At 36.8% G+C, this 72,089-nt stretch overlaps 1 protein-coding gene and 2 pseudogenes across 19 annotated transcripts; 2 read left to right on the top strand and 1 right to left on the bottom strand.

Annotated features, from left to right (window-relative positions):
• Window positions 1-30,492: 30,492 nt before the first annotated feature.
• Window positions 30,493-47,472, top strand: LOC114302540 (uncharacterized; annotated as a pseudogene).
• A 4,359-nt stretch (window positions 47,473-51,831) lies between these two features.
• On the bottom strand, window positions 51,832-55,565 carry LOC114304099 ((-)-alpha-terpineol synthase-like; annotated as a pseudogene). The gene is made up of 7 exons (XR_014346483.1): window positions 55,401-55,565; window positions 55,048-55,312; window positions 53,869-54,245; window positions 53,538-53,756; window positions 53,290-53,428; window positions 52,388-52,639; window positions 51,832-52,152 (listed from the first exon to the last, which is right to left on the bottom strand). The product of XR_014346483.1 is annotated as a (-)-alpha-terpineol synthase-like (transcript).
• Window positions 55,566-58,871: 3,306 nt separating this feature from the next.
• On the top strand, window positions 58,872-70,558 carry LOC114314541 (GPN-loop GTPase 3-like). 18 transcript variants are annotated; one of them, XM_082898754.1, is made up of 7 exons: window positions 58,872-59,139; window positions 61,079-61,273; window positions 62,912-63,015; window positions 63,124-63,254; window positions 69,111-69,221; window positions 70,029-70,144; window positions 70,233-70,558. In XM_082898754.1, exons 2-6 carry the CDS (start codon window positions 61,093-61,095, stop codon window positions 70,126-70,128), a joined length of 627 nt encoding a protein of 208 aa, XP_082754880.1. In that variant the 5' UTR covers window positions 58,872-59,139; window positions 61,079-61,092; the 3' UTR covers window positions 70,129-70,144; window positions 70,233-70,558. The 18 variants fall into 18 exon arrangements, 15 of the variants coding, with proteins under 15 accessions (XP_082754880.1, XP_082754877.1, XP_082754882.1 ...); XM_082898751.1 differs by having other exon boundaries at window positions 58,874-59,139; window positions 61,054-61,273; XM_082898756.1 differs by having other exon boundaries at window positions 58,876-59,139; window positions 61,054-61,273; window positions 69,111-69,179; window positions 70,032-70,144.
• The last annotated feature ends 1,531 nt before the right edge of the window (window positions 70,559-72,089 follow it).

Raw genomic sequence — 72,089 nt, 5'->3', positions numbered from 1 at the left:
AACTGAAACTAATCACATTGGTTAAGTCATTAATTTTGACTACTGCATTAATACAGAAAATACGTGTATTGATTGAGCATTGCATTTGCATACATTGTTTTGTGTGGGAGGAGATAGGGGATGTACTCCACGGTTTAGGGGAAGATAGGGGATGGACCTCTAAACCGGATTTTGTTTGGGAGGAGATAGGGGATGGACTCCATTAGCATCACTTTTATGTGTGCTTATTTATATAGAAGTGTTTTATTGATACAGCACTAAAATGTGTATCAATCTGGAAGTATGAAGTGTTTTGATTTGAGCTTGAGTCTCATTTGTTTGTTGATATTGGAAGGATATGATTATGATATATGTAATTCACTGTTGTAAGTTTGGCCAGGTTCTGAGCCATGTTGATAAAATTGGAAAGTAAAACGTGTCTTAGACAACAGTGTCATGAGACTGTAAAATGAAGTAATTGATTATCTTGGTTAACTATCTGTTGAATGCTATTACTTTATTCATTACTTATATGTGGTTTAGTATATTTCTACTGGGCTGTGGCTCACCCTTTATGGGAACATCATTTTCAGGTTCAGGTGATAAGCTACCTCCAAGAACTTAGCTTTGAAGGACTTGGATTGTGAAGACTATTTTTTATTTGTTTTTCATTGTTAGTACTTGTAAACACTCAAGCCTAGGGCTTTATTTATATTTGAGTTAGAACTCATACTTTGTGTCCAAGTGTTGGCTTGGAAAGATGTAAGCCGGTAGGGCATTTACTTTGATGTTACATGTAATGCTTTTGTTTAGTAAGACTCTGATGAATGTTATAATGAATTATTAAAGTGTTTTCTTTAAATAATGCATGTCAATGATATATATATATATAATGGGTATTTTGAGGGCGTGACATAAACCAAGTGAGATGGTTTTATCATGGCCAAACTCCAACGTGACCGAGGTAAGCATGGCTATGCTAAGCCGCAGACTAGACCGAGATAACTCTACCTCGGTTCATCCATTCACTGCTCATACCACGGTTTTCCCAGCGTTGACCATAGTATTGCTTAGATCGTGCTAACCATTAGCTAGGTCCGATAGAGCTAGCAGCGCTATACCGTGACTGGACTAACTCTGTGTGCGGCATCCTGGCGACCGAGCTACCCGCAGTACTCTCTCGGACCGAGATAACAATAGGTTCTCTGGGTCTGGATTAACTTTAGGGCCGTCTGGAACCGGACTAACTTCAAGGCTCTGGGACCGGACTAATCTTCAAGGCCTTTTTACTCTGCCCTCTGTATTGTGGCCCATAACGGCCCATTACCCTGCTTGGCCCACTTTTCATATAAATTTCCCTCTCAATTGCTCCTTAATTCCATCTGTGCAGCATGATAGGGATTACCTTGTTCTACCAACCGAGCTAAAAACTTTAATCTTACTACTTAGCTAAGCTTTTAAGCTTTTCCAGCTGAGCTAAAGCTCTTTTAGCCTTTCCAGCCGAGCTAAATTCATTCCGGACTGTAGCCGTCCGGACAAAACGTCTCTTCAATCACAGCAACTGAATCACTTCTCATTCCTATGACACGTGGCCCCCTCTGATTGGCCCAATGCAGCTGCCGTCTTCGTACTCCGTGAATTTTGAACAGTTCCCGCCTCTGGTCCTTGCATCAAAACAAAACTCTTTGTTTTTTTTTTTTTTTTGAATCACTCACCACACTATTCATTTCCTCTTCTCTCTCTCTCTCGTTCCTGAGCTTCTTCAACCCTAAACCTGCTGAGTTCGTGTTCTTCATTGTCGTTGCTTCCATCTCTGATTTCTTCCTCTTGACCTGGTAAGTTTACTCAAACCTGCCTTGTTTTTGTTGTTTTCGCATTTGCTTTTACAATACATGTATTTTGTGTGTTTTTTCAAAACACATACCTTTCTTTCGAGTAATAGAACCTCTAGCTTTTCACGAATAAACTAAAACACTGATTTTGATCCAAAATCACAGTATAACCGAACTAAAAAGTCGTTTGTAGTTGATGTCACTCTAGCCAAACCATTCAACCGAACTTACACTTTACGTTATACCAATAGTTTCAACAAGTCAAACTACCTTTTGTTTTAACTCAGCCGAGCTAGAAAACCGCACTAAGTCTGCGTAATAGTGAGTCTGTTAGTCTCAACCACGGCCGAGCCATAACTTGGGGCTAACCCAGCCTTCGTGGTTAAAACCGAACTAAGAGCGCTGCCCCTAGAGGTTCAACCGGGCTAACACTAACCTTTGCACAAAACGAAATAACAAACCCCTTGCACAAACCAAGATACCAAATCTCTTGTGCAAACCAAGATACCAAATCCCTTGTGCAAACCGAGATAACGAAACCCTTGCTCAAACCGGGATCAGACACGTAGCATTTCACATAGCCAAGCTAAGACTTGATATATCTTGCCTTTATTTCTTTTTAGCATGGTCCAACAGTAACCCAGGCACTCCTTTGAGCACTCAATCGAGCTACTCAACACCTTTCTTCGACCGAGCTATCACAAGCTTAATTTATTCATAACTTAAAAGGGAATGGGTAAATATAGGTTCTTAGTAGGTACACCTGGTGGCTTGGCCGAATTCTGAAAGGAGTATAATATCCCTGATGATGTCCATCTCACCTTAGCCAAACAAGATATCACACCATGGCGAAACCGTGGCTTTGTACCCTTTACCCTTTTGTCCATAATAGAAACCGGACTAAGATTCCCTGTACAGCCTTTACTTTGTGAATTCCTTAGGCAAACTAGGATATGCCCTACCCAGCTTTCCACCAACTCATACCATATAATAAATGGTATAGCCGAGCTAAACCGCCGGGCTGGCATTAACCTCGGCTTAGCCGAACTGTTCCATCAATACTCGATAGGATCAAAATAAGATGGCTGGGTCTATTATCTAAGAATACGCCGCCGCCGAGAGAAAATAATAAAGGATACACCGGACAAAGACCTGAATGATGATGATTTTTTCTGGGTATCTGGGAATTTTGAAGACCACCAAGCCCAGATCCCCGGTGACCGAATAAACTGGAAAAAAGAAACCCCCGGTATAATTACCTCGGCTCTTTTGCATGCTTCTCTTTATTTCGGTCTCCTATTTCTTAACCGAACTAACAGTTGCCTTCTTTATGCAGATTCTGCCCACCTTAAGTCATTATACAGTTACCCCAACCTAGACACACTTCGCGCCGCACTACGATACCCTGAAAGAAGTTGGGCCAAACTACTGAATTTTGAGCCGACGTATAGATATAGCAGCCGACGAAAAGCCAGAGTAACAGATTTTTTGCTAGAGGCCTCTCCTGAACTGGACCCGACCTTGCCACAAATCAACCTAGTCCGTACTACTGCTGAAGAAGAAATGGCGAAGAGGAACAGAGTGAGGGCCCTCCTAACCGAAACACACCTAGCCGAAGTACCACCAACCACCCAGACTAAAGAGACCATGGTGGCTCTTCCATCTCAACAACCCTCCTCATCTCGCCCCAGCAAGTGTGCCCGGACTACCCAAACCGAGCAACGCCTTGTTGATGAAGATGAAACCACTCTTCCACCGAGCCCTCCACTTAGCCCTCAGCCGGAGCGTTCTGACCGAGCTAGCTCCTCCAAGTGGGCTCCAAAAATGTCTTTCCAAAATCGTGTTATCTGTGATACTGACTCAGTGGTGGCTGACAAAGACCATATGCTAGACTTCAATCTGGCTAAGAGTGTATGTCTGCCCCCTGATATGGAGCATCACAACAATTTGACCGAGCTCAAGGCCATCCGTTCTGCAACGAAATCAATGATCCTGGTAAGTAGCCCCTCTGGTCTCTCTAATTTTTCCAATTTTTTTGCTCGGTTTTGTCATTAGTTTCTTTCCGTTCTTCTTCAGGCCATGCAAAAGAGTCAAATTGCCCGCAAGCGTGTGTTGGAACTCCGAAAAACAGCAAGGCAAGCCATGGCCGAAGTAACTGAAAAACTGCCAAGCTAGAAGAGGCTAGGAAGCTGCTAGCCAAGCTAAAATCCGAGAACGGTCATCTGGCCGGTCTTGTTAGCTCGGCTGAAGCAGAAAAACAAAAAGCTGCAGCCGTGATCAAAGATAAATATTTGCGCGAACTTGCTACACTAGAACGAAAAAAGAAAGCCGAAATTGAGGAGATGAAGAAGAAGCTGGAGGGTGCTGAGACCCGTGGTTTTAAGGAAGATGAAGCCCTTTATATTAAGCAATGTGAAGCAGCGAAGGACCTTTTCTTCAAGTGCGGTTGGAGGGCGGCCGTGACTCAGCTCGGTCATCAACCAGAGACCGAGGTCTACAATCCTCCACCATATTTCATACCGGGCTCAATGGCAGAGTATACTGCGACCGTTCAACAACAATTTCTTGAAGAATCAGATGAGGAAGAAGAAACCGTGCCCAACGATACCTTGGTCGTCAATGACCCTGCTGATCAGTCAGCTCGGTTGGAGCTAGTGGTGGAAGACCTGACTGACGAGCTACCTACTGAAACCGTGCTCGCAACCGGGACTGTGCTACCAGCTGAAACCGGTCTTAGAGTTGATCTTGACGCCGATCTAGACGTCGAAATAGATGATCTGTTTAACTGACTTTGTATTTTCTCTTCTTTTCTGCTTTTGGATAATTGTAACTCGGCTGAAGTAACATCCTTCTGTACTCGTGAACTTTGAATGAATGCTTCTTTTTTGTTTAAACTCTTATTTCGGTTGATCTTTATGCTTATACCTTTACTTTCTAACTGATGTCTTGCATGTGGTACAGCATTCTCTTGCCGAGATACTTTATCTCGGTCTTAACATTGCAACTATAAGTATGCCTGCCAATCATTCTTTAGCCGAGATCCCTACCTCGGCTGAAGAATACTAAAAGTTGGTTTAATCCAGCCAACCACTCTTTAGCCGATGTCCTTACTTCGGCTGAAGAGTACCAAGAGTTGGTTTAGTCCAGCCAACCACTCTTTAGCCGATGTCCTCACTTCGGCTGAAGAGTACCACGAGTTGGTTTAGTCCAGCCAACCACTCTTTTACCGATATCATTACTTTGGCTAAAGAGTACTAAGAGTTGGTTTAGTCCAGCCAACCACTCTTTAGCCGATATTCTTACTTCAGCTAAAGAGTACTAAGAGTTGGTTTAATCCAGTCAACCACTCTTTAGCCGATATCCTTACTTCGGCTGAAGAGTACCAAGAGTTGGTTTATTCCAGCCAACCTCTAAATTGGTTATTCCTGCCAATTTAGAATAAAATGTTTGGTTATTCCGACCAAATGTCCTGCAGCCTGGATCATTATCTTGGGCTTAGGAGGGGTGTTGGTTTTTCCAACCAACCTCAAGATTGGTTTTTCCAGCCAACCTAGAGTAAAGTGTTTGGTTGTTCCGACCAAACGTCCTGCAGCCTGGATCCTTATCCTGGGCTTAGGAGGGGTGTTGGTTTAATCCAGCCAACCTCTAAGTTGGTTTTTTCCAGCCAATCCTAGAGTAAAATGTTTGGGTATTCCGACCAAACGTCCTGCAGCCTGGATCCTTATCCTGGGCTTAGGAAGGGTGTTGGTTTTTCCAGCCAACCTCTAAGTTGGTTTTTTCCAGCCAACCTAGAGTAAAGTGTTTGGTTATTCCGACCAAATGTCCTACAGCCTGGATCCTTATCCTGGGTTTAGGAAGGGTGTTGGTTTTTCCAGCCAACCATGTTTTCAATGCCCCTAACTTACTAAAACAATTTTTACAGAATAAAACACTTATGCTGAAAAAACTACTTGTTTTATTGGGGAAAAGAAAAATTACAAGTATTTTGAAGAAAAGCTAAAAATAAAATAGTTTGAGATTGGCAGTGTTCCATGGCCTGGGCCGTCCTCATCTTCTAAATGGTATGCCCCATTGCCTGCTATTCCAACCACTTTGTAAGGTCCTTCCCAATTGGGCCCTAACTTGCCATCTCCCAGAACCATGGTCTTTCCCATCACTTCGCGCAGTACCCAATCTCCGATCTTGAATTGCCTTGGATGCACTGTTTTGTTGTATTTCCTGGATAACTCTTGTTGGTATGAGGCGATGTGAACCAGTGCTCTTTCTCTTCTTTCTTCCGCAAGGTCGAGCTCCAATGTTATGGCTTCACCATTCAAGTCTGGATCAAAATTCTCACTTCGAATTATAGGGAGGCCAACTTCTAGTGGGATTACTGCCTCCATACCATAGGCTAAGGAAAATGGAGTTTCTCCTGTTGACTGCGAAGGTGTGGTGTGGTAAGCCCATAAAACATGAGGGAGCTCTTCTGCCCATTTGCCTTTGGCTTTCTCTAGCCTTTTTTCAATCCATCCAAGATGACCTTGTTTGATGCTTCTGCTTGGCCATTTGCTTGGGGATATACCGGTGTAGAATTGTAGAACTCTATCTTGTATTCTTCACAAAAGCCTCTAAAGATTTTGCCGTCGAACTGAGTGCCATTGTCTGATATTAGGGCTTTAGGTATGCCGAACCGAGTGATGATATTCTGCCAGACGAACTTCTTTACATCTTTTTCCTTGATTGATGCTAATGCTTCTGCTTCTACCCACTTTGTGAAGTAGTCTGTTGCTGCGAGAAAGAATTTCCTGTTTTCGGGTGCTGTTGGAAGTAGTCCTACTATATCCAAGCCCCACATTGCGAAGGGCCATGGGCTGGTTAGCGGTAAGAGCTCTCTGGCCGGCTGATGTATTTGGTGTGCGAACTTCTGACATTTCTCGCACTTCTTTACATACTTCTCCGAGTCTGCCTGCATGTATGGCCACCAGTATCCTTGTGAAATGGCTCTGTAAGCTAACGATCTTCCTCCTTGGTGGCTTCCTCATACCCCTTCGTGTATTTCGAACAAGAATGCTTCTACTTTGCTGGGGTGGACACACTTTAGATAAGGTCCTGAGAATGACTTTTTGTACAATGCCATAGATGGGGAGAGCCAAAATCGCTATGACTTTGCTCTAATTTTGTTGGCTTCTTTCTTTTCTTCCGGTAAGACGCCGTCTTTTAAGAACAATATGATGGGATCCATCCATGAGGGGCCTAATTCGGCGCAACACACCTCTTCTACTTCGGGGTCCTCAATGCTTGGTCTCGGTAGGTAGTCAATTAGTAGTGGGTGAGGGATGGATGTATCTGCCATTGACGCAAAGCCTGCTAGTTCGTCTGCTCTGTTGTTTTCCTCCCTGCCAATCTGTTCTATCCTTACTACTTCAAATTTCTTGATCTCTGTTCTGACCAATTCTTGGTACTTGGCCATCCTGTCATCCTTTACTTCATAGTCGCCAGAAATTTGGTTTACCACCAGCTATGAGTCGCTGTAGACCATTAGTTCAGTGGCCTTCATGTAGAATGCTGATTTGAGTCCTGCAAGAAGTGCTTCATACTCCGCTTCGTTGTTTGATACTGGGAAGCCAAGGCTGATTGCTTGCTCCATAACCAGGCCGTCTGGTGAGATGAGGACTATGTCAAGTCCTGCACCATGCCGGTTGGATGCTCCGTCCACAAAGAGCTTCCACATCTCTCTAACGAACAATTTCCAGCAAGTGGAGGGATCAGATGATGCCGTGGGGTTAGGGATGTTGCTGGTGTTTTCTTCAAGGTCCATACTGGCTGTCTGCCCCTTGCTATCTGATTGAACCAAGCCTTTATTTGTTGGTGAGTCTTGGCTTGGTGTAGCATGGTTCGCTTCTGCCTTGCTCTCTTTATTCTGGTCCGTCTTGGGGTCCGACTGAGTATTCTGCTCCAGGGGTTGCGCTATTCCGGCGTCAACTTCCACCCCTAGTTCGGTTGTGTTAGTCAGGTCGACTGGGCAGATATGACGACTTCCCAGGGTAAATTCTGTGACAAAGTCTGCCAAAACTTGGGCCTTTATCGCAGTTCTGGGTTGGAACTTGATGTCGAATTGTCCCAACTCTACTGCCCACTTCAAGATTCGCCCAGAAAAGTTCGCCCTCTCAAACAAAGCTTTTAATGCGAAAGCTGTGAGGACGACTATGGTGTGGGCGTGAAAGTAGTGCAATAACTTTCTTGAGGCCATCATCAAGGCCAAGGCCAGTTTTTCCAGTAGCAAGTACCTTGTTTCGGCACCCAGTAATGTCTTGCTGACATAATAGATGGGCAGATGTTGGATTCTTTCCGCACGGATCAACACTGCTCTAATTGCGTGCTGAGAGACTACCAAGTACAGGAAGAGTTCTTCTCCAGGTATTGGGGTCACCAGTAGTGGTGGAGAAGACATGTATTCTTTCAAGCTTTCCAGAGCGCGGTCGCATTCTTGGTCCCACTCGAACTTGGCTTTTAACGCTTGAAAAAATGGTCGTAGTCTGTCTAACAACCGGCTAATGAATCGGTTGAGTGCAGCAGCCATGCCGGTGAGTTGTTGTATCTCTTTTACTGAGTTAGGCCTCTTCAGATCCTGAATAGCTTTGATCTGGGAGGGGTCTACCTCTATACCCCGGTTGGTCACCAGGAAGCCCAGGAATTTGCCAGATCCTACACCGAACGCGCACTTAGATGCATTAAGGCGCAACTTGTGTTTCTTCAGAATCTGGAACATCTTACCTAGGTCCCTTAGATGGTCATTCTTGTCCTTGCTCTTGACCACCATTTCGTCGATGTAAGCTTCCATTGTTTTGCCTAACAATGGTTCAAACATCTTGGTGACCATCCGTTGGAATGTTGCCCCTGCATTCTTTAGGCCAAAGGGCATGACCTTGTAGCAATACAGTCCTCTTGGAGTTGTAAAGGACGTGACCTTCTGGTCTGGTTCGTACATAGCGATCTGATGGTAGCCTTTGTACGCATCCAGAAAGCTAAGCCGGTTGTGCCCCGCCGTTAGGTCTACCAATTGATCTATCTGTGGTAGGGGGAAGCTGTCCTTTGGGCATACTTTGTTGACTGTCTTATAGTCGACGCAGACACGCCATTTGCCATTCTTCTTTGGTACCACGACTGTGTTGGAAATCCATCTGGGGTAGTGCACCTCTTTGATAGCTCCTGCCTCTAGCAGATTTCCTACTTCTTCCGCCACTATCTCGGCGTGGTGGAGTGCCGATCTGCGAGTGCACTGAATGATTGGTCTGGCAGATGGGTGGACATTGAGTTGGTGACAGATGAAGTTTGGATCAATGTCTGGCATGTCGTAGGGTGTCCAGGTGAACACTTCGATGTTAGAGGTCAAGAATTCCAAGACCTCTAATCTCTCAGTGCTGGACAACGATGAACCGAGCAAAAAGAACTTATCCGGGTTCTTTTCATCTATTCTTACCTCTACCAAGTCTTCTACCGCTTTTTGATCAGCTACTTTGCCGACATCTGCGAACAGTTCATTGCTCTCAGGTTCTTCCACCGAATGAACATATCCCTTGGCGGCGCGGCTGCCATTAACCGTGATGAAGCACTGCTTGGACATAATTTGGTCTCCAAAGACCTCTTCAATTATCTCAGTTTCGTTGGGGAATTGCATTACTTGATGGTAGGATGAAGCTACCGCTCGCATGGCATGCAGCCATGTTCTTCCCAAGATTATGTTGTAAGTGGAAGGGACCTTCAATACCCAAAACTCCACTTGTTTTGTCACGCTTCCTGCCCTAACTGGAAGGATGATCTTGCCAATTGGCCACTCTGGCATTGAGTTGAATCAGATCAGGGGGGACACAGCTGGTGCCAAGTCTTTGTCCTTCAATTTCAATTGTTTGAAGGTGTCGTAATACATTATCTCACACGAGCTACCTTGGTCTATCAAAATTCGCTTGACGTCGTAATCCTTGATGCGGAGGGTGACGACCAGTGCATCGTTGTGAGGGCAATATATTCTTTCCAAGTCTCTGTCTGAAAATGAGATGACATTCGTAGGGTCTGTTCTCCCCTTTTTTATGGTAGGTTGAGCGCTTAGTACTTCTCTTAAGTGCTCAGCCTTCTTGATCGATCCTCTGAGCTCGCATACACGCTCAAGTTCGAATACTCCATGTATCACATTGATCACACCTTGAGGTGGGGCGTCAATTGGCATTCCATTGGGGTTATTGTGGTCCTGGGGGGCTAGTTGCGTCCGTCCGTTGTCCCACCTGCCCCGTCCGTTTTTGTTCGAACGTTCTACTGCGTTGACCTTTGTCGCGGTCTTTTTATCTGGTACTGCGGTCGTGCTAGACTTTGCCTTAGCACGAGCGCCATCTTCTTCTACCCGAATGTGTTGGTGCACTCTTTCCATTAAGGCCTCCATCGTGAGAGGCGGTGTCATAGTGATTAAGTCCCTTAGTCTATTCCCGACTGGAAGGCCTCTTTTGTATTGTGCGATAGCGAGATTGGTGGGACAGTCCCCAATCTGGTTGAAGGTCTCCCAGTAGCGGCTATTGTAGGATTTTAATGACTCTTTTTCGCCCATGTCGATGAGAGCAGTTGATCAATTTCCACCGGGGTTTTGATGTTTGTTCTAAACTTTGTTACCAATGCCTCCGCCAATTGCGCCCAGGATGCTATGCTGCCTTCTGGAGGTTTTTCGAACCAAGTCAAGCCTAGGTCACCAAGGCTTGATGGGAAGAGGATGCACATCAAAGCCTCGTTTTGTCGATATACCGCCATAACCTGGTGGAAGTGGCTTAGGTGCATGTAAGGGTCTGTCTTCCCTTTGTACGTGGTAAATTTAGGCTGGATGAAGCCTGAGGGTAATGATGCGTTCTCTATCGCCGGAACGAACGGCGAGCTATGTAGTATTGCCAACGCTTTATCTGTTGGTTCATAGGCAAGGTGTGATACTGGCATTCCAACCTCGACGCTTCCATGCGTCCGAGGAGCCAATCGCCGAAGGGCTGAAACTCTGTGCGGGTCGCGTGCCCTAGCATCCTCCTTCTGTCGCGCCCTTTCTTCAAGCACAGTCCGTAAGTCGGACGATCTAGGCAACTCTGTTTGCTTGGATGATGTATGGTGCGTATTTTTGGCCGATAGGTACTTCCTTCTGTGTAAGACCTTAATGATCTCGTTCTCTCAGACCTAGAGTAACGAGTTCTGGAAGTCCTTGATTGAGTGTCGCTCGTCCTGAGGCTTCTACTCTCTACTTGCGATGTCGTGGTATGCCTACTACGATCTTCTGAGTGGCGATGAGGTGCATTGCCTTTGCGCCCCTCTCCTGTCGCCACCCCTTTTTCCTTGATCAGGCGCTTTATGGCCTCCATGTCCGCCGTCATCTTCCTTATTAATTCATCTTGCTCCTTCATGCGGTCCTCCAGAACTTGAGGATCAATCCTTCGCCTTTGTCTGTCAGGACTTTGTGAACGAGAGTGACGGGGGCTGTTAGTCCGCCTCCTCCCCCTTGCATCCCTCCTGGGATTTTGTCGCTGAGGCTCCAAGTCCGCCATGAGAGAGATAGAAGGTAGGCCTTCTCGCCTTGCACCCCCCTCTGGTGTTTGTCCGTCAATGGCGGACTGTGGCAAATCTTCGTTGTGCACCATTCAATTAGCGAGGAAAACTTGATCAAGAGGTTTTGTTCTTTGTCTGGTATTCCCACAGACGGCGCCAATTGTACGAGCACGTAATATTCTTCCCGTATAATCCTATTGATCAAGTCTGCGCTCCTCCGTACGTCGTCGCTTTTACTCCCTGAAAACACAAACGTGAGCTAGCCAGCGGGTGTGTGCCGGATACCTCTCCGATGCCTAAGTCAGCAAAATAGACAAAGACAAAAAGCTCTGTGTATTCGAGAATCAAAGTTGTGTGTTACCTCTCCATAGGTGATGTTATGAGCTTTTATAGGTTCCGCGTGGCACAATCCTAATAAGACTCTTACTCCTCCATGTAGAGTCCTCCTAGGATTCATGCTCCTGAAAGATAATGCTTATCCTTCAGCACCCCCCTCACTGCTTAAACCAAGTGAGATGGTTTTATCATGGCCAAACTCCAACGTGACCGAGGTAAGCATGGCTATGCTAAGCCGCAGACTAGACCAAGATAACTATACCTCGGTTCTTCCATTCACTGCTCCTACCACAGTTTTCCCAACGTTGACCATAGTATTGCTTAGACCGTACTAACCATTAGCTAGGTCCGATAGAGCTAGCAGCGCTATACCGTGACCAGACTAACTCTGTGTGCGGCATCCTGGCGACCGAGCTACCCGCAGTACTCTCCCGGACCGAGATAACAATAGGTTCTCTGGGTCCGGATTAACTTTAGGGCCATCTGGAACTGGACTAACTTCAAGGCTCTGGGACCGGACTAATCTTCAAGGCCTTTTTACTCTGCCCTCCGTATTGTGGCCCATAACGGCCCATTACCCAGCTCGGCCTACTTTTCATATAAATTTCCCTCTCAGATTCTATATATGTTGAACTATTGTGTCTTAGCGGATATGGGATTAAAATGGTGAGATTGATATCTCATGCGGATTAAGTTGTAAAATGATATATTTACCCTCCAAGTATTTGATTTGATTTGATTTTGTATTGTATTTAGTAAAATAAAATAAAGGCTTTAGTTAATTAGCGCCCTAATGGCATTGGTTAACCATGTTTAAATCAATTGTACATTACATGTTACATGCACTCACATGCATTATGTACAAGTATCTCAAATTTCTTATCAAGTACCTTAAGGACACTTATCAACAAAACTCTAAAATAAAATATACAAAGCTCAATTAAAAAATAAAATAAAATAAATTTATTTAATTTTAATTTGAAAAAATTAGTAAAATATTTCTCTCCAACTTTGAATAGTAGGAGAGATCCAATATGTTTTTTTTATTAGATAAAGTTGTTTGATAAAATTTCTCTATGATCATACCAGAAAAATATTTATCGATAAAATTAGAGAAATTTTTTAAAAAAATTTGTGTCGTAACAAAATTTCTCTGTGTCGAATTTTCTCTATGAAATGGTTGAGGGATTCCAATTACTATGAAAATATTGTATATCGTTTATTTTATAAAATTTTAATATCGACCTTAAAAAAAAGTTTCCCTTTTTATTGATGCTTGTTTATTTAATTTTTTTAATAAATTTTTGTTGATATTTTATTTAATTTCATTATTTAACATTTTTATATTAAAAAATAAAAATATTAAATAATAAAATAAATTTATTTAAAATTTTATTAAAAAAATAACATAAATTTTTATTGATGTTTTATTTATTTAATTAAAGAATCATTTATTTAATTTTCAAATATAAAATTAAATATTTTTTTATTTAATCTAGTCAAAAAAATTAAAATATTAAAGACAAATTTAGTATTGCTATTATTAGTAAATAATTAAAAAGGGTAAAATTGTGACGCCCCAAATTTTTTTTTTTTTTTTTTTTTGAGACATCATAACAATAACTTGCTAGATAAAAATTTTAACTACTAATTAGGAAATTTTAAATTTTTACATAGTCAAGGTCCAACAACAAAATAAAACTACAAGTTCACATACAACGTCACAACATAGTTAAATACTAATACAAGAGATAACAGGATTTTATTTTGATAAAATCTTGACTCTAAGTTAGCCAAGGTTCGATATTAGCAGCAGCTCCAATTTCAGCCTCAGTCCCTTCTTCGACATAATATGACATGAAACGCCAGGGCAACAAAATATATGCCATGAGTTTTGCAACACAGTAAGAAAACATAACCAACCTACCATTCTTTTTGAGAAAAATAATGAGATTATAAACATGAGATAAAAATATAATCGTAAACATAAATTACAACCATTAAAATAATTCAAATAATTTTAATAGGTGACCCTTGAAATCTCACCAAAGAGGTTTAACTTACCAACCACTAAGTCATGGCCACGGTTAATTTGGAACCCCCCCTTGGTCAAATATTCAAGAACTACCAAAGATGCCTACGCCCGGAGTTATATACCCAAGCCGTAACATCCGTGGTCTGCCCCAAGGCAACGGTCTGCCAGGGGTACGTAACTTCCCTACGTGCCACCCGCACATCCACCCTTATTCTAAAACCAAACACCGATAAGGGTTCAAATAATCCCCGTGCCATCTTAGGGTTTCGCAACACAATTTACTTAAAAATTATTAAAAACCAAGGCTCACCCTGCATACCCGGTATTAACCCTCTATCAGTAACATTATTCATTTAGATTAATTCATAGATCAAACCCATAATCTAAAAATTTATCATGAAACTAGACTTCTCAAATTTCATCTTTTAGTTAGAAATTACCAGATTTAGCTTAGTATAGAATTTTAAATAAATTTTCAAATACATAGTAAAATCTGTCTCACAGTTTCAGATTTAGTTAAAAATTTGTATAAATTTGTAGAAAGCTCAAAAATTGTTGCCAAAATTTCTGGATTAACTAGACATCATTATCAACAACTTTGTAGAAGAAATCATCTCGAAATTGTGAATATAAAATTATCTAAAAAGTTAGGTAACATTCTGGCAGATTCAAAACAAATTATTCTCAACACAGTTTCAGATTTAGTTAAAATTTTGTATAAATTTGTAGAAAGCTCAAAAATTGTTACCCAAATTCCTGAATGAACTAGACATCATTATCAACAACTTTTCAAAAGAAATCATCTCGAAATTTTGAGTATCAAAATTGTCTAAAAATTAGGGAAAACATGCTAGAAGATTCAAAACAGATTATTCTCAATACAGTTTCAGATTTAGTAAAAATCAATTTTTATAAATTCGTAGAAAGCTCAAAATTGTTGTCAAAATTCCTGGATGAACTAGACATTATTATCAACAACTTTGTAGAAGAAATCATTTTGAAAGTTTGAGTTTAAAATTGTCTAAAAATTCTGGTAAACATGCTGGTAGACTCAAAACAGATTATTCTCAACACAGTTTCAAATTTAATTAAAAATTTGTATAAATTCGTAGAAAGCTCAAAAATTGTTGCCAAATATTTCTGGATGAACTAGACATCATTATCAACAACTTTGTAGCAGAAATCATCTCGAAATTTTGAGTATAAAATTGTCAAAAAATTCGGGTAAACTTGCTGGCAGATTCAAAACAGATTATTCTCAACACAGTTTAGACAATTTTTCATATATAATTTGAAAATTTCAAATATATAAAAAAAATGAGAGGATTGAGAGGGTTTTCTTACTTAATAGTAGGATTCAAATGGGTGATGAAGTAGTAGAAAAATTTTGCTTCCTTAACCTTCCCCTCTTCTTTTTTTTTTCTACTGAATCTCTCCTCACCCGTATATACTCATTCTTTTGTTTGTATGTGTCCATGAACTAAGTCTACCCATGATATATATAGGCAGATCTCTCTCTCTCTCTCTCTCTCTCTCTCTCTCTCTTCATGATGTTATTCCCTACCATAAACTTCACTCTACCCAAAAGCCATCATTTGGTGGAATTCACCAAGCCAACATGCAAGTTAGCATGTGGCATACCCTTGCCACCGAATCTGATTCTCCTATATATTTTTTTTTAATAATAATTTATAACAATAATTATTGAACATCAATACCTTATTATTCTTAATAAGGTCTTTGTTAGTGATAGCATTGGGTTAATTTAAAACTATTTTTTTTTTCACTATTCTATATTTTAGGTAGGTTCTGAATAACATTAATTAATTTATTTATTTAATTATTTTCTTTTAAGAATAATTTAAATATGAATTTTCACAAAAATAGTTTATTGAGTATTTATTGTTCTTCATACTATTCCAATCAAATATTGGATTTAATAAGGTAGTTATTTCCAAACAATTTAATCTTACGAGAAAACAAACATAAGATACATATCATTTCTATCCAAATAGTTCAAGGACTATATACCCTAAGATCAAATCTAGTAGATTATAATCTCCCTTAGAATTCCACTTTTTTGCACAGAAAAGGTCACACTTTTTTTCTTTTTCTTTTTTTTTAAAGCAAACGAAATTAAAAAAAAAATGTTTTTAGTGTCTTAAATTAAAACAAACTACTAATCTGTCCTAAAAAAAAAAAACTTTTAGCCTCATAAAACTTGTTTTTACAAATCGTCATTTGAATTAGGTTAGGTTTGGGAAGTAAGTTCGGACTAAAATAGTCATATAGAATAAAATTAATTATTTTAGTTAAATAAGACAAAATGTCACATTTAACTTATAATTATTTCATTTTTTCTCTCACCAAATTCAAAAAAACTAAAAAACATATCCTAAACGAGACTTTTTAGCCTCAGGTTAAAAAAGTTAAAAAGTCAACTTACATCCCAAACGAAACCTTAATGGGTTCGTTTGGAAAGAAAAAACTCAGGGCTTTTTGGCTATATTAGCCTCAAAAAAATAAAATAAATTTTTTAGTCTAATAATACAAAACATCACATCCAAGTCACAATCATTACATTTTTTCTCTCACAAAAGTAAAAAAAGTCAAAAAGTCTATTCCAAACAAGACTTTTTAATTCCAGACTAAAATAGCTAAAAAATAAAAAATAAAAAATCAATCCACATCCCAAACGAACCCAATGTTATAAAAGGTCTTGGACCTTTTTCGATAAATAAACGAGCATATGATTGGCTTTGACACATAACAAACCACATACTTCGCAGATTAGTTTCTGTTTGTTTCAACTTAAAATATTTTATATAAAAAATTATTTTTATTTTTATTTTTCAATATTTGATTGACACTTGAAATAAAAATATTTTATTACCAAAAAGAGAAATTTGATTCAATAAAATGTTATTTATAATTTTTTAGCGAGTGAAGATTCTTATTTGAAAAGACTAACACATTGAAAATATAGTGAGTGAAAGTCAATTTTGTAAAAATTAACTTACAAAATTTTTAAAAGTAAATCATTTTGAAAAAATTATGCAAAATATTTTCTTTAAAAAATATTTTATTTACTTTTTATTTAACTAAATAACAAAACAATAAGTAAAATATTTTTATAAAAATACTTTACATTAAAACAAACAAAGCATTAGTGAGAATGGTCAAGGAAACGTTTTGAGAATGTTAAAATGAACACAAGTTGAGTTTTTGTTAAATAATCACGTGTAAGTTAATTAGTTTTTGTCTAATTTTTTTTTTTAAAAAAAAAAAATCAGCAAGTTTCATAGAATGAGGCGAGACCAAAAAAAAAAAAAAATACTCTTCGTTAGGGACGAGTCTTATACTTGCTAATTGATTCATCTACCTTTTACTTAATTTTCAAGACCTACTTGTTTCTAATGAACTTGCAACCCTTTCTTTGTTGTTTCCTTTCTGATGTAACCCAAAAAAAAAAAAAAAAAAAAAAAAAACCTTGCAGCCACTATTGCACAATTAATGGGCATTTTTCTGGGTATCATTTCGCTGATTTAAACTGTTCATTTTTTAAAAGACATCGAGTAGAACATGTCTGTAAAAGTTCAAATTAATCAGATATTGATATTCCTTTCATCAAGTCATGTTTATATTCAATTTTCTTTGATTGACTTAAATTTTTGCAGACATGTTCTACTCGATATTTTTAAAAAAGTGAATGATATGTGGCCTGAAAAAGGCTACACTGGCAACGCAACAATGCTTGTTGTGCATGGTGCGCAACAGCCTCTCTAATCACATTTCTAATACATTAGTGTCACGCTATTATTAATATAACTTTTAATTCCTAAACCATTATAATGTTCAACATTTGTATATAGACAAAGAAAAAAGAAATTATGAACTTGATCCACCAATTCAACAATGAAAATATGATTCTTTATGTATTTATTTATTTATTTATTTTGGGACAAAAGGGGGCCGAAACCTAAACAAAAACAAAACTAAAAATAAGGAACATGCAAGGAACCGACGCACTGGGCATCCTTTGCTCAAATATGATTTTTTTTTTTTTTTTTTTTTGACCATGTATAGCTCAAACAAGTCACTGTTTTTTTTAATGATTTTTTTGAAAATTATTTATTCTTTTTTAAGTCTTGTAGACGAATTTAAAAATATAAAAAATTACTAAATATATAAAACAATAATTATTTTTTACACTTTTTTTGGGAATTTTTTAGACTTTTTTTTTAAAATAAATTAAAATTTTCTTTTTTGATCCTTTCTTCGAAATAGAACTCAAGAGTGAGATTTTTTGAAGTTTGTTTAAAACAATTCACTAAAAATGAAAAAAAAAAATCACTAAAAAAGTCAACTTCAAACACCATTAAATCTGAAAAAAGAAAAAAGAAAAAAAGAAGAATTTATGGAAAAAATAACATATATAAAAACTATTTTTATTTTTATTTTTTCCCTATAAAATTTCTAAAACCAATTAATATCATTTTATTCCCTTCAGCCATGAAGGCAAACACATTAACCCTTTCAACTATAAAAATTATATAAATGCATCCTTTTAAAGGTGGTTTAGAGATGGTCTATATATGTTGGAACAATTTTCTGTGTACAATAAATATATTGAAACTAAATCAAACAAATAAAATAAATAACGTACCGAAATTATTTTACCGAACTGAAAAATAATAAAAAGATCAAGTTGAGTGTGTGACACTCTGTCCTTAAGACAGATTCACCCCGCTACGGTACTTACGATTATGTGCCATTTATCTCCCAGGATACAATGATCTTCACAAATTTGTAGTAGCACTCCAAACAAATTTGTCCAATGAACTAGAACCTGTGTTCTATACTCTATAAATTTTTCCTAGAAAATATATGAAGAATATATCATGCAAGAGAGCAACAGTAGAAGGAAAATGAAGATTTTCGAATTGCCAAAAAGCTGGAATAGATCTGGTTTATATAGACCCGAACAGGTGTAAAATTCAAACTGAACATGTAAGTTTTTGAATTGAACAAGTACTGTTTGAATTTCAACAGATCTGCTGGACAGTTTGATCTGTTTGAACTGGACAGATTCAAATCTGTTAACTGCGGCAGTTTCTGGCAGTTATAAAACTATAAAACAGTTTGAATCTGTTTAGGAATTTCGGACATAAGGTAATAAAAATTGGACAGAAAATTAATTTCAATTTTGGCACAAAATTGGAATTTAATTTCATTAAGAATTTATGGAAAAATTCAAATAAATTTTGTCCAAAAAATTAATATTAGAACCAACTCGACCCACAACCCACACCCGCCACGGCTCAGCTTGGCTCGGCCAGTCGGTCGGACGGACAGCGGCTGCGCCGCGCGTGCACGTATGTAGTAGTTTGAGTCAAGGTTCCATTTGTCCATACCTCCTCGCTTCTACAAACTTGGGGTGCCCCTTGGGGCCCAACTCAATTGTTGCCACCTAGAACTTATATACACACATAAGTTCTCTTCAAGTTTCAATGTGGGACAAGACTTTCAAGGAAACCCACATTTAATTCTTTAAATGTTCAATTCCACGAACCCGAAAACGACGTCAACTTCCCGTTCACTCATAAATGGTTTTGATGAACCGTCTTCACCATGTGAACCGTCTTCACCATGTGACCTGCCATTAATTTCAATACGTCACTTTTTCGGACCCATCCCAAAAGACGTTTGGGGCCCACTCAATTTTGGGCTCAAAGATGGCCCAAAATAAGCCTATATACAACCAATCTTCCAACAATCCCCCACATGAACGGAATTTAACGGAGAGAAAATGTAACAACATGATCTAAATACAGAGAGTACAGAAATTGAAAATATTCTACAAATGATAGATAGCTTTTGGCTTTGAACCTTCCCTTGTGAGACACTATCGGATTTACTAGTTAATCAGTGAACATGATGTCTTGAACTGTTCAGCCGTTTGTGTAAACTAAAACAATAGAACTCACACAATATATTACCACACACAGTTTAGTTCTCACTATTGTATTCATTTTGACCCTGAACAACCTAGTCTTTCATGAGTACTCTAGAGAATTGTAGCCCTTCACAAATCTCATAGAACCAGCTCAGTTCACACTCACATAGGTGATTCTTATGAAGAGTATCTTGCCATACTCCACTAGGTATACCTAGATATAAGAATCATTAAAAGTACTACTTAACCTACAACACTGCAGACATCACTATTTCATCATAGATATGGATAGGAGTTTGACTCCCCAGTGATCCTTTTGAGTCATACACAACTCGGTTGTCCCTTTGAACCTAGATCTTGGGATCTCCAGTCAACTAGGTTGGATTGCCGTTGTGGTAACTCTTATTTAATAGGCTTAAGTCCCATTCCCCTCGATGAATTCTCAACTAACTCTCTTGCTAACCCTTTGGGTTTTTGGATCCATACGTTTTCTTTAGACTTCACATATTCAATGGAAATAATTCCATTAGAGAGTAATTGTCTTACGGTGTTATGTCGATGACGAATGTGTCATGACTTACCGTTATACATATGACTCTGTGCTCTACCTATTGCTGATTGACTATCACAATGTATGCAAATAGCAAGCACAAGTTTTGGCCATATTGGAATATTTTCAAGGAATTGGTGAAATCATTCTGCTTCTTTCCTAGCTTTGTCTAAAGCTATGAATTCTGATTCCATAATAGACCTAGCAATGTAAGTCTGTTTAAAAGATTTCCAAGATACAGCCGCACCGCCAAAAGTAAAGACATACCCACTGGTGGACTTTGAGTCTCTAGTATCTGATATCCAATTTGCATCACAGTAATTTTCAAGTACTGCTGGATATCTAGTATAATTTAGCCCAATGTTACGAGTAAATCGGAGATATCTTAGAACCCTTATAATTGATTTCCAGTGTTCTACTCCTGGATTACTTGTATATCTACTTAATTTACTTACTGCATAAGCTATATCCGGGCGAGCGCAGTTCATCAAGTACATTAAGCTTCCAATAATTTGGGCATACTCTAATTGAGAAATATTTTTCTATACATTCTTAGAAAAAAACACAAATTAACATCCACGGGTGTTCTAGCAAGATGATCATCATCTTTACTAAATTTGTCAAGTATTTTCTCAATGTAATGAGATTATGACAAAGTATAACCTTCTGATGTTTTGGTAATTTTCATACCAAGAATTGCATCAGCAATCCCCATGTCTTTCGTGTCAAAATGTTTATTTAACATTTTCTTGGTAGTTTTAATTATATCATTATTACTACCTATAATGATCATATCATCCACATAAAAACATACAATGACATAATCTTTGTCTGTGTTTTTAATATAAGCACATTTGTCATACTCATTAATTTTAAATCTATTTGACTTCATTGCCTTGTTAAATTTCCCATGCCATTGTTTTGGTGCTTGTTTTAAACCGTATAATGATTTAACTAATTTACACACTTTCTTTTCTTTTCCTAGAACAAAAAAACCTTCTGGTTGTTCTATGTAAATTTCTTCATCTAACTTACCATTTAAGAAAGCAGTTTTCATATCTATTTGATGAATTTCTAGATTGTACAAAGACGCAATAGCAATTAGCATTCTAATGGATATTATTCTCGTAACCGGTGAGTATGTGTCAAATTAATCGAGACCTTCTTTTTGTCTAAAACCTTTGACCACAAGTCTTGTCTTGTATTTGTCAATTGATTTATCCGTTTTCATTTTTCTTTTGAAAACCGACTTGTACCCAAGAGATTTACAACCTGGTGGTAAGTCCACTAATTCCCAAGTGTGATTTTGCAAAATGGATTCAACTTCACTGTTTACAGCTTCTTTCAATAAGAAGCCTCAGGACTGGACATAGTTTCTTTAAAAGTTAAAAGCTTATTTTCTAACAAAAAGTTAGAAAATCTGAACTAAAAGATTTTGAGGTTCTAGCACGTTTACTACGCCTAGGTTCATCTTCCTCATTTTGATCTATCTCTTTCTTTTGATCTTGTTCTTGATCATTACTAGTAATAGCATCAAAAGATCTTTTCTTATTACTAGTCTTTTGTCCAATCTTATTCGGAAACACATGTTCAAAGAAAGATGCATTCCGAGATTCAATAATAGTATTTACATACATTTCGCAATGTTCTAATTTATGAATCAAAAACCGATATGCACTACTATTCTTGGCATAACCAATGAAAATGAAATCAACGATTTTAGGACTTATCTTAGTCTTTTTAGGATTAAGTGTCACGACCCCAAACCGCCCCTACCAGTTTGGTGCCGCGATGGCTAGTAATCCGGGATTACCGAAGGCCAACCTTCAAAATCCACACACAATTAGAGTATAAATATATATGGGGCTCACAAGTGCAGAAGCAATAATTTAAAAATACAAGTGGTCCATAAGAGCAGTGCGTAAGTTACATGGAATGGCACACAACTTTACATAATATTACAGCTTGGATGCAAATACAATAAAGTACAAAATACATATTACATCTTGATCAAAAGGCTTCTCCAGCCGACATGTGTAAATTACAAGTATTATAAGCCGAGAAGCATAATTTTCAAGACTGCCGACGTGAATACAAGTTAGGCCGACATAACAAAAAAACCAAAACAAGCTCGCGAGTCACACCTTGGAGTCACCGCCTTCCTGCTCATCACCTATATATATATATATATATAGAGGGTGAGCTTGGATACTCAGTGAATGGTATAAATAATAAAGGGGTTTGCATGACTGGTATTCAAGATTTTTATCAAACAATACATAACATAACTAGTGCAAGTCAAGGGATGAACCAAGTCCATCTTCCAAATCTGTCAAGTTTTCAAAGGATGCTTACTAACATCATTATAATACAAGTGATGACATCTCGGCAAACAGACCCACGCGGTAAACCGTCGGTGGCAAACAAGACAAGACAAGACAAGGGAGATATCTCAATTCAATGGTGTCATTGCATTATAGTCCCCTGACACTAAGGACTTGTGCTACTAATGCTTAGAGTCCCCTAGCACGTACGGACTTCCAAAATTTGTGCTACAAATACTTATAGTCCCTTAGCACGTACAGACTTCCAAACTTTGTGCTACAAATGCTTATAGTCCCTTAGCACGTACGGACTTTCCAAGAATGTCATCAAAACAGGATAGTATGTATATATTTTCCAACTAAGAATAACCATTCATGCTTACAAATACTTTTCCAAACGAAGCAAAACAAGACTTTCATCAAAACATTATAACATAGCTTTATTAAAAATACCACTCATATAGCTCTTCAGACGTCGGAGTCAAGACAAGTCCAAGTCCTACAAACACATGGCAAAGTCTGTTGAATGCACTTTCAAACAAATTTCACATGCATGCAGATGATCTCGGCATTTCTCAAGACTAAGTCAAATCAAAACAAACACAGTTCTTTATCTCGGGAAAACATGCTGGGCAACTACCAGGTCTAGGCCGAGGTTCCACACTCCCTTGCCGAGGTGTGGCCTCGATGGCCACATTCAAAGGAATGAAGTCGGAAAAAATCTGGGTTTCCCTCTCTTGAAGAACATGATGAACATGAAGAACATGGACATGAGGAAGATGAATGCAAAGATCATAATTTGCTATTGTAAAATCTGAGATTTCATGCTATAAGTTCAAAAACATGGACCTGGGTACCCATATTCAAGGATCTCTTGAAAACAAACACAAAAACATAAATCTTATTGCAAACTTTCGGATCAAACAAGACTTTCTTTTCAAGAACACATGAACACTATTTTCTCTTTCTAAAACCAACTTTAAATCGATGCATGACATGCAGAACAGGTTCGATCGTGCAATACAGCTAGATGATCAATAAGAACGACAAGAGTAAGTCAAGAATCTAACCTTAATACGCGAATATAATGGTTTGATCTCTAGGAATCAAGGTCGAAAGCCCACTCTCTCACTCTAAAACTTCTTCTTCTTCTAGAGCTTCTCTCTCCTCACCAACAAAGACATATAGCAAAATGATACATTTCTAGGTCTGCTGGCTGACTTAACCCTCCATAGGGGCACATGGCAGCGGCTGGTTGGTGCTACTCAAAAAGGTGGCTGAGTGACAAGACAAGACTATGACAAAAATGTGTTCAACAAGTAAGATGGCATGGGCACTTCGGTAGGCCGTGATCTCGGCTAAAAGCAAGGCATCGGCAAGTAAGGGAACAATGACCTCGGCCAGGAAGGACAACACTTGACTAAGCTGTGCCACACCTTGGCCTAGATGTGCCATACCTCGGTCTAGGTCATACCACTCTGGGACAAGATCACTTAGGTGCAAAGGTAACATCTCGGCCTAGATGATTCATACCTCGGCCTTGGTGATGAACACCTCGGCCTAGATAATGACATCTCGGCCAATATGTCAGGGCAAAAGTGGAGGTCAAACAAAGTGGTTCCAAGATAATTCTAGACTGAAGACGACCTCGGCTAAACTCACACCAAGCAAGGTACAAAACATGCTGTAACACTTAAACAAACAAGGACAAGACTTAAAACACAAGCTTACAAGACAGAATCACATGAATGCATATGAGTATGGTTAGGATAGCGTGAGGGTTATTACATTAAGAATAGCCACTTTAACCAAACACCCACACACTTTTAAGTATTTGTAGGATGGTACTATTCCATGCCACATTTCATAAAGTGTTTGATTCACTTTCTTTCGGGGTACTTTATTAAGTATATAATTAGCAAAAAGTATTGCTTCCCCCCACAAGTTCTGAAGTAATCCAGAACTTATTAACATTTTAAAGTCCTATTTTTCTTTTTAGCAATTCCATTTTGCTGAGGTAAATAAGGATGGTGGTTTGATAAATTATTCCATGTTCTTTACAAAAGTTACCAAAAGGTGATTCATATTCACCACCTCTATCACTTCTAAGTTTCTTAACCTTCTTACCAAGTTAATTTTCAACTTCATTCTTATATTGAATGAAAGTTTCCAAAGCTTCATCATTGGTTCGAATTAAATAAACATAACTATATCTAGTATAGTCATCTATGAAAGTGATAAAATATTTTTTCCTACCTCTGGTTTGAATTGATTTAAAATCACAAATGTCACTATGAATTAATTCAAATGATTCTGTACTTCTTTCAATTGAATGAAAATGAGTTTTGGATAATTTTGCCTCAACGCAGATTTCACATTTATGATTTAAATCAATGTCAAATTTAGGTAAACATTCCATATTAATTAATCTACATAAAGATCCATAATTAACATGTCCTAGTCTACCATGCCATAAATTTGAAGACTCAAGCAAGTAAGAAGAAGATGTATTTTTATTAATAACTGAGGGTACAACGGTCATTACATTCACCTTGAAAAGGACATCAGACATGTAACATTTTCCTACATACATCACATTCTTAGTAAGTACAAATTTATCACTCTCAAACACTAGCCTAAACCCATTCTTACTCAACAAATATCCGGAAACAAGATTCTTGCAAATGTCCGGTACATGCAACACATTGTTGAGAGTGAGTTCCTTTCTTGACGTTATCTTCAGAATAATCTTTCCTTGTCCTTCAACTTTAGAAGTCGAAGAGTTGCCCATAAAAAGTTGTTCACCGTTGTCCACTGTAGAATAAGATGTGAACATCTTTTTGTCGACACAAATGTGGCGAGCAGCACCAGTGTCCACCTATCATTCTTTAGGATTTCCAACAAGGTTTGCCTCGGAAACAACTGCAAAAAGATTGATGTCATCTACACCATTGGAAATATTGTCCACTTCAATCATATGGGCTTGAGACGGCTTCTTGCTTGTTCTTCTTTTGATTTTGCTTTTGCTACGGCAATCTTTAGCCCGATATCCCTCTTTCTCACAGATGTAGCACTTGCCATTAAACTTGTACTTTTTAATTTCCCCTCCTTTAGAGCCTTGTGATGAACTTTCTTCAGAAAACTTCCGTTTCTTTACTTTTGGAGCATGTGTCCACCACATTTGCCTTAGACTCCATAGGATGCTTACCAGCTCACTTTTCAGAATTGCGGTTATCCTCCTCAATCCTCAAACGCACAATTAATTCTTTTAAAGACATTTTTTTGTGCTTGTGTTTGAGGTAGCTCTCGAATTCCTTCAAGCCTTGTGGTAATTTCTCAATTAAGGCTGCAATTTGGAAGGATTCATTGAGAGATATGCCTTCTGCGTGAATGTCATGCAGAATGAGTTGGAGATCTTGAACTTGACTGATCATAGTCTTAGAATCAACCATCACAAAGTTCAGGAATTTGCCAACCACAAATTTCTTTGAGCTGGCATCTTCCGTTTTGTACTTTTTCTCCAAAGACTCCCAAAGTTCCTTTGCTGTTTTGATAGAACTGTAGACATTATATAATGTGTTGTCAAATCCGTTCAAGATGTAGTTCCGGCAAAGGAAATCAGCATGTTTCCAGGCATCGACCGCAACAACTACTTGCCGGTCAATTTCATTCTAGTTCAGAATAGGAGCATTCTCATAGAGAAAACGAGCCATGTTCAGAGTTGTAAGATAAAACAGCATTTTCTACTGCCGTCTTTTAAAATCAATTCCAGAGAACTTCTCTGGCTTCTTACCATGATTTACCGGTACTGTCACAACAGGAAAGGGAGTTAGCGCAATTGCAGCCACCATTCTAGTGCTCGTTTGAGCATTTGTTTTAGTAGCCATGAATTCTAAATTATAAAACAAGATTATAATTAGAATTTTATACTACACAGAAAATTAATCCAAATTCACAGAATTAAATTCTGTAAAAATAAAAGAAATAAGAAATGTAACTTTTATTTTTAAATTAATTTGGAAATAAAATAAAATTTTATTTAACCAAATTAATCCCATACAGAAAATTAAATTTCTTTAACACTTCAATAATTAAAATACTGAAACAAAATTTTAATTAATGAATACTCAGAAATTATTTAAGAATACCAAAATTAATTTCTGACAAACTTCACAAATAAATATTCTGAATTGTTAATGACACCAGTATATTACTACTAGTTGTCAAAAAAAAATAGACAGTATATTGCTACTATTTGTCAAACAGTATATTACTACTATTTATTTTCCAACCAAAATATTATTTTTGTAAAATCAAAGAAAACAATTTCCGTAAGAAGAAGAAAGAGAAAGGGAAACAAACGAAAAATTCTGTAAACAGAATAATTCGAATCTGTCTTAAGATTGTTGGAGCAATCTTCTGTGTACAATATATAAATTGAAACTAAATCAAGCAAATAAAATAAATAACGTACCGAAATTATTTTACCGAACTGAAGAATAATAAAAAGATCAAGTTGAGTATGTGACACTCTGTCCTTGAGACAGATTCGCCCCGCTACGGTGCTTACGGCTATGTGGCATCTATCTCCCAGGATACAATGATCTTCACAAATTTGTAGTAGCACTTCAAACAAATTTATCCGGCGAACTAGAACCTGTGTTCTATACTCTCTAAATTTTTCCTAGAAAATATATGAAGAATATATCATGCAAGAGAGCAAAAGTATAAGGAAAATGAAGCTTTTTGAATTGCCAAAAAGCTAGAACAGATCTAGTTTATATAGACCCGAACAGAAGTAAAATTCAAACTGAACAGGTAGGTTTTTGAATTGAACAAGCACTGTTTGAATTTCAACAGATCTGCTAGACAGTTTGATTTGTTTAAACTATACAGATTCAAATCTGTTAACTGCATCAGTTTCTGGCAGTTATAAAACTGTAAAACAGTTTGAATCTGCTTAGGAATTTTAGTTAAAAGGTGGTAAAAATTGGACAGAAAATTAATTTCAATTTTGGCACAAAATTGGAATTTAATTTCATTAAGAATTTATGGAAAAAATTCAAATAAGTTTTGTCCAAAAAATTAATATTAGAACCGACTCGACCCACAACCCACACCCGTGCCCAGCACGGCTCAGCCAATCGGTGGGCGGTTGCGCCGCACGTGCGTGTATATGGCAGTTTGAGTCAAGGTTCTATTTGTCCATAACTCCTCCTTTCTACAAATTTGGGGTGCCCCTTGGAGCCCAACCCAAGTGTTTCCACCTCAAACTTATATACACACATAAGTTCTCTTCAAGTTTCAATGTGGGACAAGCCTTTCAAGGAAACCCACATTTATTTCTTTAAATGTTCAATTCTACGAACCCGAAAATGACGTCAACTTCCCATTCACTCATAAATGGTTTTGACAAACTGTCCTCACTGTGTGACCTGCTATGCGGCAAGGAACACGTCACCTCTTCAGACCCACCCCAAAAGACGTTTGGGGCTCACTCAATTTTGGGCTCAAAGATGGCCCAAAATAAGCCTATATACAACCATTTTTCCAATAGTATAAATAAAAGTGATATATTTTTATAATTAAGAATCAAAATATACTAGCTCAAAAATTAAGAGAATAAAATAGAATAAAATTTTGTAGCTCAAATTTTTAACCCTTGAATGGCCCGAATTTTTCTCTTTCCTCTCTCTCTCTCTCTTTCTTTCTCTTTCTCTCTCTCTCTCTCTCTCTCTCTCTCTCAGACCCACCTTCCGACCTCCTCTCCCCCACCCTTCCCAGCTTCGGCCGACCCAATACCACCCTCTTTCATTCTTCCTCCAGATCTATTTTTTTCAGAACAAAACCCATGTACAAATTAGTTACTTTCCAAAAACAACATAAAGAAAGAAATGAAAAAATCAAAGAAAAGAAAGAAAGAACTTGAAGAAACCAAAACCAAAGTGTTGAATATGGATAATTTATGTTGTTTGTTCGTGTTAATTGAATAACCCATGTTGAGGTTGCTTCAATTTTGTGGTGGGTTTGATAGTTTTTAGAGAGAGAAAGTGGGTTTGTTTCAATTTTGTGGTAAGTTTGATAGTTTTTAGAGAGAGAAAGTAGAGGAAGAAGAAGGGAAAGCTGAAGGGAAAGGAGGTTCTGGTTTTTTCGATTTCTTTCTTTTCTATGGAGATTCAACATTGCAAACCCACTCTGGTAGCTTTTCATTCGGCTAGTGAAGCCATCTCCGGCGTCCTCTCTTTCTCTTTCTCTTCCTTTTCCTCTCTTTCTCTCGCTATCGCCTCATCTCTCTATTTGTTAGAATTTGGTTCTCAAACGTTTGAAAGAAAAAAGAGAGGGGGAAGAAGAAAAAAAAAGTGTCAAAACGACATCGTTTTGGCACCACTGCTGGAACCATTGTAGAGAATCACGACAGAGGATTCGAACTTCATAAATGCCAACACATTCGATCCATTAGAGGCAGTTAATTTTTGAGCTACCCAAAACTCAAAAGTAAAATAAGATTTGTAATAATTGAAAGGTCTTTCTTGTGTAAATAACCTAAATGAAAAATACTATAGGCTCCAAATTTTCTACCAAATAAATGATTAAATATCTTATAAGGTCTACAAATATGAACCCCAAATCACATTTGATCATGGAAAAAGATCCAGACTCCCACTAGCTTGTGATTGGCCAATTTTTTTTTATTTTTATTTTTTCTCCTCCAATTACCAACCCTCACGTGTGTGGGGGGGGGGGGGTGAAGGCTTGAAGGGGTCTTAATCACTTCCATTTGATCATTTATTTAATAAAAAATTTGATACCCATCATTATCTAACTTCAATTTCGATCCCAAATCCTAATAATAGAGCCGGTGAAATACTCTCACTCGCGCTCCCAACACCACACCATCGTGCGCTTACAACCAGAACAAGAACAAAAGAAGTGGTTAGTTTCTTCTTCTCAAAATCTTCTTCTTCTTCCCTTTAAAACCTTAGGGGTTGTTTGGAGTGTCCTAAATAAGTGTACTTTTTGACTTTTTGGATTAAAAAATTGAGGAAAAAAATATAGATGTTTAGGTTAACTTTTTGACTTTTTATGAAAAAATGTGTATTAAAAAATTGTATAAATTAGTGTGGAAGAAAAGTTTTGACTTTTTGACTGCACGTTGGCAGGTTTGGGTTGCTGAGTGGTTAATAGGAAATGGTTGCCTCCTTTTCAGGCAACCATTTGGACGGTGCTCTTTGGCCAGTGGGGGCCACCACGAGTCCTGTTTTGTTAATCAGAACTGTTGAATGTATACAACTCGTTGAGTATTATATGTTTGTAAAAAATCACATTGATCAGATATCTATAAATATCTGATCGGATTAGTTTTTTTTGTCAATCGTTAACTATAACACCATCCTTTTTTATACAAAACTGATTTGATCATGTAGTTAGCGATATCCGATCAACGTGATTTTTTACAAGCACATAGTACTGGACGAATTCTACACATTCAACGGTTCGAATTATCAAAATGGGACCCATGGTGGGCCCCCACGAGCCCAACATTACCGTCCAACTTAGTGAATATATATACGTCATTTTTTTTTTGGCTCTTTCAACAGTACTAAAGCCATCAATTCAGTCTTGAAAATTGTGGAAAGCTGGTTTGATTAAAATATTATGTATATTATTTTTTTTATATTTTTAATTTGTGAATAATGATAACTTTTTGCTTTTTTTGTAACTTTTTGACTTTTTAGATTTTTTGAAACGCCCAAACCAGGCCTTAGTTTATTATTCAAAAAAATTTAAATTTTTTATGCTTTTGATTCAATTTTACACTCTCGTCTTGTTCTTGATTTGATGATTATTTATGTTTTGCAAGTAAAAAATCAAAATCTAGGCTAGGGTTAGAGTTAGGGTTAGGGTTTTGAAGAGTCGAATTTGATTCACGAAAAAATGGCATCGATGGATCCTGAGATTGCGAAGACTCAAGAAGAGAGGAAAAAGATGGAGCAACAGCTTGCATCCCTAACTTCAGTTACTTTCGATACCAATCTCTATGGCGAAAACAACCCATTCGAGGGTTACGAGCAATCGATTCCTGTTAACAATGAGGAAGAGAATTTCAACGCCATGGATTCGAAGGTAGCCTGGAAATTGGCTTCGTACACGGCCCCCAAATCCATCCTCAAGGATATGCCGAGAGGGGTCGATGAAGACAAATCGATGGGGTTCAAGAAGCCTTCTAGGATTATTGATAGGAAAGATGAGTATCGGTGGAGACGATTGAATCGGGTGATTTCACCGGAGCGACACTATGCGTTTGCGAGCGGAGATAAGACCCCTGATGTGTCTGTGAGGACTTATGCTATGTTTGGATTGAGTGATTTGGAGAGAAAAGAAAAGAAATTGAGAGATATGTATTTCTTTTATTTGTTTAGATAACTTAACTGCAGAGAAATGGAAAGAAATTGAGAGAAATTGAGAGGAACTCATTTCTCTTATAAGTCTTATTTTCAATCTTTCCAAAAGTGGAGAGATTGGGAGAGAAAAGAAACCACTATTTTCATAATATCAATTTTATTCCTATAAAAATAAAAGAAATAAAATGATTGAAAATATAAAAAGGTTATTTTAATAATATAATATAAAATAATTTCTGTTCTTTTCTCTTAATGAAATCTAACCAAATAAGAATAAGAGGAATCACAATCATTTCTTTTCTTATATTTCTTCCTTATCCAAACAAAAAAGAGAGAAATCACAATTGTTTCTTTTTCTTTTTTTTTTCTTTTCTCTATAACTTAAGTAATCATTTCTTGTGATGAGGGAGGAGGCTTTGAAGAGAGAGAAAGAGGATACATTGAGGTTAATTGATAAAAAGAAAAAAGAGGGGGAGGAGGAGGAGAGGAAAGCTTCTGCAGGAGGAGAAGAGAAGGAGAGAAAGCCTGCTGCTAATGCTGTTTCCTAGCAGACCCAGAAGAAGAGGAATCGGTGGGATCAATCTCAGGACGAAAATAATGCAAAAAAAGTTAAAACTTCTCAATCTGATTGGGATATACCCAATTCGACTCCAGGGATTGGGAGGTGGGATGCAACCCCAACTCCAGGAAGAGTTGGTGATGCGACTCCTTCGCTTTCGAGGAGGAATAGGTGGGATGAGACTCCCACACCGGGTCGATTGGCTGATTCGGATGCAACCCCTGCTGGTGGTGGTGTTACTCCTGGTGCTACCCCAGCTGGGATGACTTGGAATGCTACACCAAAGCTTGCTGGGCTTGCTACTCAACCCTGAAACGACAGAGGTCGAGGTGGGATGAGACTCCTGCAACAATGGGTAGTGCCACACCAATGGCTGGTGCTACCCCTGCTGCTGCATATACTCCTAGTGATTCCTGTTTGAGGGGTTGAACTTGCAACCCCAACTCCTGGAGCTATTAATTTGTGCAGTGCTATAACCCCTGAACAGTATAATTTGTTGAGGTGGGAGAAGGATATTAAATCATCCGTTGACGGATGTAGAACTTGATGCAATGTTCCCACAAGAGGAAACTCCTTGCTACCCCATGCTCAATACTTTGGTGCGTTGTTAAATGAGGAGGAGGAGGAGGAGGAGGAGGGGGAGGAGTTGACTGCTGAAGAACAAAAAGAGCGAAAAATTATGAAACTTCTTCTCAAGGTCAAGAACGGGACACCTCCACAGAGGAAAACTGCTTTGAGACAGCTCACCGACAAGGCTCGAGAGTTTGGTGCTGGGCCATTACTTAATCGCATCTTGCCTTTGCTCATGCAGCCCACATTGGAAGATCAGGAGAGACATCTGTTAGAAATTGGGCGCCCATGTGGCATGACCCTTAGAACCTTTTGAATCTGAACCTTTTGAACCTTATCCATGTAAGTTTGAATTTGAATTCAAACTTATTTGGATAACCATTCAGGATATCTATATCTATCATATCAATAGATATGGATAGATGGATAGATAGATATTGGTTATATATCAGATTATATGGTTAATCTAAAGATATACGTATATCAGATATACGTTATGTAGTTTTCACCCATAACCTTTTTTCCCAGACTCTCCCTCTAACTCTCTCCCAAAAAATAACGATCTACCCATTTTGCACTGTGACTTGTGTGGGTGATACTCATTTTTTAGTATCACTCCACTGTGGGGTTCGTTGACTGATCAAATTTTGGAAGCACGTGATTTACCCATGAGGTTGTGTCATTAAGGTATGATCCGAATTATTTTTATCCGCTTCATTAATTTATAATGCTTTATGATTTACATTGGTATCAGAGCCTATATGGATTTTTTCATGCTTATTTTTTATGCATTAAAATATGTGTATTTTTTTTATATAAATATATACACATTATATGCATGAAAATTAATGGAGGAGGAAAATGAAGTGCATGGTTTTTTGCACTTCAACTCTCATTGATTGAGAATGTGATACGCTTTATTTTTATGTTCATTAAATGTTATTTTTAATGCCATAAATGTTTTTGTTGTGAAAAATGGAGTCCGGCAGTACAAAAAATCGAACCAGAAAACACCATGGAAGGTGGATCGTGGGCCTCACGCGCCACCTGACACCGTGGGAGGCTTCTACGCGCCTCCATGCGCTCTCACGTGCCCCCGTACGATGTCACACCCTCTCACGCGCCTCCACGTGCGCATCAGCGGCGCTGTCCATACGCACGCCCTCCGCGCCACACGCGCGCGCCGTGTGCTGAGCCGCGTGCTGAGCCGCGCCGAGCTGCTCACCGAGCCGCGCGCGTTGAGCCGCGTCGTTTTTCCTCCGCCGGCTTGGCTACTGATGTAAGGGTCTGTTTGTTTTGTTTTTAAATTCAGAATTACGTTAAATGGTCATAATTAATTCGTTATAGCTTTGTTTTAAGCGTGGTTAGTGCCGTTAGACTCAGAATTATATTTTCTATCTTTTGTAAAATTTTGAAAATTTTATGAAATAAAAAAAAAAATTCCTGAAATAATAATTCATTATTTCTGCTTTAAAATGCATCTGGTGTTGCATGATTAAGTTTTTGTGGCTGGATTTTTTATTGTAGACTATTGTTGTAGTTTACTATTTACTGGTATGGTTATTGCATTTTACCAGATTCTGAAATATTTATTTCTAATTTTATGTGTGTTTATTAGTTATTTAAAATCCCAGAAAAATTTCAGAAAATTTCAGAATGATATACTTTTTGTTATGGCATAATCTGAATATTAAATACAACATATTGTTATTTTTTGCATATGTTGTAATTAGAATAGCATGATTAATTATTTTTTTATTTTAATTCCGTTATTAAATGTAACATAGCCTAAGTTTATTGTGAATCTACATTATGATGCTATTGTATGGAATTAGAATATTTTATCATGCTTTTAGACATGCCATAGTCTGTGGGAGGTTATTCGGTTGAGAGAAATCTTTGTAGATTAACTCCTGAAAATCAATATTTTGCGCATAAATTAAATTAAATTTTGGATAATTGTCACCTATGGCGCAAGAGATGATTACGAGCATAGCGGATTTTCGATCTTGCGACTTGTGTAATATTGTCACTATTTAATTTAGATTTTTTTGGCAAAATTATATTATGCTAATCAAATTAATCCTAATGCGAATTTCTCTCTAAATTGACTTAGCTTATGGAAGTTAATTGGTTGACCTAGACTTAATAAAGATGTTCAAATGTGAACAATGTAATCCCATTCTTTAGATGAGCAAAAGTCTTGGAGACTTTAGGTCAAGTCTTAATTCAGCCAAAGTAAGGAAACATGACTCAAAGTCGCCGTGGTTTTGTTGCCTTGTTTGGCATAATAAAAACTAATGTGTACGCTATGGTTAGCAGCACGCTACGTAGTTTTGGTTGGCGAGTTTTGGAGTTATGAAATTAGTAAGCCCTCAATAGATCTGTATATGATTTTGACTATTGAGCTGCGCGGATTGACTTTGTAATTTGACTTGTAAATAATGTTACATCATTGGATGAAGTAGCATTCAAGAGTCACGTTATCCAAGAAATGCGAGCTTGAATAAATTAGTCATTAAGTGTAAGACGAGTAGCCAGTATGAGCAGTGTTTTGCTCTCTACCCAATTATTGGGAGTGGATGGAGCAAAATTTCATGCACTATAATAGTGTGCGTTGAAATATCACGTGAAGTGAAAAGATTAGCGCTTAGTGGCTGCAAAATCTATTAACACTAAGTGAAAAGATTAGCGGTTAGAAGCTGCAAAATCTATTAACATTATGTGAAAAGATTAGCACTTAGAAGCTGCAAAATCTATTAACACTAAGTGAAAAGATTAGCGCTTCGTGGCTGCAAAATCTATTAGCACTGCCAACTTGTCTAAGTCTGGACACTTACTGTTTTCACACTTGAGTGTGAGACATGAGGAGGGGCTTCTTTGTATGATTCCTTAGCTAGGCTAACGTTTTTGAATGATGTTTACCACTAAGCGCAAACGTTGCAGCATAATAATGAAAAGGTCAAGGCTGACAAGGTTGTTATGACTCTAAGAATTTGACACATCGCTTGTGAGAGTATTGTGTTGAATTAGACTCTTCAGCCTAATTCGCGCTTAAGTTACTTCAGGTGCTGTCATAGATTGATAGCTTATTCTCTCCTTCTTATGGATAGTAGCATTTATTGCAAGTAACTATGAAGCGAGAAACAGAGATGGCAAGAGGAGTATCGTCATCTTTCAACTAAATGCAGTAAAGTGTATAGAGAATAAAATTGACTTGAAGGTGCAGGGGATTAGCACTTACTAGTTAAATTTGCGACTTAGGCGCACTTGATATCTCCATGACATCCTTTTATGATCTAGTGAATATGAATTAGTCGTGAGTCATTACCTAGTTGGGCCTAAACCTTTAAAACTTGTCTTCGAGAACTCACACATTAAGATGATTGGAATTAGTGTATGACATTGGTCATGAACCAGTGGCTTATTATACTTAATCACATTAATGAGATGATGACACGATGGTTTGAGTAGGCCTTCTTGGACCCACTCACTTATGACATCCTGCTCTCATGTGAATGTGTAACTTTGTTCGCAATGGGTGCACACAAGTAAGTAGGAAAGTCGTAGAAGGTCATTTGTTTTGGCGCATTTAGTCCACTGTGATATTTGTGACTAGATATGTGTGAGGGTATGATAGCTAAGCCTCAATCTTGACACATTTATAGATTACGATACGCATCTGAGTCAAGACTATTTGATCTCCCATAAGTCAAAAGTTTTGAGATATTTTTGACATTGCACATATGAGGTCGAGATCAATAAGATAAGAGCTTTTGTGCTTTTAGTTTTGACCAAGGTGGCGAGTATCTATTTGAGTTATTTTTAGAAAGCTCTGTGAAGAGAGATGGATGCTTAGAAAATTGATTATTCCTAGTACTCAACAACATAATGGTGTAGTAGAGATAAGGAATTAAATATTGTTAATGTTAGGTGGATAATGGCGCAAAATGTTTTTCAATTGGGAATTGCACTAGTTTGTTGCCTTTATCCCTAACTAAGTGCCCTCCATATTAGATTTTACACTCAATTTGAGCAATGGGTTAGCGGAGAGCCATCTACGGGCGATTTGTAACCGTTAAGCAGCTTATCTTTATTTTACTTCTCATAAGATTGCGAAGTTAAGACCTAGGGTTCTATAGCGCATTATTATATGCTGTCTTGTAAACACAAAGGGTCGTGTGGCGCATTATTGTATGAGGTCATGCAAACCCTCCGGGTCATGTGCATATAGATAAACAGCTTTGTGGTAGTGTAACTAAGTCACATAAAGTTTTCTTAGTAAAGGTGACGTGAATAGAGTTTTGGAACTCTATAAGATAGAGAATTCTAAGCATAGCGCTTTATGTAGCCTAGTTGAGAATGGAAAGAAATTTCCAATATCCTAGGGACAGTGGGAGCGATGTGCCTACTAATGGATTACTCCATTAGAGAAGAATACTCTACATTCTTAAGTTGCGTGGTAGCGAATGTGAAAATTTTTCACGTCATCACTGGGTGATTGAGAGGGAAACATTCATAATTGCTCCGCAAGATGATAAAGAGCCTAGGATAATGCCAAAGGCTCTAGTCCCTTGTTTTTTAAAAAGTGGATTAATGTTGCGCAGTTTAAGACAAAGTCTTTGAGGATTAACCATTTCTATAATTTGGTTGACTTTCCATTATGACGCGAAACTATTCTAAAGTTATGCGTAATTTGAATAGTCATTGTTGAGGCATAAGGCTCGCTAGATACCGAAAAGTCGCACCATTGAGGAAAGTGTAGACCATGAGAAGACTTCCTCCTGGGGAGTGAGGTTATTTTGACTTAGGCTATGATTGACATAAGTTCGGAACATTGATTTGTGGACATTGTGACCCAACTTTCTCGTTAGAGAATTGGATAAGTAGATCCGTAGGGATTTACCTTCTGCTTTTATGGTGAAAAGTTAGGAGCACAAAAAGGTTGCTAGTTCCAATAAATCTTTTACAGCCTAAAACAGTTATCCAAATAGTGGTTCTTAGATTTCGTCAAGCCATGATAGGCCAACAATGATCGATGAAGACCACTGAGGCATGATCAATGGTCCAAAAGAAGTTTTTCCTTACTTAGTCATTATGAGCCAGGAATTTATAAGGTTGTCGCCACCTAGGGTGGGCAGTCCTCTATTTTAGATATGATGGACATGGGTGATGTAATTTATATGCTCGGATGTACGATCCTTAGGGATTGCTTTGGGAGAATTCATGTTTTGTCTTCGATGACTTACATAAGGAATATCCTAGAACGATTCTAGATGCAAAATTGCAAACCCATTGACTTACCTATCGGTAAAAGCCAGAGCCTTGGCTATTGAGTGAATCCTCGGATTGTCTTTGGGAGAAACAGATGACCTATATTCCTTGATCTTTTTTGATGTGGGAGCCTGAAGTACGCTATGTGGGCGTATTTGGCATGATAAGTGTTATCTTTAGTAAATGGTCAACTGAGTTATTTAGACATTGACCATGCTCATTAGATTGTGGATAAAATGCTTTACTAGTAGTATATTAATTTGCTTCTTGTAAGATTCAATGCGCTAGTTGGGCGCATCCAGAATGAACGCAAATTGGTCATCAAAATATCTTCAGAGAGGTTATTGCACAAGAGGTGGTGATCTTAAATCACTTCATGTGAGGCGCACATGGTGGATTCCGTTGTATATACTTATCGCAAGAGGTGCTGATAAGGTCTATGTTTGGAATCTAGAATTGTGATCTTGAATCACTTCATGTGAGGCGCACATAGTGGATTCCGTTGTATATACTTATCGCAAGAGGTGTTGATAAGGCTTATATTTGGAATCTAGAATTGCGCAAGCTATGGTCAAATTTTTTTTTTATCGATCATTTATTTTGAGATGATGGGATGTTGATACTATTATGGTTTGTGTCATAATGATTAGCAGATGATGATGTCAGCAGGCAAGATTGGCTCACTCACACGAGCAATCGCCCTTGGCGCTTGGAAGCGAGCAAGGATGAGACTAGTGGTTTATTTTTATTTGGAGCCAAGAGAGGCTTAAATAATCCACTATATATGTCGCCTTGGTTACAACCAAGATGAGGTCGTGTTAAGGATCAAACATGGATATTAGTACCCACTTTCCATGTTGTGCCTGTTATGATTAGCCAGATGCGAGATCTCATTTGGCGCCTAGAAGGTGAGCAAATAGAGAATTCGGGTTAGGTGCTAGAAAGCAACTAGACTTATATCTGTACGGTGTATCGAGGATGACGTCACTCTTTTGGAAGAGTTACTCCACCGTAACATGTATTCATACTATATGTGCATGTGCTTGGTGACTGAGTAATGAGGTGAGAGAATGGATCCCTGTTTCCTCACCGTGTGAGTCTTACGTGTCATTATTGATATGACTTTCATTTATGTACCCTTTTGTGACTTTTGACTATGTCATAAGGTAAGGGGTTAATGTTCTGCTACTTTGGTATGTTGCCTGCGGTCATGTATGATTCGGCCTTAAGGGACATCACTAGGAAAGCGGTCAATCCTAAATTAAATGGCATGAGGGCAAAGGGAAGATCATCTAGTATTACACCACTGTTGTATATTCACTGCCGACAACTCATATCACTCTGTATGAGAAGCGGATTGAGTGTGAATATATTGCAAGAATTGAGAGGGTCAAACATGCTCTTTTGAGGGATTAGAGATGTTTTTTGGACCGGTGTAATTAGATGGGTCTGGGGTATATGAGACACTATTTTCTGTTCTTTTTGGGTTGATGTCTCTATGCTGGCTCATTTTGAGTTTCTAGTATAGAGCTCCCACATGCAGGTGTTCTCAGCAGTCGCACGGTGTAGTGGCTAGTATGAGATTGTTTATTTTTTGGGGAGATTGAGATAGAGATGTGGCAGTGCCATGCTAACTCATGTCCGAGTGGGAGATGTTAGAAATTGGGCGCCCATGTGGCATGACCCTTAGAACCTTTTGAACCTGAACCTTTTGAACCTTATCCATGTAAGTTTGAATTTGAATTCAAACTTATTTGGATAACCATTCAGGATATCTATATCTATCATATCAATAGATATGGATAGATGGATAGATAGATATTGGTTATATATCAGATTATGTGGTTAATCTAAAGATATACGTATATCAGATATACGTTATGTGGTTTTTACCCATAACTTTTTTTCCCAGACTTTCTCTCTAACTCTCTCCCAGAAAACAACGATCAAGCCATTTTGCACTATGACTTGTGTGGGTGATACTCATTTTGTAGTATCACTCCACTGCTGGGTTCGTTGACTGATCAGATTTTGGAAGCCCGTGATTTACCCATGAGGTTGTGTCATTAAGGTATGATCCGAATTATTTTTATCCGCTGCGTTAATTTATAATGCTTTATGATTTACAACATCTTTTGGCCAAGGTTATTGATAGGGTGCTGTATAAGTTGGATGAGTTAGTTCGTCCTTATGTACACAAAATTCTGGTCGTGATTGAGCCCATGTTGATCGATAAAGATTATTATGCACGTGTAGAAGGGAGAGAGATCATTTCGAATCTCAGCAAGGCAGCTGGCCTAGCAACCATGATTGCTGCAATGCGTCCAGATATTGATAACATTGACGAGTATGTGAGGAACACCACTGCAAGAGCCTTCAGTGCCCTTCAGTGTCGTCGCTTCGGCACTTTGGTATTCCTGCACTGTTGCCATTCTTAAAAGTTGTGTGTCAGAGTAAGAAATCTTGGCAAGCTCGTCACACTGGGATTAAAATTGTCCTGCAGATTGCTATTTTAATTGGCTATGTGGTTCTTCCTCACTTGAGGTCTCTGGTTGAAATCATTGATCATGGTCTCAATGTTGAGAATCAGAAGGTGAGAACTATTACGGCGCTGTCTTTGGCCGCTCTTGCTGAGGCTGCTGCTCCATATGGTATTGAAAGCTTTGACTCGATTTTGAAGCCTTTGTGGAAGGGTATTAGATCACACCGTGGGAAAGTCTTGGCAGCATTCCTGAAAGCAATTGGTTTCATCATTCCTCTAATGGATGCAATATATGCCATCTACTATACCAAGGAAGTAATGATTATCTTAATTCGTGAGTTTCAATCACCTGATGAAGAAATGAAGAAAATTTTGTTGAAGGTGGTGAAGCAGTGTGTGAGTACAGAAGGTGTGGAGGCTGAGTACATCCGAACCGATATCCTTCCTGAGTCTTTTCGGAATTTCTAGGTCAGAAGGATGGCTTTGGATCGCAGAAACTATCGGCAGCTTGTGGAAACAACTGTAGAGATAGCAAACAAGGTCGGTGTTGCTGATATAGTGGGAAGAATAGTGGAGGACCTTAAGGATGAGAGTGAACCATATAGACGGATGGTTATGGAAACAATTGAGAAGGTGGTTGCAAATCTAGGTGCATCTGACATCGATGCTCGATTGGAGGAGCTTCTGATTGATGGAATTCTTTATGCCTTCCAAGAGCAGACCAGCGATGATGCTAACGTGATGCTTAATGGGTTTGGTGCTGTTGTAAATTATGGAAAATGCATTTCTTATTATTAATCTTGAAAGTACATACAAGCTGTATTTATAGAAGGTAAACTATTGCTGATCTAAGCAGATAACTAACTCCTAACAGTGTAACTAACTCCTAACAATTAGCTAACCAATTCCTAACTGATTACATAACATCGCAGATAAAGCTCTGTTCTGGACTGCTGAAGAATCCATACCAGAAGCTGTTGCTGAAGTTAAAGCCGTGGCTGCTGCTGAAGCTAAAGCTGTGGCTGTTGCTTCTGCACGAGAATCCTTATCACCCTCGTGCAAGCTGATGGGAGAGGGAGAGACCAGAAGCTTGGCTTGAAGGTAGTGAAATCGTGACACTGAGAGAGGCTTTGTGAAGATGTCAACAATCTGATCAAGAGAAGGAATGTATTTGAGAAGTAGTTGTTTGGTAGCAATCTTTTCACGAATAAAGTGACAATCCACTTCAATGTGTTTAGACCGAGTGTGAAACACGGGATTGGGAGCCAAGGCAATAGTAGACAGGTTGTCACACCAAAGGAGAGGAGGAATAGGAGAGTGAAGCTGAAGTTCACGGAGTAACATGGTTAACCAAGTAAGCTCAGCTGTGGTGTGGGCGAGAGAGCGATATTCAGCTTCGGTTGAGGATCTTAAGACAGTTGGTTGCTTTTTAGCAGACCAAGAAATAAGGTTGGACCCAAGATGCACACAGTAGCCTGAAGAACTGCGACGATCGAGAGCATCACCAGCCCAGTTCGAGTCAGAGAAGGCCTGAAGTTCAAAAGAACTAGGACTGAAAGTGAGTCCATGAGCTAAAGTCCCTTTGACAAATCTTAACAGTCGCTTGACAGCAGCAAAATGAGCATTAATGGGAGCATGCATGTGTTGACAAGCTTGGTTAACAGAGAAAGATAAGTCAAGTCGGGTGATCGTAAGGTACTGAAGTGCACCAACAACACTGCGATAAAGCTCTGGTTAATTAAATGGAAGAGCAGAATCTGGACCAAGAGAAGGTTTAACTGACATAGGGGAATTGCAGGGCTTGCAAGTGGTCATACCAGCTTTAATGAGGATATCAGAAGCATATTTGTGTTGAGATAAGAAATAGGAATCACCATAAGCTTGTATAGATATACCCAAGAAATAGGAAATATCCCCGAGCTCCTTCATGGCAAAGGCAGTATGCATTTGAGCAAGAAGCGATTGAATATGAGAAGAGCTATTTCCAGTAACCAAAATGTCATCAACATATACAAGAAGAAGGGTAACAGTTGAAGAAGTCTTTTGAATGAATAAGGAATTGTCACACTGACTATTAATAAAACCTTGCGATAGTAAAAAGCGGGAGAAGGTAGAACACCAGGCGCGAGGAGCCTGCTTTAAACCACAGAGAGCCTTCTTTAAAAGACAAATATGAGTGGGATGAGATAGACTAGTGAAGCCTGGAGGCTGTGTCGTGTAAACTTCCTCTTCCAATGTACCATGGAGAAAGGCATTACTGATGTCAAGTTGTTTAAGAGGCCAGTGATAATGCAGAGCCACACACAATAAAATGCGAATAGTAGGTTGTTTGGAAACAGGGCTAAAAGTTTTAGTATAATCAATCCCCTCTTGTTGGAGAAACCCTTTTGCAACCAAACGAGCTTTATAACGAGCAATAGAATCATCAGAATTGCGCTTAATATGGAATACCCATTTGCAGCCGATAGCAGACTTAGAAGCAGGCAAAGCAACCAAAGACCAAGTACCTTGAGCATGAAGAGCATTGTATTCATCTAACATGGCAGTGTGCCAAACAGGAGAGGTGAGAGCTTGCTGATAGGTAGATGGCTCAATGTCAGAAAAGGAGGAAGAAGAAGCCAAGAAGACTTGAGGATACGCTTGATCGAGTAATCATAGAATGAGAATTAGTAGAAGGAGGAGGTAGAGGTAAATCAATAAAAATAGAAGAAATAGGAGTAGAAGTGGGAGTAAAAGAAGAAAGAGGACCTGATGGCAGAGAAGAAGAAATATACTGAGGAGGTAGTGCAGACTGGACAGATTGAGGGAAGGCAGAGGACTGCAGAGGTGCAAACTGGGCAGAGGTAGGAAAGCCAGTGGGTGCAGACGAGATAGATTTAGGGAATGCAGAGGACTGCAGCGGTGCAGACTTGACAGATTTAGGACAAGCAATGGACTGCAGAGGCACAGTGGACTGCACGGGCACTGGAGCTGCTGAAGAAGGTAAAGATGAAGAAGAGGAAGGAGATATGGGAGCTGGTGGCAGTGAACTAACAGAAACAGAGGGATGATCCATAGTTGGAGAAGGAGAAAGAGAAGGAGACCAGAAAAAGGATTGAAGCATAGACAAGGTCTGAGAAGTAGGAGGAGAAATACTAGCAAAAGGAAAAATATTTTCATGGAAGATGACATGACGAGACAGATAAACCTTACCAGAGGAAGGATCAAGACACCTATATCCTTTGTAAGAAGGATGATAACCAAGAAAAACACACAAAGTAGGTTTAGGTTGAAGTTTATGAGAAGTGTGTGGCTTAAGCCAAGGAAAACATTGACATCCAAACACACGCATAAAAGAGTAATCAGGTGCTTTGTGAAACAATAATTCATAAGGAGAAGAATGAGGAGCCTTAGACTTAGGCATGCGATTAATTAGATAAGTGGCTGCAGAAATGGCATCAAACCAATATTTAATAGGAATAGAAGAATGGTGAAGCAGTGCAATGGCAGTCTTAGTGATGTGTCTATGTTTTCTCTCAGAGACTCCATTCTGAGGAGGTGTATAGGGACAAGAAATTTGATGAAGAATACCATGAGAATTGAAAAATTTAGTCATAGAGGAATTAACAAACTCAGTACCCCCATCCGCACGAAAAATTTGCAAGTGAGTGGAAAATTGAGTACCAAAATATGCTGTGAATTCTACAAATTTATCAAATACTTCACTTTTGTAACACAACGGATAAAGCCAAGTAAATTTTCTATATTCATCAACAAAGAGTACATAGTATTTATAACCGGAAAGAGAAAGGGAAAAAGGTCCCCATACATCACTGTGAATGAGAGAAAATGGTTTTTGAACAATAGAGTCAGACAATTTGAAAGGTAATCTATGACTCTTTGCTACACAACAATGAACACAAGTAAAATCATCATTCTTGGTTTTATTACAAGTGGAAGAAAGAAAGTGTTTGAGCTTATTAAACTTGAGAGATGATGGATGCCCCAATCTCTTGTGCCAAACAGTGGCAGACACTTTATTAGTAGTCGAACTGTAGAATGCATTATGAGACTGAAATGAAGAAGGTGGAATAGCAGCAGAAAAAGGCTTGGGCTTGGATGTATGAAAGTGATATAAACCATGTGAATTAAGGCCCTTGTGTAGGATGTCCTTGGTGTGCTTGTCCTGAACAATGAAGGAAGAATCATCAAAAGTGATTGTACAATTATTATCTTTAGTAAGTTTGTGCACAGACACAAGATTGGAAGCAATAGGAGTGTGCAAGACTTTGTTGAGTTTAAAAGTATGATGTGGAGTAGGTAACAGACCCTTACCAGTATTAAGAATAGGGATAGAATTACCATTACCAACAGTGATGTGATCAGTGCCTTGGTATGGTTGATGAAGACTCAACTGTGACAAATCATGAGTCATATGATCAGATGCAACAGAATCAAGATACCAAGGAGAGGAATCATACTGAGGTGGAGAGGAAGCAGAAGCCACAAAAGCTCTGGTGTTTGAAAAACCAGAGGATGATTGTGCTGAAGATGGCCTTGACAGATTTGGAAATTACTGTGACTGAATTTGCTGTGATTGATTTTGAACAGAATAATTTTCATTCAATCGATGCCAACACTCCAGAGCTGAGTGATTAGGTTTTCCACATATCTAACAAATTAAATTGTGATGGTGATTGCTGGATGAGTGTCGACCTCTGCCTCTAGATGAAAAATGTCCTCGGGAGCCATGTCGAGAACCACCTCTGTGACCTCTGAAATAAGATCGACCTTGAGAAGAAAAATCATGAGAAGAACCACGAAAAGCAGCATATGCAACTGAAGGTTCATGAGTATTAATATTCTTGATCTTGGAATGCATGTGAATAGATTCTGAGCATAGAAGAGATGAAAGTTCTTCCATAGAGATGGCTTTTGATCAAGCTCGGATTGTGGTTTTAAAAGCATCAAATGCTTCAGGTAAACCATTCAGTGTAATAAGAACAAGATCTTCTGCATCTACAGGAGAAGAGACAAGAGCGAGTTGATCAGCTAACTCTTTAATCTGACTCAGATACTCTTCAATTGACTGAGAAGTCTTGGTCAGATTAGTCAATTGATTTTTCAGTTGATGAATGTGACTGCGAGACAATGTAGTAAATCGTTTTGACAGAACTTGCCAAACCTCTGCACTATGTTGAAGATGTAAAACAGAAGAGAAAATTACAGGTGTGAGTGTAGCTGTTAGACAACTCAATAGATGTGCATCAATTTGTTTCCACTGCAGAAATTCTGGATTAACTGTTGTGGTTCCATCTGCATTTGTAATTGTTGATGGTGGAGAAGAATGAGAACCATCAACAAACCCTAGCAAATCTGTAGCACGCAGTATATTGAGAAATTGACTTCTCCAAATGATGAAATTTGAAGAATCCACTTTTACAGTTATCAAAGAACTGAGATTTGAAATGAGAAGACTAAGATTTGAAGGAAGTGCATTTGAGGTAGGAGTTGCCATTGAAGAAGATTGAAGAACTTTGAAGAATGATTGAGAAAAGTTGAAGATTCTTGGAAGAACTAAGAAAATGAAATCAAGAACCCAAGAATGCTCGTGAGAGCTTTATTGCTCTGATACCATGTGAAAAATGTATTTCTTATTATTAATCTTGAAAGTACATACAAGCTATATTTATAGAAGGTAAACTATTGCTGATCTAAGCAGATAACTAACTCCTAACAGTGTAACTAACTCCTAACAATTAGCTAACCAATTCCTAACTGATTACATAACATCACAGATAAAGCTCTGTTCTGGACTGCTGAAGAATCCATATCAGAAGCTGTTGCTGAAGTTGAAGCCGTGGCTGCTGCTGAAGCTACAGCTGTGGCTGTTGCTTCTGCACGAGAATCCTTATCATAAATGCTCTTGGGCAGAGAGTGAAGCCATACCTTCCCCAGATATGTGGTACTATAAAGTGGCGCCTGAATAACAAGAGTGCAAAGGTAAGGCAGCAAGCAGCTGATCTCATTTCCAGGATTGCAGTGGTCATGAAGCAGCGCCAGGAAGAGCAACTGATAGGTCATCTAGGGGTTGTCTCATATGAGTATTTGGGAGAGGATTACCCGGAAGTTTTGGGATCAATACTTGGAGCTCTCAAGGCAATTGTTAATGTTATTGGTATGACGAAAATGACTCCTCCAATCAAGGATTTGCTTCCTCGATTAACCCAAATCTTGAAGAATCGTCATGAGAAAGTACAGGAGAAATGTATTGACCTTGTTGGTCGTATTGCTGACCGTGGTGCTGAGTTTGTACCAGCAAGAGAGTGGATGAGGATCTGTTTTGAACTCCTGGACATGCTTAAAGCACACAAGAAGGGTATCCGTAGAGCTACAATGAATACATTCAGGTACATTGCCAAAGCCATTGGGCCACAAGACGTTCTGGCGACATTATTGAACAACCTCAAGGTGCAGGAGCGTCAAAATCGTGTTTGCACTACTGTGGCAATTGTAATTGTCGCGGAAACATGTTCTCCTTTTACAGTTTAGCAGCCTTGATGAATGAATATCGTGTGCCAGAGCTTAATGTTCAGAATGGTGTTCTGAAGTCCCTCTCGTTTCTATTCGAGTACACTGGTGAAATGGGAAAGGATTACATTTAAGCAGTGACTCCATTGCTAGAGGATGCTCTCATGGACAGAGATTTGGTTCATAGGCAGACTGCTGCTTCTGCTGTGAAGCACATGGCTTTAGGAGTTGCTGGGTTGGGATGTGAGGATGCTTTGGTTCACTTACTAAACTATGTTTGGCTAAACATCTTTGAGACATCCCCACATGTTATAAATGTTGTTATGGAAGCCATTGAATGAATGAGGGTGGCACTGGGTGCAGCTGTGGTGCTTAACTACTGTCTTCAGGGACTTTTCCACCCAGCAAGGAAGGTTAGGGAAGTGTATTGGAAGATCTATCACTTGCTGTATATTGGCGCTCAAGATGCACTTGTTGTAAGATTTAATAATACATGTAACCATAATAATAATAATGCGGAATTAAACTTTACAGGATCTTGAATTCAATACAACTCAAGAATAAAACGAATATACCTTTGTCAGCCATTGAATTAGAGAAGTTGAGAAAGTACCCCTTAGAGTTGAACCTTTAATTTTGGCTCACCTTCTTCTCTCTGTCTCTCTTAATTAGGATGACTATAAAACTTAAAGTGATGGAAAACAATACTCATGATATGAAAGGGGAGTCACCCATCCTTATATAGAGGAGAGAAGAGGGCCAGATCAACTCTATCAGAAGAATTCCTAATCCATTAAGGTTTCCTTCTTATCTTAGAAGGGTGATTATATTAAAATTCTATTTACTGAACTTGATCTCAAATATTGGCTTTATCTATTTGTGGAGTCCAAATAAATTAAAACATGTAGAAAATATGTAGGCTATTGGGCCACACTAGAAAAATAAATCCAACACTTGTGGCTGCTTATCCTGTGTTGGAGGATGAGGAACATAACGTATTTAGTAGGCCTGAGTTGACCATGTTCATCTGAGTAGGAGATTTTGTGATGTTGGTTGAGCTACTGAAGGTTCCGTAGAATGAATATCTGAAAGGATCTTGACCCAGTACTTTGTGGTTGCTGCTGCATTTTTAAATCTAAAGGCTTTTAGTGTAGTTTGATATTCTCTAATATTTCTTGATATATTTGCTGCTTATGTAAAAACTCTTATGAAATTTGAACTGCTTTCTAGTAATATTTCTATTTTAATATTATATTTCTGTTGTGATGAACTGTTTTCGTTTTGCTTTATTGAATTTTTTCTGTGGATTTCTCTTCTAGACTAAGCATGAAGAACAGGTGATGACCTGTAGGAGGCTTTTCAGGGAGTGAGCTTCAAGCAATGGTATATTGTGCTTTACAGCTGAAGTAAGTATTGTTTCAAGTTGTGTTGTTGTGAAGTACTGGGCATATATATATGTTTTAGGTGGTATGTTTGCTTACACATTGCTTGGTTGGTTGGTTATAAAATCTCTCCCCTGTTTTTGTTTACGGAGGCATATAAATTTTAATGTGAAACATTTTAGTACTAATTAAATTTCTTTTGGCATTCTATCTTTGCTTTCACTAAAGTTTGGATGATCATTTCAGCAGTTTTCTTTTGAAAAATTTTAGAAGATGCACATAAATATATATTGTAGATGGTTGTGTATTTGCTCTTTAGTCGCACTTGGTTGAGGTCAACCGTTTGATATGATGTAGGATAAGCTTAATTGGTTTGAATTTAATCAATGTTCGTAAGTCAGCCCTTTTAGTTCAGTGTTGAACAATCATCCAGGTCTCCTTTTGTAGGTCCATGAAATTTTTGCACAAATGTTTATATTTTAGCTTTATCTCATTGTTCTGATTCAGAAAACTAGAAGCTGGTGGACGAGTTATTTGTGTGATCATTTTGTGTCGTGTGATGATTTAGATTAGAAGATGAAAAAATTGGTCTTTATAGCAGACAGATAGATTGGTGCTTTGCCTTGCTATTTTGTCCCTTTTGGTTCCTAGGTATAGTTATAAAACCTTTAGCCGGAGACTAAGTTGCCTTGCATTGTAGATTGTATGTAGAATGTTTAGATTTTATTCTAGAGGTGGGGTTTTTTAATTGTGTAGCCTGGTTTACAAAATTATACTATTATTGAATGCAAATGAGTCAATGTACATTAGTTAAAGTTGAAATGCTGATGATATTAAAATGCTGTTATGGTTCGAACTGAATCACGTAATAGTTGATGTTGGATGATTGCTCAAGGACTAGTTAAAGTCCTTGATTCACTCAATCATACAGTATATTGCTTTGCTTGATAACAAATGAAAAAAACTGTATGACTGTTTTATTGGTTTTGCATGTAACCATTTTATTAAATGCCTATGTTATTGTTATTCAGTGTTTGGTGAGTCGGCAGCTTTGGAATTTGGAAGAGTAGAGATATTTGGTGTTTCACACAAGGGTAACTTGTGATGACCAGGAAACTGATATATCTTTGAATTTTTTTTTTCCCTCCTAGTTTTTTTTTTGGGGGATTTTCTATTTACTGTTTTTGTGCCTATGTATGTGTTATGGATTGGTTAGTGGGTAAGTTAAGAGGTTGTTTTTTTTTTTTTTTTTTTTTTGCACATTTTTTTGACAGTAGCAATTTCAGACATCAAAGTTTCATTACTGCAAGTTACATATGTGAGTTGCCATTATTGATAGGGTTTCCTTATTCATTGCCCTGGTTTTTTGTTTTTGTTTTTTCTGCCTTGCATATTTATTCTTGTAATTAAAACAATTAGAGAAAAGATAGGGATCATGAAAAAACTTTCATGAAACTGATCATGAAAAATTTATGACTCTTAGATTACCTTGATTAGTGTGTGGTGTTTTATTTTAAGTGTAATCCAAGAGTCATAAATCTTTCATGATCATTTTCATGAAAGTTTTTTCATGATACGTAGCATTGCTCAAACAATTATATGTCGTTTATTATTTGGGGGCTTTGGGACAATAAATTCTGATTAAGCCTTTGTTATTAGCGCCAATGAATAAATAATGTTTTTAGAGAAAATATCTCATAAATACTTTTTTAATATTCATTAGAAAACTAATTCAATGAAAATTTCATACTTATTTTTCCATTGAGAGAGTTTTTCAATGAATATTGAAAAAGCAGAACTTCTTGGATATTTTTATTTTGCAAGACCTTTTAGTTTATGTTGAAACCATTTTGCAGGGTTTGAACGGACACAATATGCGTAAGGTCACAACCCATGTTTATAGATACAACAAATAAATTCAAAATTTAAAAACCAGAAAATCTTAAAATCAATCATTTTGTTTGTTTTATTGATTCTTTTCTTTTGGTTAATTAATTCTTTATATTGATTGGCTATTTCTGTGTGACAAATCACACAGTAATGGAGTTTAGGATCTTTAGTTGTGTATGGGTCGTTGGTTATAAGTTCACGCTCTGTCTGGTCATCACATCGGAATCAAGTTGAGTTTCGCTTAGTTACTTGCTCAGGTATATTTATGCATACATGTTAGATTGTATTTGAAAAAGGATTTTGGAAGGGTCTATTTTAAACAAAAGGTTTTTGGAGAAAGTTTCAAATCTGTGTCTTGTTGGTTTTGGTCAAGCAATTGAGTCCCCCAACGTGCAGCAATGGATCGCTTGCACGGATCAATTGTGATTCAGATCCTTTTGACTGGTTTTATCAGTGGCCTGCAATCGTTAGGCACTTGAATGGACATTTTGTAACATATAATGGCGGCCACTGGAAAGGTCTACTCAAGTGAAACTAAGAAAATTCCTTATTTGGATATGATTTTCTAAATTTTTATATAAACTCTTCATAATCCATTTTAAGTACAACCATTTTCTTTTACTAAAAATATTTTGAGATTGATTCATATTTTGTGTGACAATTTTCTAAGTGATTTTTGTTAAAAAAAAAAAAAAAGTCCTCATATCATTGCATTGCATTGTTCTGTCACTTGTGGTCGGTGTGGTAATCAGAGCCGTTCAAGAACGGAGGTTGATGATTGATGGAGCTTCATGGTGTCCTATAGATCAAGAAGGCTGGTGGGGTTAGGCTGCATTCGTAGAAGTTTCGTCAAGACATGGGAGATAGGTAAAGCTAGGTGAGTGGTTGTAAGTCCATCTATGTCTTGTACTCTTGATTCATTATAGTAGATTTTTATTGAGCATTGGGATGGTGATTTTTTTTCTCCTGTTTTTTTTCTGTTTAGAGATTTTTTTTAATTGGGTTTTTCATGTTAACTATTGTGTCTTCGTTATTATTAATTGTAGTTGATTAATCTTTATCACTGCAAGTTAAAATTGATAGTTAGGTTTTAATTTAAATAATGCACTTACATGGTAATTTCAGGTAAATTATTGTTTGTGCTTACATGGTCCACAAAAATAAGAATAATGTGAGTAAATTATAAAACACCATTAGTTAGACATATAATTAAGTTGTATTATGGATTTATATGATAATTTCTGCTAGTCTTGGCTCCTTGGCTCCCAAAAGCCACTAGGATGTCAAATGTTAGTTCAAACCAATACAAGAGAGCCATCAGCTCTGGGCTAGTCTGGATATATTTGCACAATACAACCAAGACTCGGGATTTTACCCAACTTGCAAAGAACGTTGAATTCATATACCAAAAAAAAATAAAAATTCCAACCATGAAGAAAGTACAATTCAAAAGGGAGGAAAGATCACAAGTAGGAGTGTAAAACTGGTCCATGGCCCACATATAGCCTGCCCGCAGCCTGGAATGGCCTGCCTGTGCCCGAGCTTAGGCCGTGACTCTGAGCTTGGGCCTTGTGTTTTGGGGCCTGACCCACCGGCCCGTTCCAAGGCTCGTTCGAGACTCAATCTGCTCAAGGCCCAATGTCATTTTCAAACTATTTTGATAAAAAAAATTAGTTAGGCCCTGCCCAACCCAAACCCAAACCTAAACCTATGCCCAATTGTGGGCCGGGTTGGGCCGAATTTGCATCCCTAATCATAAAAAATGTAGCACAATACAAAAGTTATATTGAAGACAAACTTCAAGGAGGGATGTTTGCTTCTGTGGCCCATTTACAGTAAAAATTAAGGAAGATACTATCATGGATATCCAAGGTTGCTTAGAGCATCTCCAATGTTGTTAAGCATTTTACTTATTTAAAAGTTACTATTATATATATATATATATATATTATTTTGCCAATTCATTTTTCTTATGAAGGATTGAATTGATAACGCTTTAATTAGTTGATAATATTAGTATTAGTTTATGCTTTTTTGAAATATTCCTGAGAAAAGTTTCATTAACGCTTAATTCATGTTAAGTATACCTTCTTGTGAGAATTCTAAATTCATAGATTATAAGGAGGGATTTATGTCACCACAAACAGAGACTAAAGCAAGTGTTGAAAAGACATAAATATTTTTTTATAAAAGTAATCATTTATTCAAAAGAGTATTTTATCCCTTGTCTACATAAGGGGAACAGGATTGACTACTAATGACAAGACATGATATTTATTCTCTTTGCCTGGAGCACCATACCCATCTCCATGCTGATACAAGCACTGAACCGTCCTAACAAGGTTCATTGCATTCCCAATAAAAGTCTTAGTGAAGAGAGAATTTGCAGCTCCATCTTCATTCATCTTTTTCCATGTCTCACCAATCAAGTATTTCATGTGTTCACGGGCATCGTTTTCAGAGGCACCAGTTTCATGCATATAGCATTGGATTGATTTAGGGACATCGCCTCTTTGTAACTCGTCCTGAATCAAACACGGTTTAATTCTTAAACCAAGAAATTGTCTTCAATATTGCTTGAATATTGAAAATAATTGAATAGGAAAGGAAAATTGTTGAACAATGCTTTAAATATGATCTAAAAAAGAAAAAGAAAAAGAAATTGTCTTCTTCCCTCCCTCCCCATATTTTCCCAGGATCCAAACATACAGCCCTAACGAACCTCTTTATGAAGATACAATGGGTGTGTAACTCACTTACCGATGATGTTCCTAAGTCATCTGAAAGTCGTAAAATAATTGATGACCAGCGAATTATATTTGGATAACTTTCTAATAAGCATTCCGAGGCCTCCTTTGTTACTGATTTAGAATCAAAACAATAAGCATGTACTAGCATAACAGGACCCGATACCGAAATCCATGCATTTTTCATATATTCTTCAAAGGTTGGTGTATATCCGTTGTAGTACCACTTTGCCTCCAATAAATAAGATTTACAAAGATCTGCCCACTAAAGCATTTAGAATGGTCAATTAATCGAAAAAACTACAAAAAATTAAGGACATTTAAATTTACTTTGAATATGATCTAAAAAAGAAAAAGAAAAAGAAAAGAGTCCAAAAAAAAAAGAGACAAAAGGGTGAGTGTGTGAGCCAATAAACACAATGGTGGGTGTTGGGAAGTCCACCCACCCTCCCTTGCGTCTATTTTTTTTTTTTTTTTTTTGTAATTTATTTATTTATTTTTTATTGGATAAATTACAAATACACTCTATGAGGTTTGCTTAAAATATGAATTGCTCTCTGTGATTTAGAAAATTACAAATACCTCACTGTCATAATTTTTTATTTAACAGAATTAATTAAAAAAGTGAAATTTCTAACTGTTCACCCATATAATAATAAAATTATCTAAATTATTAATTGAAATAAAATTTTAATATTATTAAAAACTGTTAATTAACTTGATGATTTATTAATAAAATGACATATTTATTATGAAATTAGAAACCTTAGCGGGTATAATGTAATTTCTAGAACCACAAGGGGTAATTTATAATTTAAGTAAACCTCAAGGGGTGTGTTTATAATTTATCCTTTTTTATTTGTAGTGAAGTTGGAAAGAAAAAAAAAAAAAAATAGTTCATAAAGAAAATGATACCACTTTCTTTAGGTGTAAAATGATGTGCAATCCTTGTTCCTTGAGTGCATCATAAGCCATTTCATTAATAGAGTTGAATAAAGCGAGGAAGCATATCTTCATATAGTCTGGAAGTTGTTCCATTGCACTGATATCCCACCTAAAAGTTAAAAAGAAAAAAGAAGTATTTTCATGTTAAAGATATATAGCTAAGAAGCATGCAAATTAATGCAGATGATATTGACACAACCATTCTCCCATCAACCAACCTCTCAATGGCATTGGTAAATAGTTCAAGTTCCTCCAATGAACCATACACATCATAGATATCATCTATTATTGTTATCAGTGTGTAGACCTTCGTGGACATTCTCCTAAAGTATCCAAATTGAGGCTCAAAATTCACTCCCAGAGTGCCTAAAAAATTCTCCATCAACCTATCTCTAGCAAAGCTCAACTTTTTTCCCAAACATGTACTCCTCCACCACCTATATTCATAACAAGGAAAAGAATAAGGTATATGAAATACTACATACATATATATGGTGACTTATATGACTGCACCCTTACTACATAATGAAAATTGGGAACATTTCTGACCTTGAAATTTGTTTTACTTCTTGCTGTGAATTGCTTGCACCATGTTGAAATCTAATTTCGCAAGCTCAAGCAATATAGAATTCATATCTTGTCTTCTCTCATACACATCAATGAACCATCTTGCCTCTAGCCTTAGCACCCTCCAATGTAGGGGAAGCTCCAAGGAATGTCTAACTAGCATGGCGAGATTTTGATCAATATCCTTCTTCTTGAGGTTTTCTTTGAGATTCCTAGTTGTGAAATCCCTGGCCTCATCTAATAAACTTTCACCATCAATTGAAAGATATGAGGCTTCATACAAATATAGTAGTCCCTTTGTATCCTCACAAAGACAAGACCTCAAATTCCCCATCTCGTCCATAAATTTTTAAAAACATCTGCAATTCAAGCTAACTATTAATTAGTATATACTAGGGACTATGAGCTCAAATACAAAATATATATATATATATATATATCGAGAAAAATAGTGTGTGATTCATATTTAATTCACAATTAGAATAAATTTGGATCACACTATTTTTCTTGATATATATATATGTATATTGTATTTGAGTTCTCGATCTCTACTGGACACATAAAGATATAGCATCAATGTTCAATCGTTTTAAGTTTTTTTGCTTCTCATTTATTTATTTATATTTATTATTATTATTATTTTCTTTTTTTTCATTTTCTTTTTTGGGCGGTGGTGTGTGTTCCTCTTTAAATTTTGAGTTAATTACACTTAGCACCCTTACATTTTCACTATCCTCTCATTTTGGCTTTGACTTTTAATTGTGACAATTAGCCTCATATATTGTAAGTCAAGTTGCAATGTCATCCTTTGCCTATCTTCCATTAATAAGGCTAATGGAATTTGTCATGAGCTTTAAATGTTACATTTTTTTTTTTTTCGTCTCATTAAAACTCTTATACTTTCATCAAATTCTCATTTTGGTCCTTATACTTTCTCTAAAATCTTACTTTCATCCCTTCATTTTTAGTTTTCATCAACTTTAATAACGGGAGATAGGCGAAAGGATTGACACTGCAATTTGACTTAAAAGTGTAAGGAATTGACTGTTATAATTGAAAGTAAATGAATTAAAGTGAGATTAGGGTGAAAGTGAAGAGTTGCTAAGTGTAATTAACCCTTAAATTTTTTACATATATGGAGTGAGGAAATCATTGAAGTACCTTGAGGGACATTGTACCCATGTTGTCTCAAAAGCCTAAATTTGAGAGCTGTAGCATGCAAATCCTCATTGTTGCACTTATCATTCATGTTGTATATTCTCTCAAGTACTCTCTCTATCTCATCCTTGAAGTGATAGAACACTCCAAGCCTTTGCAAGTCATCAACCATCTCAAGTGCATCCAATGGATCCTCATCCGCTACTTTCTCAAGCATTATCTTCACATCTTCCTTCAACTTTGCAGCCCTTTTTTCATATACATCTCCCTACAAAAATAATTTTTTGTTAGCAATTACCATTGATTTGCATCCACAAATCAAGCAGAGTATATATAACAATAGTAACTATATATACCACATATTTACTGTTAAGTGACTGCACATAGTCATAGTCCCAAATGGGAGGTTGGTAGTTGGCTGATCGTCTGATGATCTTTTGATTGCAAGGTCCATTAGCAACAAGAAGGCTAAGAGCCATTGCACTGAATTTCGAACAAACTTAAGCTTGCTTTGATTGTCTGGCTAACTGTGATGACAATCCGAACTTAAATAACATGCATGCCCATATCAATTTTGAAAAAAATAATAATAATAAAAGGAGAAATTATGGTAGTGTTTGGTAGAATTTTTTAATTATGATCTGAGAATAGAGTCGTATTTTGAGTTTGTGAGTTTTGGAATTATGATTTGGAAAGAGAAAATTTATTTGGTTATGAGTTTTGAAAAAAGTTTCGAATTTTTTATGTATATGAAATGAGAAAAGTTGTTTGGTTATGAGTTTTGAAAAGAGTTTTCAAAACTTAATTGAAAAACTTATAACTCACAACCAAATACACAACTCAAAACTCTATTCAAAACTCATAATCAAACTCTTTTTAAAATTCAATTCAAAAAAATAATGTCATTTTGGTCTAAAAAAAATTTCTATATTTAAAAAATATCAAAAACAAATATAATTTTTTTTTTCTTCCAAATAACATGTGGCGATTGGCAAAAAATATATATATATTGTTCCGGTCAACCGGCTGGACATCCGAGAGGATGTCCGGACAAACGATCGGATAGACCAAAAATTCAAAAATGGTCCATTTTACCAAACATGTTTTCAAAATTGATTTGAAATCATGATTTGAAAACTCAAGCTAAACATAGTATTAGAATATGAGGGTAAAATTAATTTTTAAAAACTCTACCAAACACAACCTACAATTTGTACTTCGGTAATTTACGTTCAATCTCACCCCCTAGATATTTCAATTGTCCTAGACAACTACTAAATTTCGAGTCAGTTGGGCCCAATTATATAACACCGTTTTGAAAATTGAAGGAGGGATTCAAGTGAATAGTCAAATTATAGAGATGTTAAGTCCTCGTTTGGTATGTGCCTATTTTAGTTTAAAAGTCAAAAAATTATTAAAAAAATTAAAAAGTTTATAACCTATACCAAAAAGTAGAAGATTTTTTTTTTTTTACTTTTTGCACATCTTTTCGTAAAAAATAAAAAAATATGCCAAACATATTAGTTTTTTTTACTTCACCTCATATTTTAGTCAAAAAATCAAAAAATTATTAAAATAGTCTGTTCTCAAACAAGGCCTAAGACTATAGTAGAGATACTAATGTGAGATTTTAATAAAAAATGTAAAACTGATAATTAGAATTAATACTATCATGTTGTTGCTCTTCGTTTGTAGTCGAAATGACATTCTATAAATAAGCTCAATTACAACTCGACTTGAAATCAGAGAAACTAAATAAGTCAATTAAAAAGTTTTGTAAATAAAGTAGAATACATTCCGTTTGGTTTTCATTTCCTGAATTTTCTTTTTAAAAAATTTTACTTTTTCATTTTCTGTATTTTTTTGTTTTCACTGAAATTTTTTAATATTTAAGAAATTTCTTTAATTTTTAAACATACCTAACATAAATACACTTAAAATGTATAATATTTGTAAAAAAAAATCTTTAAAAAATTTACTAAATACTAAAAATATAAAAAAATACAAAAGTTCAATACATTTTTTTTAATATTTTTTTGTATTTATAAATTATTTAAAATATTTTTCACAAATATTTTATTATTTAGATATATTTAAGTAAGTTACATCTAAAAAAGTAAAAAAAAAAAAATTATTTAAGATTTTAAAAATATTGACTAAAAATAAAAAATTAAAAAAACTCAATTTAAAAAAAATTAAATTTAAAAAATTAAAACCAAACCTATTGGATGTAAAATGTAAGGGCAATTATACCCCAGCGATATTTGGGATTGTTATTTATGGGTCAGTGCTGGAAGTGTTTTAGAATTTCAATAGGGCCACAAAAGCTGAAACTTTAATTACGAAAGAGAGGGAACTTTCTATCGTCTCTCACGTGCTCACTCTAACTTTCCCTCAAAACTCCCGTTTTCTGTTTCTTTCTGCGCTGTCATTCTCTCTTCTCTCTCTTTATTGTCTTGTCTCTCCTCTTTCTTGTCTCACGCTCTCTCATCTTGCCCTTTTCATTTGACTTATATTAAGAATCTTAAATAATTTATTAAATTTTGGGCAGTTACGTGTAGGTCTTAATAAGTGAAATTATTATCTAATAAGTCTTATGAAAAAAATTTATCAAAAAAAACATTACTAATTGTAAGTTTTAGCGACAATTTATAAAAATCAAGACAAAAAAAAGTCACTAATTGTTAATTTTTAGCGACATATATAAAAAAATTGTCACAAAAAAAATATTTTTAATGACAATTTTACCAAGACTTATTTTCAATAGAATTTGATGGAAATTAAATCCAAGTATTAAGACCTATTGATAGTTTACCCTTAAATTTTATATCAAATTTCTTATATGAGTACAAGATTCATACATTTATATATTATTTGGGGGTATGTAACATTTTTTTTATTTTCCTTTTATTTTAATAAATATATATAATTTTTGGGTGAAGTACCAATATATTTCAAAATGTGATTATAATCGGTTCATTTTTCTTATGAATTCAAAAGTTCTATTAAAATGAAAATTACACAAAAAGATAGTCACTTACATGTTTGAATTTAATTTTTTAGAGATAAAAGTGAGTTTATTTAAATATAAAATTACACATTTGGACAATCTACAATATAGAGGTTTTGGATTTTTTCTCCTTTTGGAACAAATCTCACATAATGAACAAAAATGTAACACTGTAATGTGACACTCCAATAACGTAACACACTAAAAAAATTCTTTCATGCACTTTTTCCAAACGTAACACAAAAAAAAACTCATTAGTATATTTCTTTCAAATCACTACAAGAAAATGCACCTACGGCGACCAAATTGGCGACTAAAAAATTTTTTGATCGCTGAAAGTATAGGTTTTGGCGACTAAAACAACATTAGTAGCCAAAAGTATAGGTTTTGGCGACAAAAAATCAGTTTAGTGGCCAATTATCGACTTTTGGCTACTAAAATATTTAGTAGCCGAATAGAAAATAAAAAAATGATTTTTTTTCTCTTTGGCGACTAAACTTTGGTCGCCAAAAATGTACTTTCAGCGACAAAAAAAAAATTTAGTCGCCGAATATTGACTTTTCGCTACTAAAATATTTAGTAGCGGAATGGAAAATAAAAAAATTATTTTTCTCTTTGACAACCAAACTTTTAGTTGCCAAAAACGTACTTTCAGCGACAAAAAGAAAGTTTAGTCGCCAAAACTAAAAAATTTGGAGGGATTAATTTCAAAATTTGGAGAGATTTTATAAAACTAATCGGCGACTAATTGACATTTAGTCGCTAATGGTCTTTTGGCTAAATTACACTTTTAGCTACAAAAAGTTTGGTCGGTATTGATTATTATTTGGCGATCAAATATAAGTTTAGTCGCTAAAGGTAGAAACAATATTTTTGTTTTAGAGGGAACTGAATATTGGCGCCCGCGCCCCTCTTTCACACAGACACAAGATCTCTGTTCTCTCTCATACACACACACACACACAACTCTCTCACATACAGAACAGTCACCACCAAACCTCACCCCCAGCTCACCACCCCACCGCCGCACGTCGCACCGCCACCGCCGCAAATCACCACCGACACCGCCGCAAATCACCACCTAGGTTCGCTCTCTTGCTTTGTCACTCTCTGTCTCTCTCTCTGTCTCACTCCGACTCTCTCTCTCAACCCTTTCTTCTATTTCCCCAAATGTGAAATCTTGCTCTAGGGTTGTTTATTCTACCCATTCAGTTTAATTTTGTCTTCATTTATGAAATGGGTTTGTTTGAAATGGTTTCATTACTAGAGTTTTATGGGTTTAATGTTGTAAATGGATTTGATTTTAGGGTTTGATACCTTTCCCCCTATTTTTCCTTTCTATCTCATTATTTTAAAATCTCTAATCCATTGTATGTAATCTCATGTATTGAAAAATAGAAATTATCAAATAAAAGTGTTATCAGTGGCACTGTATGACGATGAGATCTGATCCCTTTTTGAAGGTTCTAGGGAAGCAGCTGCTTTGAACTTGCAAAGAGTTTGGTTGAGGGAGAACCGGAGGTTGTGGTAGGATAGGTTGCTATTTGTAAGGTGTATGGCTAGTAGCTATTTATTGTTTGGGAAGGGACTTATCTATTCCATAGTTTAAAAGAATAGAACCTTCTTGCTGATACTTCTTCCTGGATTTCATCAATTGCAATTACTTCTATTCATGTTCCAAAAGACAAGATTGTTTAGACCAAATGAGACAAATACTTGTTATATCTATGCTTTTCCTTTTAAGTAAATCATTGGAAACACTAAAACTCCATTGGATCATAGATTTTTTTAAACTATGGAATAGATAAGTCAGTGAATTGATACAAAATCCTACAGCCTACAGGATACTAAAAACAATGAATTGATACCTTTCCCCCTGTTTTTTGTATCTCCTACAGTCTCCAGGATACTAAAAACAGTGAATTGATACAAAATCCAATACCCAATTTGACAACCATAATTACAAATTAATTCAGTATTTGTTTTGATTCGTTTGGTTGTTTTGAACTCTGTGAAATGGGAAGACTATGAAGCTAAAAAAGTTAACGATTTATACGCAAACTAAGGTAAGCTTAATTGCGACAAGAATTTGAGACCTGGAAAACCTCAAGTCGTCGTTTTTCTTGCATGATACATTAGTTTGCCAGAATAAAAATTAAAAAAATTATTAATTTATATTACATTTTCCTATTATTAAATGTTAAGTTATGGCACTTGTCCATTAATATGTAATTCCCAATAGTGTTGTCATTAACTTTGTGATGTTGATATTGCTTCTCTAAAATGTTAACTCTTCATTATTACAACCTTCTTTGCTTGATTATTTTGGGCAAAACAAAAAATATATACATATATATATATATATATATATATTTTTGGCAAAAATATTTAGGCCATGGTGATATGTAATTTTTTATAAGAGTTTATTTCAATGTGTTTAGTGCAACTTACTACTTGAGCTTATGAGAAAAATGACAAACTAATTATTGTGAATGAAATTGTTATGTAGAACGAAAAAACTCGAATTTAAACTTTTAATTGCCATAAATTCCTGTAGGTTTCAGTTTAGTTTGTTTGTTGACTGCAGCCCTTTTAATTGCCCTAAACATAACTTTTGGTATTAATTCATAGAATGGATGCTCATCTACCAGTCAATCTATTGCTATATTTATATTATTTAATCTGAGTTTGGGTGTCTTTGTTTCTCTCTTTGTAATTTGGTACCTGATAGTTGACAATCAATCACTTTGATTGCAGTAAATTTGTAACACACACACAGTTTGTTACTCTCCTTGTCTTTTAATGTTTGAACACTTTCACAGGTGCTATATGTCCTCTAGAAGTGCCTCTATAGGCACCAAACTGATATTCTATTACAACTTTTCTAAATTCAATCTATAGTTAGGGAATTTTAACCTAAAAAAACAAAGATAGAAAAAAACTAACTTGGATGAAACTCTTTTCAAAAAAACTAACTTGGGTTTTATTACTTCGATGAGTTCATGGACGATCCTGCAACTATAGGAAATCCAATTGCAATGCAGAGATTCTATGCGGAGACAGACATTTTCCTGTTCTGGTCTTATGGCAATTCTGCAGATATTATGGGAACAAGGGTCACAGAGCTTGCAATGGATGCAGTTAAAAATATGGGGGGAATAGTTGAGAAAGTAGTTTTACAACGGCGATTCAAGTTCTTTCCTCATGTAAACAGCCAAGGTAAGCTCAATAAGTTAATGTCACACCATTTACCATTGCAATCTTATTGATTACTAATTTTCTTTAATTTGGATACAGATATGAAGGAAGGGTTCTATGACAAAGTGGAGAGTCAACTTCATGGTCATGTCTCGTTAGAATTTAAGGCATAAAACTTGATTTAAACTAATAACACAGCTGTGTTCAAGACATGTCTAGTTATCATTGCATATGATTCATTTTCTCTAGTTATCATCTGCTTGAGGTATAGGCTCTCTTCTAATTCTTCTTTCTTTTTATCACATTTTTTATTTTAGAATCCTTTATTGGCCCTTTCATGTGTTTAGGAGGAAACATATTCTTATGTTGTTAAACATATTTAAACTTTTTAGCTGTATCTATATGGAGCCGTGTTTGTTTTCAAGTATACTACCGTATGATATAATTGGCTTTTGCATAGAGAGGGAAAAAGGAAAACAAAATCATATGAGCAACCACAACAACTATCCTTTAACAATAATGACTAACAACAATCAAAACAAATATGAGCAACCACATCAGAGTACTTGCATTGCAACTTGATTTTAAAATCAAAACAAATATGAACTTCTATCCGTTAATCCCTCCTTTGGGATTTTTAACTTTGGAACCCTAAATCCTAACAACTTCCAATTTATTTATGAATACTAGGAACTTAAAGTAAGAGATTTAGGACCAGTGGCTTTTTGCTCAAATTTCTTGTCCAACATATAAATATAGTAATTAATGATTTTCTATTATCTTCCTATGATATGTATAAATCTGTTTGTACATAAAAGTGAATATATGTGAAAGGATGTTTACTTTTCTGCCTTGTTCCACATTAGTGTTAAAAAACTAGCAATAAAAATTGTCTTGACATGGATGAAGAATGCAAGAGGAGGGTTTACCTTTTCTTTGGACTGGTTTATATAGGTTCACAGATGACCATGTTATGGAGGAGCTTGGATTGGGTCCAAATGGTGGCCTTTTATATTGCATGGAGTATCCTTCGCATTTGGGTTTTAATGTTTTTGTAAATCATTTTCTTCTCTCATCTTAGATTATGTTGTCACTTAATTATTTCTAGTAAGGCTAGAGCCGGTTATGTCAAGGAGCATTAAGGCATTGATTGACATCCCTTGTGAGGGATAAATTTATTTTATTGTGTAGAGAACCTTCTGTTTTTTTTTTTTTTTTGTTAATTTGATATTGAATTCCAAGTTTGTATGGCCTTAAATCTTGACACTAGGCACCTTGAAGAGATCTATGTTGATCGGCTTCTCAAATATTTTTAACTACTGACTATGCTTGGAAATTAGCTATGCATATTTCATTTGTTCTCTAAACTTAAAACAATCCCAATTCGTAAAACTCATTCTGGCTACTTTCAACTGATGACTAGAGTTAGTTATGTAAGTTACAGTCAACTAACTCATATATATGTAACATTTCCAAAAGAATATAATTTCTTGAAATTATTTACAATAAAATTTAATAATATAAATAGTTGTCTACCTTTATTTATTTATTTTTATTTGTATGGAGTATGGTGTGTTAGTTAGGATTTGTTCAGTGTTCTATTTGTTTATTTATTTGGCTGGATTATGTTTTAATCTTTGAACTTCAATTACTTTATAGGCCAAATAGAACTTTTTTCACATGTTCTTGTACTTAAGAACTTTGTGGAGCACTTAAAGCGTAAGAACTTCAATGTTTGTGCTGTGTACGTGCTTGATTCACAGGTTTGTATATGTTTTCTCCACCTTAATTTCAATTAATTTCACCATTGGTCATGGATGCCATGTCTTTTTACTGAAACTGAAGAGTTCTAATTTCTTTTTGTGTGCCAGTTCATGACTGATGTGACCAAGTTTATTACTGGTTGCATGGCTTCACTTTCTGCCATGGTTCAACTTGAACTGCCCCATGTTAACATTCTCTCCAAAATGGATCTTGTGACAAACAAAAGAGACATTGAAGAGTAAGTCCTTTTACATTTTTCTACTATTTTCTACTTGTTCATGTTCATCTTACTTCACTTTTAATCCTTTTGTATCGTTGTTGCTCTCAGTTGTTTGAATCCAGAGTCTGATGTTTTGATGTCAGAGTTGAATCAACGAATGGCTCCTCAATTTGAAAAGCTTAACAAAGCTTTGATTGAATTAGTAAGTCATTAAGCAGATCAGAATGTGCATTACTGTTGTTTAAATCTACTGGTGGATTGTGTAAGAACCCATGTTCCCTCACACTTTGTGTTGACCTGTGTTGCATCCCCTTATGAAGTTACTTAAGTAAACTTTTTGATTTTTGATTTTTTATACATAATTTCTCTTGCTGGAGAATAGCCTAGCTGAAATCTTCATGATGAGATTCTCCCTTATGAACGACATAATGAATTGGGTGAGTCACCCTTTTGGTTAAATGATCGGTTGTCTATGTTTACCTGCTTGTGTATAGGCATACATATGGTGGATTGGTAAATATGCATGTGATTACATTCATATGATTATGTGTATTAACTGTCTATTTATTTGCTTCTTATTGGAGTGCAGGTTCTTGACTCAGACACCATAATGGATACATTTTAGTTTTACCCTGTCAAATATAATAATTTGCTGCCATTTTATCCCTATGAATGCTTCCTATCTGGGGTAATATTAGCATTTCTCAAATAAAAGATTTATGATTACTACTTTGAGAAATGCAGTTGTGTTAATTATTTTAAGAGTGCATGCCTCCGAACATTACAAGTTGTTCTTACTTGCTTGAATTGCTTCTGGTAATATCTTGTGGAACTTTGATGGTGATGGTTAATGCCTCTGTGTGGATTGAATTTTTGTTGTCCTTATATTAGGAAAATGTGAAGACAAAGCATCACACACACACACACACACACACACACAAAAAAAAAAAGAGCCCATATTACTCCTTTTTTTGGGATCCTTATAAGTTGGTATTTTCCCCAAATTGTGGCTGCTGGAATTCCAAATGTCAGATGGTTTGGTGTTGAAGGAGACTATAATGTCCTTGTGATGTATTTACTAGGGCCTAGTCTTGAAGACTTGTTTAACTTTTGCTCTTGTGATAGAAGTAAACAATGAGAAATTGCCTAATTTCTCTGATTTGGTAAGACCCTAATATTAAAGTCAATATTGGTTAAAGCACAGCACTGTCATTATTCTGTTTCTGTGAGCCTATGCATTTTAAGCTGTTGAGACCTGCATGCTGTTGTTAGTAGCACCACCATGTTTGGTTGTTAGCTTGGATGAGCTTGAGAGTGTGCCAGAAATGGATGTAATAATAACACACAAGAAGTAGCAAAATGTGTGATTATGTGATAGGCATGAACATAAGAACGCTTTTTTCTTTCTTTTCTATTCTCTTTTCAAATTTATTTTGGGTGGGGGGGGGGGGGGGGGGGGTGGGGTTAGGGTTATCAATATAGATTGCTTCCCTACTTTTTCTTTGTCTTTTTGGGGCTGGTGGACACATGAGAGGCACCTGCTGATATGCATCTGGTAAACAACTGGATTTCTCCACTTAGGTTGTTGACCCAAAGGGGGAACTGGAACTGGAAGCTTTAAACTCAGGACCTCCATGTTTGGAGCTGGATTCTTCCAAGCTGTTATACACATCAGAGTTAATGTTTCTCTCTGTATTCTAAATTAAATGTAATTCGGACCCATAGGTTGGGAGTTAGAGCCGAATACGCACTAAACTTAGTCAAGAAAGGGCGTTCCGAGGGTGAAAATTCAAAACAGCCCCCGAACCACCACGTGGCTCTCACGGACAGCTTCCCCTTGACAAATAGGACTTGTGACAATTGACGGAATGTTATTCGGACCTATAGGATGGGATTTAGAGATGAATACGCCCAAAACTTAGTCGAAAAAGGGCGTTTCGGGGGCAAAAATTCAAAACAGTCCCCAAACCTCCGTGTGGCCAAAACGAACAGTTTCCCCATGCCAAATATGACTTGTGACAACTGACGGAATGTTATTCGGACCTATAGGTTGGGATTTAGAGACGAATACGCCCAAAACTTAGTCGAAAAAGGGCGTTTTGGGGGCGAAAACTCAAAACAGCCCCCGAACCTCCGTGTAGCCGAAACGAACAGTTTTCCCATGCCAAATATGACTTGTGACAACTGACGGAATGTGATTCGGACCTATAGGTTGGGATTTAGAGACGAATACGCCCAAAACTTAGTCGAAAAAGGGCGTTTCGGGGGTGAAAATTCAAAACAGCCCCCAAACTTCCGTGTGGCCGAAATGAACAGTTTCCCCATGCCAAATATGACTTGTGACAATTGACAGAATGTTATTCGGACCTATAGGTTGGGATTTAGAGACGAATACGCCCAAAACTTGTTTTATTTGAAATTTATAGTCTTTTTACGCTTAAAATCTCTCTAACAGCTATTAAGGTTGGTGAGAAGCTTTAACATGTAAACAGCAATGTTCCTGATTTGTGCAATACTTTGGATTGTTCTTTGTTAATGGGGACTCATTCGTCAGTTGGTGTGTTTTAATCATAGAATCTATGCTATTGGTCTTTTTTTTTAATTTTTAGAAGGGATCTATGTTATTGGTTAAATCAGACATTTTTCATGCCTTCTCCACATATGTAGGGGCTCTCATATTTGGGTGGCCAGTCATAGCTCACAGTTACAGAATTTGGGCTGCTTACTAATGGCAACTATGATTATTCATTACATTTTCCTTTTGCTATGCTTCTCTCCCAACAACACTAAGTCGACACTTTCAGTTTCTGCAATAATGTATTTTGTTAGAATTTACCTACACCTACCACCACCTACTACCACACCTACTACACCTACCACCAATTTACCCTCACCTACTCCTCACCTACTACCCAAACTCTCTCCTATATAATGAGCCACTCTGATTTGTAATTGAACACATCAATAAATCAATCAATATCAATCAATAATACAGTATTTTTTAACTTGGTATCAGAGCAGGTTTAGAACCTGATATTTTCGCTTCCCCGGCGGGCGGCAACCTCACCTTAGCTGCCCGCCGGACCTCAACCTAGTCCGCTAAGATTTTTCTTACACATACCTTGATCACTCTGCATGTGCCTCCTCCCCAGCTGCTGTCCAAGCACAAAACTCTTCTTCTTCTCTCTCTGGCCGCCTCTCGCAGCCGAAGCTTCCTCTTCCAATCCATCAAATGGCGGAAGTCGATAGCTCAAAACCCTGTTGTTGCTGATGAAAGTAGTGGAGATACTAGTGCTGAGGCCACTTCTAATGCAGGGGAAAGTGTCGCTGAATCCACCCAAGCGGCTGCTGAGGAAAACCGTGAAACAGCTGAACAGGATGACTCGGGAGATAAAAGTTGAAGAGACACCAGAGATTAAGATTGAAACAGCACCTTGAACCTTATTTTATTTTATTTTTTTATCTACCTTTTTGACCATTACAACACACCACCAGCACATGTGTTCCCACTTTTGTCTCCACTTTCTTTTTCTTTTTTTATATTTATTTTAAATCCATCTTTTTGACAACAAAACCGCATCACCAGCTTTGCACACCAACCCAATTTCCATCTCACATTCCTTTTTTTAATATATATATATATCTTAAACTAATGCATCATCTTAAACTAATGCATCATCAAACCAAACCCATGTGCACCCACGTTCTTTTCCCTTTTCTTTTATTTAACTATATATATATATTTATTATAATATATTTTCACTACTCCTACTTTTATTTTATTTTATTTATTCTATCTTTCTTTTTCTATCCATTTTCCTTCTTATACAACTCGTGAGCATCATCCTATTTTCCGTAAAAAAAAAAAAAAAAAAAAAAAAAAAAAAGACGCAGGAAGATCTGCACACCAAACTCATTTTATTCATGTCAGGGCTCACCCCGATCACCATGTTTCCACATACAAAAAAAAAAAAAAAAAAAAAAAAAAAAAATACAAACAAACAACCACAGGTGGGATTTTTCTTCTCTACTCTGCCGCCGGTCTCTTCTTCTTGCCTCCGTCCTGGGTGGTCCTTGACGGTGTTGCCTCCGTGCTTCCTAGACTACCAAGCAAGTTGCCTCCCCCCTGCTCCTCCACTGCAGCATATGGCGGACCTCCAAATCGCCACATCACGGTGGCCTTCCGCTTTAGCTCCTTATTTTCTGCTTTCAGCACACTTATCTCTGCTCGCGCATCCTTATACATGCGTTGGAGCAGAGCCAGCTGGGAGGTTAACTGCTGCACCTCATTTGTCCTACTCTGCAGCCGGTTCGACAAGTTTGTGACCGCAGTCATGCTTTCCACGCATGCCTTCAAAGTATACTGGTTGGCCTCCACATCTGACTGCACTGCCATTCTTTGCTCCACCGACCGCATCGGAAAGTTCAACGGAGCAAACTCCGGGGCGCTTGGTTGAGTTTCCAGTGCCACCGCACCAGTTCTCTCTCTCGTTGACTCGTTGAGGTCGGGAAAGAGGGTGAGCAGCCCGCGGGAAGACGATGAAGCCACTTTCTAGGCACCAGAGTGTTACACAGTATCTCTCTCAGAATTCTCTCTCAGAAAACAGAGTGTTACAGAATCTCTCTCAGAAATCTCTCTCAGAATATCTCTTGCAGGTTTTTTGCCTCAGCCTCAGCCTCTGTCTTATAGCCGAGGCAGCCACGCGCATCGCGCATCTCTTACCACCAGCCGACAAACGGGCACGCAAGCCAAGGCGCCCACGTGCCTCGCCATCATGTCCGGCACACTTTTTGATGAATTGGGCACGCCTTTTGATGGCACGCCTTTTGACAAAATTGGGCACACCTTTTGAGGGTGCCACTTTTACAAGGGTCCGACAAGACTCTGTAAACTGTCCCGACATAGATTCCGGTTAGTTTCTACAAGGGTCCGACAAGACTCTGTAAACTGTCCCGACATAGATTCCGGTTAGTTTCTACAAGGGTCCGACAAGACTCTGTAAACTGTCCCGACATTGATTCCGGTTAGTTTCTACAAGGGTCCGACAAGACTCTGTAAACTGTCCCGACATTGATTCCGGTTAGTTTCTACAAGGGTCCAGCAAGACTCCGTAAACTGTCACAACAACTGTCACCACATTGTCTGCTACAACGGTCCGACATGACCCCATAAACTGTCTTCTACACCGGTCCAACATGACCCCATAAACTGTCTTCTACACCGGTCTGACACCGCCATCCAGTGTCCTCTACAACGTTATGACACCACCATCCAGTGTCTTGACCAATGGTCTGACACGACCATACAGTGTCACCTATCCTCTTTTATTTTTATGTATTTTCTTGTTTTGTTACTTTCTCCAAACTCAAGTTGGTTAGTTTCTATCCTCCTTGAGTTTGCGGGGGGCTGTTAGAATTTACCTACACCTACCACCACCTACTACCACACCTACTACACCTACCACCAATTTACCCTCACCTACTCCTCACCTACTACCCAAACTCTCTCCTATATAATGAGCCACTCTGATTTGTAATTGAACACATCAATAAATCAATCAATATCAATCAATAATACAGTATTTTTTAACTTATTTCCTAGTTATGCTATGTATTTCCTAATGTATTTCTGCAATAAATGAGTCATCTATTCTCACAAGGTCCTGCTTGAGTTTTTTGAGTGGGGACAGTGGTGCTCCTGGGTATGGTTCTAAGTAGAATTTGGTGTATATATTTATTTATTTATTTATTGAGTTGCCTGCCAATTTCCAGTGATAGTCTCATCATCTCATGTGCACAGTCATGCACACACTACAGACAGACAGATTGTCTCTATTTATTTATTAATTTTGAATCTCTTTCTCTTCTTGTTAGGGCTCTTTTGAGGAGGTTACACCTTTACAATATTGAAAGAATGGATAATGCATCACTTTGTGCATCATTGTCAGTCTGCCCTTGTTTTCTTGATCTTGAGATTGTTGGCCTGTATGTTCTATTTAGTTGCTTTTCACTTTACTTACATTAGTAGTTGGTTTAATCATGTTTTTCTACGGTTTCTAAACCCAGCATTATAATCTATGTCATTGATCTGCCCCAATATGAGTAATTGTTTTCGTCTACACATACCTGTGATGTGGATCAGTTGGTGTGATTATTTTTTAAAATTTATTACTCTGTTTCCTTCACAAACATCTAAATATCATGAATGGGTGATACAGGAAAAGAGATTCATGTTGAACTTTAATATCCTCAAATACTCTAAAGAACTATGTGGACTCGTTCTGTGGTCATTGGTTGTCAAGCCATCTGTTAAATATGTCAACATGAGAGCTTTAGCTATGAAACTAATTGTTTGCGAAAGCAAGTGCCTCATACGTCAAACTTGTTGGGTTAATTTTTCTGGGCTGTTTTGGAGTCACCTGCCTTTGTAGTGTAGTTCAATTGTCCATTTTGGGATATTTGGAAAATTAAACAAAATAAATTCGCCATGGCTCTTATCCTAACCATTTTAACATTGTCCCCTTGGATACTAGTACTTATGGTTGTCAGAAGTCAATTCTTCTTTGAAGATGATCCACAAACCTACTTGAAAACTATATTACCTTGATGCAATAGACTAACACACTACTTCTATGTGGTATTTTCCAATAGCATCATTATCCATCATTTTAATTGATCTTGTTATTGGGCCTTTTGCATTTGCATAACCAATTCCTCATGTTAAATAGTTTATCCAGTATGCTTGAATCTTTATTCACTAATTCAGTTCTCTCGGGATTTTTTCTACATTAGCAGAACAACTACTCTGCACCTCATGTTCCACAAAATGTTAATGCATGTCCAACACTATTTGTGGCAAATTTGGGGCCAACTTGTTCAGAGCAAGAGCTAATTCAAGTCTTTTCAAGGTTTGGAGTAATTATTTTTATCATGTATTTTCCTAATATATGAAGCTTGTGGAATTTAATTTTCTATTTCAAATTTGTCCTTTCCCAGTTGCCATGGATTTGTAAAATTGAAGATGCAGAGCACATATGGAACTCCGGTGGCATTTGTTGATTTCCAGATAATTTGTTACTGTCATTGAAAAGCTAAAACAAGAACCCATGATGGGTCCATGTTTGTATGTCTTTCATTAGTTAATATAATTTTTGTTGTGGTATAGAAGTTGTAGGTGTACAATTAATTTGGTTATTCATGTATTATGTATGGAATTAAAACATTGACGTTGGATTAGACTTGGTTCTTATGGAATTTGTAACATATATATATATATATATATATAATTGGACGTTCAATATTAATTATTTGGATGGTTGCAATTGAAATGTGTGCACGTGGTTGAATGTTTGATAACATATTTAGTGTTGATGGATTATATTGTTCATACAGGGTACATGTTATATTAATAATGGATAAAGGTTGTTTACAAAAAAAAAAATTCAAAAAAAAAAAAAAAAAAACGTTAAAGTATTTGGCCACCAAATATTTTGGTAGCCAAATACGTAATCTAATGTTTTGGTGACTAATAATTTAGTAGCAAAAACAAAACCCAAAAAGTTTTAGCGACCAAATAATTAGTAGCTAAAACAATTGAGAATGAGAGAAAGAAACTATTGGTCACTAAACACTTTAGTCACTGAATTCACCTTTTGCCGACTAAACTAAAATTAGTAGCCAAATGTGTACTTTCGGCGATGAATTATTTAGTAGCTAAAAGTGATACCTTCCCCGACCACAACAAGTTAGTAGCCAAAAAGCCTCATTCGGCGACTAATACTTTAGTGGCGGAAACATACCTTTTGCCGACTAAACTAAATTTAGTAGCGAAATGTAGTCACTTTCGGCGACCAAACAAATTTTAGTCGCCAATACTATCGCCGACAAGGTAAAGGCGACGAGCTTAGCGACAAAATATTTTGGTCGCTAAAGCGTTTCGGCGACTAAATTTTTTACTTTTGGCGACCAATATTTTGGTAGCCAAAAGTGACATTTCTTGTAGTGAATATATAACACACAAAAAAAAAAAAAAAATCTTAGTGAACTCGTTTCCGAACATAACACTCTAATTAATTTAATCTCAGACGTAACACTCCAACATAACACACACAAAAATACTAAGAAATTCCTTAATGTACTTTTTTCAAACGTAACACTCACAATTTTTGAAATTATACATTTGTTTAAAACTTACTAAGGAATTTTTGTACTCCTTTTGGAATAAATTGAAGAATCCCATATATTTTTGGAATAGTTTGAAAAATCCCATATATATTCATAATATAATCATAACGTGTTCAAAGATCAAGCAATATATTATCATTTTATAAATAAAATTATTTAAATAATTGTTTAGAACTAGTTCTACTATTACATAAGAACACACTTGTTGAGCAACTTCAATGGTGCTAGGCAAAATGCTTTGTAAAAAAGTACACAGAAAAATACTCTTTTTATTTTACCTAACTAGTTTAATTAGTGTACTCTAACCATACTATTTATTTTAACTAACCAATGAAACTAACTTAACTACTTTTTAAAAGAAAAATACTATAAACATAAGTAAAAATATATAATTTTGTTTATGACATGTTGTATATGCACTTATTGTTGATGTCGTTGTTGGTGTGACATTTATAAATATTTATTTATTTTAAATATATTATTATATTATTTTTTAAAAATATTTTTACGCTATTATATTTTTAAACAATCATATTCTTTTAACGGTAATATTTTCAGATGATCAAATTGGCTGGAGCAAAGAACAAACAACAAATATGAAGCAAGCAAAAATGCAGAAAGATGCAAGTAGCAAGTAGATACGGGCAAATAGCGGGAAGACCTTTTGCT

The sequence above is a fragment of the Camellia sinensis genome, chromosome 12 (genome assembly GCF_055761805.1).
Source record: "Camellia sinensis isolate YWXY chromosome 12, ASM5576180v1, whole genome shotgun sequence".
In the NCBI taxonomy this organism is placed as follows: domain Eukaryota; kingdom Viridiplantae; phylum Streptophyta; class Magnoliopsida; order Ericales; family Theaceae; genus Camellia; species Camellia sinensis.
This window is presented reverse-complemented; position numbering and strand designations above follow the sequence as displayed.

What these genes read in the sequence shown, in the direction of transcription:
- LOC114314541 (XM_082898747.1), top strand. Translation starts at nt 61,057, where the DNA reads ATGGACGATCCTGCAACTATAGGAAATCCAATTGCAATGCAGAGATTC. An exon ending in TGTACGTGCTTGATTCACAG is followed by an intron (nt 63,016 to 63,123) that starts GTTTGTATATGT and finishes TTTGTGTGCCAG; the next exon opens with TTCATGACTGATGTGACCAA. An exon ending in ACAAAGCTTTGATTGAATTA is followed by an intron (nt 63,439 to 70,028) that starts GTAAGTCATTAA and finishes TTTCTACATTAG; the next exon opens with CAGAACAACTACTCTGCACC.